This window comes from Plectropomus leopardus, chromosome 9, assembly GCF_008729295.1.
Source record: "Plectropomus leopardus isolate mb chromosome 9, YSFRI_Pleo_2.0, whole genome shotgun sequence".
Taxonomy (NCBI): Eukaryota; Metazoa; Chordata; class Actinopteri; order Perciformes; family Serranidae; genus Plectropomus; species Plectropomus leopardus.
Window position 1 is genome coordinate 20490422 of NC_056471.1, and position 71927 is coordinate 20562348.

The window sequence follows — 71927 nt, forward strand, 5'->3', positions numbered from 1 at the left end:
TGTGCGTGCGTGCGTGTGTGTGTGTGTCTGTGTGTGTTGGCAAAAAATGGCATTGGCATTGAGTCATGACAGTTCTGACCGAGTCAAAAAACCAAGGCTGGAAGAGAACGATTCTACCTCTAAGTAAAATGTGAATATTAAAAAAAACAAAGCAAAAATCACTCCACACTTTTAACACAAACATGTCAAAAACCTCTTGCTGCAACAGTCTTAAATGACACTCAAAGACAGCTCAGCAGCGTTTTATAACATCGTTTTTTACAAGTCTGTCTTAAAACAATACTCCCACACCAACATGTGAAAACCAACAGAAATACCGGTCGCTTTCATGGTTGCTCCGTTCCAAACTGGGCACAAAGACAATGTCTTTAAAAAATTTCAGCGTAATTAATCACTAACAAAACGCACAGTCTAATTTCTGATACTAATATGAGGCTTCAGTTGGACAAATCAAGCACACATTTTCCAAATTTTTTAAATCTCTTCTGTCTGAGTATTTAAGTGCATGAGTTGTCTGGAAAAGGTTCTCTTTTCATTAAACCAGGAGGGAACCGGAGGGTGTGCGTTACACTTCTGCAACTCTGTCCCAATATCAGCAATAACCACAGTATGAGTGCAGTGTGGCGCGGCGGCGATGAGGTAGCCTGTTGGATACACACATGCACTGATGGCCCTGACACACCAACCCCACGGTCAGCCGTTGGTCAGTGTCAGCGTCAGGTCATCGGTGTGCATCTGTCGCTCTAGCTTCTCTGCACCATTGGCACTTGTTGGCCCTTGTCAGCTTTTTGGTCAATTCAGCACGTTCAAACAGCCAAAAAGGTTCATGAGTGAATTCAACAGGGCTCCTACAGGTTAAAGAAAGTGGGATTTAAGGCTTTTTAAATACTTTTTTAAAGCCACTTGGAATTAAATTTAAGACCAGTTTTACAGCAGCCAAAACTAAAGGAAAAAAAAAACATGAACTGACATCAGTTACTTAGGGAGTTACTAAGGGAGACTCGTGCCAAATATTTATTTTCATTAAACATGAATTTTTGGTGACATTAATGCGAGAGGCATTATTTATTATTTTGAGATTTTTTAATGCAACATCAGAAAAACAATTCAGGTTCCCATGTCTTATCTTTTTACAACTTTTGAAAGAACTATTTAAGAAAATGTAATACCATTTAAGGCCTTATTTTTATATTAAAGGATTCAACACCTCTGAAGACCTTTCAAGGATCCGAGGGAACCAGTGATTAATCTACACTCTGATTGGCTGTTCAGCTCTGCGCACGAGAAGAGAAACGGAAGTGAGAGAAGTAAACAAATGACCAAAGTCAGGAGGGCGTGAGATAGAAACAAACTTATTTTAGGTAAGACTATTTTATAGCCACTGAGCTCTTTAGCAGAGACAGTTTGTTATTGTGAGATGACACAACAGTCAGCCTTCGTTGTCACTAGTTCTCTGATGTCTGTTCACTATGGCTGGGCCTTAACGTGCAAACGACAACGGACCGGCTTACAACAACAAACCACAGACAAGCTTGGATAATAACACACACAGAGAGGACTTCATTCTTTTCTCGGGCCGCCATTAGTCCACTTTATCTTCACATAGAAAACAGTAGTTTGCTCCAATATTAATGCTCTGAATATCGCATACAGAAACTTTAACTGCTCCACAGATGAGGAATGGCTCAAAGACGATTGTGAGACAGCCAGTTGGACAAATACGCCTTTTGAATTAACATGTGAACTTACAGTCCCGTTAGATTAAGCTGACTGTACTAGGGCTGGACCCAAATATTCGGATATTGAGGTATTTGGTAATTGGGTAGGTATTCTGAATGATGATGATGAATGATCACTTTACCCAACTGTTATTAACGGATTTAATAACTGAGTCGAGCCATTTCTGTATCGGTGTGAGCAGCACCAGAACACAAACACAGGAGCCCCCCTGCAGCACAGAGCAGGAGAATTACAATATCTTCCATAATGAGGACACTTACCATTTCAAAAGCACAACGAAATTTAATGTCGAACACTGACAGTTACGCAGTACAACAATCTGTGTTGTTTTTTTTCCTAACTTCACAAACTACAAAGTGTCACTACCGCTGACGAGCAGTCGGAGGCTTTTCAGGACAGCCCTACATTGTACCACTTTCTAGTGAAACCAGGCCTAAACTCAGACTGCTCACGTTTCATATTAGCCGCATTAGAAAGAGGACTATGGATTTTGTCCCCCTCGCTTAGAAAAGGATTGCATTGTGGCCAGTATGGACGGTAGAAACTACTACGGCCAGTATCTTTTTCAGAGTACATTTGGGTACGTGAGTATAGTTTTAAGACAGACTGCGAACCTATCCTTTAAGTAACTGGTCAAACCTTGTAAGGAAGAAAAGTGGTGAGATCCTCAAGTTATACGGCATAATATAAACTGTACAGTAACTTCAAACGTATCTACAAAATCTACAGTGTACATACATGTGGGCTACTGTTGTCTATGTCACAGTAACAAATGTGCAAGAACCAAAATCTATCAAAACCAGTCACATCACTTAAATAAATTATATCTGATTAAATATAATAAAGCAACTAAATTTATCTGTATGCTCGGCTAATAAAATAAAGCTTCAAATGATTAGTTTTTGGTAAATTCAACCACTGAGTGCTCGTTAGTGTAAGACAGTGAAGCAAAGCAGCAGGAGGAGGAGAGAGGGAGTGCAGTGTGTATCACCATACATGGAGCGGAAACCAACTGCAGGTTAGACTGAGTCATAGACATGTGCTCGCCCCTCTCTCTCTCTCTCTCTCTCTCTCTCTCTCTCTCTCTCTCTCCCACACACACAGATACAAACAGTAACATCAAGATGAGGACACACATGTCCAGATTCACAGCCAACGTCTCACACACACTCTCTCTACGCTTTCACACAATTTTTGTAAACACCGGCCTTCTACTAAAACACATTCAAGTGTCCATAAATAAGCCACCTCGGGGATTAAAAAGAAGAAAACACATATCACATTTCACAACAGGCCTCTCTTGGCTTCACCCTTTTGGAAAAAAAACAAGTCAAACTTATCTTGACAAGCACTTGTTTGAAAAAGCGTCAACAAGGCACTGAGTCATTCAAAGCAGGTTGAAGCTAGACCTCATAACTTACTGCTGCTGAGACACGAGAACCTAAACAGTCCCTTTGGAAACGTGGTTGTAAACTTCAAATAAACGTCAACAAACATCACTAAATCACTGCCTCTGCACTTAAATATACAGGTGGCTGTAAAGTGACAGTGCCATGATGGAGCGCAAAGTCTCCACACAGCAATTAGAGCATAAACTAGTGATCATTAAGACATTTTAGATCTGCCACAGTGGCAGTGTTTGTTGTGCCAGTGCAGGCCCAGTTACCTGCACACACATACAGATGTCCATGTGTGACAGCAGCACCTTTTAAACTGCTCCTGTCTTGGTTTGAAGGTCTGAAGTCTGGGCCGGAAACTGGCACCAGCCACCAGGCAAATGCTGGTGAAATAAGCAAGTGTCTGCTAGACCACTCCCCAGCTAAACCCCAAAAAACAAAATGGTAATTTAATGTGTGGCTGGTAGGTTTTAAGTTTATTCCCAACCCTGTCTGAAGTGCTTCAGGTTGCTGGTGACTGGGGTGACCCTTTATGGTTGCTGTCGTCCATCACTGAGGTTTATTGTCAAGCCACAGTGATCAGTTCTTTCCATTACATCTGTAGGAAACCAACATACAAAAACACACAAATGTAAGACTTTAATTTAACCAAATAAAAAACAAAATAATAAAAATTCAAAACAATATTTTCACTTGTTTCCAGGAATTTTATGGAGACTGTGTGAATATATTTTTAACCTTTTAACTGGATTGACGTCAGCTTTCCTGTACTGCGTTCAGACACCAGGGATGAGTATTTAAAAAGAGCTAATAAAAGAATGGTCAAGTGTCATGGAGAAGACGAATTTGTCCAAATAAAAGAGTATAACTGATTCTTACAAATAATACATAATATCAAGAATTGCATAAAAGTTCCTCAGAAATATCAAGACAAATTATATCTGATGCAAAATGCAGAAATACTCATCCAAATCCCTCTTATCACACAAATATCCTGCAGTTAAGTTATTCACTAAATGGATTATATTACAGTTCACCTGTTGTTCTCTTATTTTTATACATCAAATATATTATGAAATATCCATAAAAGTCACTTAGTCAGGGGTCGTCAGTTTACTCGATGACAGTAAGGGATCCCCTCAGGAAAAAGGTTGCGAACCACTGGTCTAAATTACATACATAATAAAATGTGAAGGCCACGTCAGGAACTTTACAAGCCCTGATATTATCATATTTAAGCATAAAAATGTGTGGACAGTGAAGGTAAACTTTTAAATTTCTCAGCTGTTGAGGTACAAATTCTACATCAGTTTTCTCAGCGTCTTTGAAGGTTACCTGTAGTTGTGTTTTAATCCGTCTCCTCCTGTTTCTCATCTTTTGGAGAGACAGGTACGACAGATGTTCCCAACAAACCTCTTCTCACAATGTAGGGACACGACGGACCACTGGGGATGTCGGCAAAACCTGCAGGATGAGAAAAGAGAGACAGAAGAATATATGAGAGGATTATGAAAAAGCAGATGAAGGACAGATTGTGGAAGCACAAAAATAAAGGAGACATGAACAGAGGAAGCGCAGAGAGAAATCATTACCAACGGCGAGAAGTCATAAGGTCACACAGACGATTTAGACACTTGTTTTTGGTATCTCGACTAATTTTATACCCTTAACTTTTTAAAGTTTTGGCTTTCACGGCAGGGCTCTCATTTTAATGGTGTAAATTCTCTGCTCAATTGTTTGCGCTGTAAGAATGGAAAGCCACATCTCTCCCATTAAATTTGGTTAAACAAGTATCCTATAACATGAGTGCTTTTACATGCATCCAGTATTGAGATAGGAGTAGGGCTGCAACAGTATTATTAAATATTAAGTATTAAAATATAGCAGTATCACAGTCTCACAGGATTACACGATAATTACTATTATCAGTTACAATCAACCTTAAAGAAATGAAAAAAGAAGTGTTTTTTTTTCTGGTTGAACCAATACTATAATAACTCAAACTTGAACCATAGTTTTTAATGGAAGTATGAGTAAGAGTCAATCAGACAGTTAAGGAGGAAAGTAGATTCACCCGAGCAGTTTAGATTCTCCATCCAGCTGCTTTTTTCCTCCTTAGATAAGTAAATGTACGTTTTTGTTTTCATACGACTGCATACATTAAAACCGGTATGCCACTGCAACCCTAGATATGAGAAATGGGAAAATGTTCACCTGAGCTTACCGCCAAGACTGAAAGGAAGATACTTGTCTAAGTGGAAAAATATGCCTCCCAACACAAACAAGTCTGTTTGAGGGCACTGAAAAAAAACATACTTGTGTGGGGGCGGCTGTGGCTCAGAGGTAGAGCAGGTCGTTCTCTAATCGTTCTCCAGCCAACATGTTATGGTATCCTTGGGAAAGATACTGAACCCCAAATTGCTCCCGATGCTGCGTCATCGGAGTGTGAGTGCGTATGAATGGATACCGAGTAGCAGGTGGCACGTTGTACGGTAGCCTCTGTCACCAGCGTGTGAATGTGTGAATGTGACAATGTAGTGTGAAAGCGCTTTGAGTGGTCAAAAAGACGAGAAAAGCACTATACAAGTGCAGTCCATTCACCGTACTGCATCTCGTTTATTTTCCTTTTAAGGTGCAGAATGCAGAATTGTCAGTTACTGTTTGTAAACAGTATCGCCGGCAAAAGTGAAGGATAACTTCAGATGCACTCTGCTTGATGCTGCATCTGCAATCTTTGGTAGTTTTCTTTTGGATGAATACTGCTTACTGTCTGGCACCTGGTTGCTACCTTTATTTAAGTTCTGGTTGCTATGGGGGTACATACCCATTAACATCCCAAATACAGCAAAATAAGGAGAAAATAAGAAAATACGCTGTACCACTTTTAGTGACTACTATTGGGGTTTTTTTAGGGGTTTTTTCTGCATAGTATATCCTTTTTTTAAGGTGCATTTACGCAATTCTACACAAATTTAAAATTACGCAGTCATGATGTTTCAGGTTGTCAAGTTTCCTTTTTTTCTCTTGGCAAACTTTCAGCAGACAAAGTTACCTTTCATGACGACTTCCGGCAGTCCATAGGGTTCATACTCTGTGTCATCAAAGGCCGCCGAGAGCTGCGTCCTGTTGCGGCGGATTCTTTCAGCCAGACGGGCCGGGTCAGCTGGGATGGGGAATGAACCCGCAAACAACATTTTGTCTCTGAGCTCTGCTCCCTCAGATAACGGGACAGGAGAGACAGGAGGGGATTCCACTAACTCCTCTTCATCTTCCTCCTCCTCAGTCTGAGTATATGCACAGTGGAGTTCAGAGGCTGTGGGAGCCCTGTGAAGAAACAAGCTCTCCTCTGTTTGACTGTAGACACTTTTCATTTCTGTCCTAACACATCTGTCTGAGGAATCATGTGTTGCTCTGGACGCATCTTGTTTGGCCTCATGATTCGCCGGGAAACACTCCGGTGATTTTGTCTGCTTTGGTCCTGAAACTTTATGGGAATCTTTGGTGGCATGTGGTGGACCCGTTTTCTCAGATGCCATTTGGATAACTTCGGTGTCTCTCTTCTCTTTGGGTTGTGTCTGACAGGTGTTTGACTGATGCAAGATGTTGATCTCCTGGTTTTCCTTTTCCGATTCCTGAGTAAAGAGAAAAACACAACGATTGAAGTCATAAATCCATATATGAGCAAAGATGTGTGTGCAAAAATTGTCAACTATAGCAGTTTTCTTCATTTTCCCGTGTAAAGACAAGTACTGAGGACAGGCAGGGGATTTGAGTTGTGATATAATAGGAAAAACGCTTCATAGTTTCCTAATAACTTCTTGGAAAGACTTAAGTACTGATAACAGAGAAAATAATTTTCTTAAAAGAACAGCTTTATCTTAACATCTACAAAAATGCAGTCATTATTTCTTTATCATTGAAAATATTTTTCTCCATAAATGTAAAATTGTGTAGTTTCCTTAGACAGATTTCACATTTTTGCATGTCCTTCTAACCTGCTGTACACTGGGTTACACTGCAGTGATTTGGAATAATTTCGTCTGAAGCGTACCAAATTAACCGTCTTCGTTGTCTCTATAATTTGGACCAAATTACACAGTTATTTCCAAAACATTTCTGAGTAAATTCTTAGGAAATTACATCCCTGGAAAAACAAATTTGCTCCTTTCAGATGAACTAAATTTAACTATTGAGGGACTCCTACTAAAATATTCTATAAAACCTTGATATAAAAGGCCTAAAACTCATAGAGTGGTCTGGTATGTAGGTGCGTGATGATTTAAATCATATCACCTCGTCAGTCTCAGCATTGTTCTGATTGTATTCCTGGAGTGCTGCAGTCTTTTTAGAGGGATGGAGACTCTTTGGTTCAGGGAGGTTGCTGTGCTGTAGTCTTGTGGCAAAAGAAGAACAAAAAAGTCAATTCAAAGCATTAACGAATAAAGAGTTATTGCCATATTTTTCATCCTTTCTGGAGGCCTGGTACGAGTGTGTTACCTGGAGAACAACATGCGGCCCTGCAGTTTGTTAGAGGAGCAGGAGAGCAATAACTCATCCTCTCTGACAACAGTCACGTTACCCCGACTCTCCTGAACGCCCAGGTAAGGCTCTTGAAACTGGGTCGTCTCATCGGTCTGCTGCGGGTTTGACTGGGACTGTCTGACAGAAGAGACCTGGTCCTGGGTCTCAGACTGGTTATCTGAGCCGGGCGGGAACTGGTCAAATGTTGGGGCTGGTTTGGAGGCAAGTCTCCACATAGCAAGCTCCTCCGCCTGCTGCTGTGTCTGAGCTGAGAGAGCCTGTAGCCTCATCTGCAGCTCCTCCACCTGGACAGGAGGGGAAGGACAAGAGAGAGATGTCTCAGGGAAAATATAAATCAATCTTTGTACAGTAACTCAGTATAAAAAGGAAAATTCTTATGCCATAGAACATTTGATGGAGAAGAAATCAAAGTAATGTCTTCCTTTACTGATGTAATATACAGTACATCTATGAAATAAAATAAATTAAATAAAAGAGGACAGTTTCAGTTTCCTAATGGTGACTACCCACATCTACATCAAAAAACTCCATTTAATTTCCCTGTGTGATTAACTTATTAAACATTTTTACTCACTCTCCTTCAGTAAGATATTATTGCCGTGACCATATTGCTAACCCGTGATTGCATTTTCTAACATTTAATAAGATCTGCATAACGACTGTTGTATTCTATTTATGTTTACCGTCTACTTCCGCTCTGCATGTCTGCAAGTAATGCTTAACTGTGTGTTGACGCTTCATTTTAAGCGTAAGAATCCTTGTTTGTTATTGCTGTTTTTATGATGTCCTGCTGTCTTTGTTCTGGTATTTTTTTTTTATCATTTTAAAGGTTTCATAACAACTTGCCAATGGACTGCAGTTAAAATTAGCCATCTGGCTAACACTGGCACATTTACAGAACTGTTGATTAATGTATGTTGTCCTTGTAAATAAACTTAATAGAAATGAAACGAAAATAATACAAATAGGTAGTAAACAGTGACTACCTGTTGCTCAAGGCGGTTAATATGAAGCTCAGACCCTTCCTCCAGCTCCTCTTCAGCCCCTGAAGTCCTCCCATCTTCCCTTTCTAAATCTCCGCCTTCATCATCACTCCTCTTCACATCCTGCAGCAGTGACTGCTGTGCGTCAGTGGTGATGTCATTCGGCAGACTGACTGACCTCTGCTCCGCCAAGCAGGACAGAGCATTTCCTGTGTTTGGGCTTTGCTTGACCAGGTCTCCTTGGTTTTCACTGTCCGTTTGTAATGCTTCGGTCCTGGAGTCTGAGACAGTCAAGCCCTCTATTCTTTGTTTGAGCAGCTGATTCTCCCGTTGGAGAGCGAGCAGATCTGCAGCCACATCTGCTCTTCCTACATCTTGACTGCCCTCAGTCAACCCCGTCACACAAGACGACTCATTGTTACTTTGAGTCTTGGCCCGAGAGCCTGGATGCTGCTCCGCTGACCTCAGTACTTCACTGTCTGATTTGTTATTAACAGGTGTTGGTCTCACAGCATCTGACGTCACAACCTCGAGCTGATCTGCATCTCTTTGTGCATCAGAGTCAACAGAGTCTGTAGTGAGGACAGTGACAGCACCCTCCTGACACCCTGAAATCTCCACCGACCTCTCAGCTTGTTTTCCATCCTTCACCTCTTTGAACGTCATGTCCTCTCTGCTATTCCTGTCCGTCTCTTTTTCAGTCTTGAGTGCATCCAGCTGCTGCTTACAACGCTGCAGTTCCTCTCCCTGGCTGAGGAGCGCACTCTCCTTCTCCTGCAGCTCAGCCAGAAGACCAGAGATGTGCTGACTCTGCTTCTCAAAGGCCATGGTTAGCTGCTTTGTCTGACGTGTCACCTGAGCGGAAAAAACAGAAGAATAAAGAAACGTGTAACTATCCACTATAGCCAGAGCTTCACTGTGTTTTAAGAAGTGCTACACAGCACATTTAAAAAAAAAAAAAAAAACATGGAATGCTTTAGTTTTAGTGTTGAAAAGCCTCTGTTGAAAGAGCTGTATGCCTCCTTTATTGAGTCAGTTCAAAGAATTAATAATATCTGTTGATTTGGTAATCTCAATCTATAAACCAAAAGCTTTCGAGTAAATATTGGGAATGCATGCTTTAAAGTTACTGCTGTACATTTAAAAGATAAGTAGGTCAGGGACACAGAAAAAAAAGCCCAGGTTATCTGACTCCCCTCTCTGTGCCCTGTACAGAAAGATTTTATTTGCTTCCATTAGGGTGGGAGCTTACTTCCCTAGTTGAAAATAATAAATACTGTATTATAAGTATTTTGTTCTATCAGTTACTGGGTTTTAAAACAGTATGTAATTTGGCCTGGTCCATGATTTGTGGCTTTCTTTTTCTCCCTGCTTTCTCAGATAGGTTTAGGATTAGGATTGTTGCAAATTAAATGATGTACTGATACTTTTTATCTGGACCTGGAGTGGATCATGTGTTGTCCTGTGTATATGTATGCGTGCGTGCATGTATTTGTTTTGTTTGCAGTTCATCTTGTGTACTACTGGACTCATCCGCCTTTTATTTTTTGTTCAAGGACCTCTCATGGTTGCTGTGATTCACAATTTTGAAAGAAAAAAAAACTTTTTATTGAGTGTTTTATGACATTAAATGCTAACTGCTCACTACTCCTAACCGGCTGGTAGGGGCAACAAATCATCATCAACAGCTGCTTCATTTTGGAGTCTTGTTTCTGCTACAGACAGTGTACTTGGCGATCATTTCAGTGTTGGCAGATTCCTTGGTTGGCACTGACATTTTACACCACTGGTGTTTAGGGTCTGTTCCTGTCCAGATTTGCAAGCCAAGGCAAGACAGCTGTGTTTGTATTCATTCAATCAAACATTACAGCAGTGGTCGTTTAAAGTAATGATTCCACTGCTGTCCTGCATACAGGCTGGACACACAGCCTGCACTGCATTCTGTTTCCCATCATGCAGACCTTTAATTTACTGATTGCACTTTTCTAGTTTTTATTTGTTGCGATTTTTATTCAGTGTCGTACTTTCTGTATTTTTCAATTGACTGCTGTTTGTAATAGCTCTGGGGGGCATTGCTACTCTACTCTACAGCAACAGAATGGCTAACTTTTTTCATAAAACAGCTATAGAAACAAATTCATGTTTAATTTTAACATGTCATATCTATTCAATAACAGCTAAATTTATTGCATTGCAACACCTGTGTCATACGGCATTAAACTTAGTTTAAGTTGACTCCTCACAATCAAAGAGCTATGATTTAGAATATGAAATAGTTTTCTTTACACCTTATTTCATATAAATTGTTTTACTGTGGCTGTTCAAGTGAAATATGCTGAACTTTACTTACCTGGCTCTGCAGGGCCTCCAGTTTAACCTGGTTCTGGTTAGCACGTTCTGTCTCTTTTGCATTCTTATTCCGTAGGCGCTCCACCTCTTTTGCCAAATCAGAGGAGGCAGGCTCACCCTGGAGGTCTGAAATTGACCTTCTTTGGTCTTCAGGTTCAGAGGCCAATCGACTTGTTTGCCCCTCATCTGACAGAGGTGAGCTTTCTGCATCTTTCACTGTTTGCTCTTCCTGGATGAGATCCACTGTGGCCTGAGATACGAGCATGTTGCGTTGGTTGGTGGACTGGCAGAAGAGGAGGTGCTGTTCTGGTGAAGGGAGGAGTGTGTTGTCGCAGCAAACGATGTTGGAGTTAAGCTTATCATCGTGGAGAGTCAGGTACGTCAGCGGACTGTTGACAGCGGAGAGTTTGTCCTCTTTCATTGAGTCTTTTTCTCTGCTGCGCCTCAGTTCTTCTAATTCAGCTTTAAGTTCTTCCAGTTTCGAGCTCAGCTCCTTCTTTTCATCTGTGTCCGTGTTTGTTATTTTGCTCCTCTCCTCTTCCTCTCTCTTTCTTTCTTCTTGTTCTAAAGCCAGCTGGGCTTTCACCTCCGCAAGCTGTTTCTTAAGCTGCATATTAAGTTCTATCATTTCACTCTCCCTGTCCTCTAGTGTGTTGTTTTTCTCCTCATCCAGCTCCTCCCTTCCCCTCCTTTCTCTTTCCTCCCTTCCTCTCTTCATCTCGGTCTCCAAAGCAGCCACGGCCTTCCTCAACCTCTCGGTCTCAGTCCTCTCATTCTCCAGCTGCATCCTCAACTCCTTGTCCTGCCCGTCCTTGTCCACAGCCTGGCTGGCACGTTTGCGGCTGAGTTGTTTGAGCCGGGTCCTGGCTTCTGTCTCGGACCGCCGTTGGGCCTCCAGGTCCTCGAGTCGTTTCTGCAGTTCTTCGCGTGCATCTTGTAGCTCTGAATGCAGTCTGGCATTCTCCCTCTTGAGGTCTTCAGTGGCCTTGTGTGAGGGAGTCCTTTCAGCAGACGGCTTCAAACTGCAATGATCACCATCCATGGAGGTGTTGATGGGGGTATCAGCAGCAGAGTGAGAGGAACTACAGAGCACTGGATCCGATGTAGAGTGCTTGTTTGTCCCAGAGCTGTCACTCTCGATCACCTCATTTCTAATTGTGTTCTCTTCCTCGTTAGTTTTCCTTCTGATGTGCTCTGAGTCGATGCCTTCTCCCGGCTCTCTGTCAGAGGGGTAAGATGCTGCAATCTCTGCCTTTCTCTTTTCCACATCCACGTCCTTGTCCCTCGTCTGCTCTGCCAGGGTGGTGGCGCTGGGCCTGTTGGTTTGAGTTGACGGTCGAGAATGAGGAGAGTAAGAAGGCTGAGGGGAGAAACTTTGTCCAACGGGGCAAAACTGGACAGGTTGTAGTGTGGCAGCTTTTTGCTCTGGAGTTAGAAGACACACAAAAAGCAGAATAAAGGATGATGTTTTAACTACAGAACACACATGCACTAAAAAAATAATAGGCTGCAAAAAGAGCTTATCTCTATTTTTTTAATGAACACATGCATTTCAGGAAAAGGTGTTAGTGTTTTGATTTAAGAAAATGCACGACATATCATTGACCAGCAGGAGGCAGCACTGGGATGAGAGGGGAATTAACAATGTCAAGCACTCATAAGGGCCTTTTAACTTTAACAGGGTTGGAAATTAAATCAAATTAAAATTAAATTTGTCCACCTCCCACTATGGCATGTGGATTCCAAAATCTACCAGCCACTCAGGAGATTGCCATTGTTTTTTGGCTAGTGAGTGAAGAAAATACAGCAGCCACTTAGACATATTACCACCTTTAATGCTGATGCTTATTTCCAACCCTGCACTCAAATAATCAATGTCAATCTCTTTAAGGGCAAACTCCACTGGAGGACAGCGACTCAAGCCTGTGTCAACAAGTATTTGCCTGCTGTAGCGTGTTCAAGCAAGGAACTAATTCCCTATCAACTCCTGACCTCTGACCTCTCCTGACCTCCCTGTGGAGGGAGGAAAGCAGAAAAAAAATCTCTCTACAAAAACTGTAGTTCAAAGACATACCACATTTTCATAAATTACCATCTGTAAATATCATATGACTGATAACGCCCATGGATTTTTCCTCTCTCCCACTCACAGCTCACTCCTCACCCTGCAGTTCTTTGAGGAGACGAAGGGCGTCGGCTCGGTCCTCTGCTAGTCTCCTCCCCTCCTCCTCCAGAGCGCGCTCTCTCTTCCTGCTGTGCTCCAGGCTCACTGCCACACCCTCGGCCTCACGCAACGCCTCCTAAGGAGAGGTTAAAAATACAAATGAGGTGGATCTAATCCAGTCAAATGGTCAGATTAGTTGCAGTGATCCGTTCTCAGTTGAACCTCTGTTTTGAAACATTTGAAATATTTCTCTTTTGACATAAAACCTCCACGTCAGACTCTCGTCTACCAGATGTCCATGATTACACTAGAAGAAGAAAGTATAATTCTGCTAAAAGTCTCATTTTAATATCTTCACCTGGGATGTTTGTATCAGTGCAGCAGAACTTCTAGATAAGTAATAACTGTGTGGGAGCTGGAGTATGTACTGACAGTTACTTATAAACACTGTCACAGTAGCAAGACAAACAAGCCACAGATGAACACATTATTAGTGCAGATGTTGCAAGCTGGTATACATGTAATGAACTGCCACAAACACGACTATTGCTCTACTCTGTAGTAGGGTTGCAACGGTATGAGATTTTCACAGTACATTAACAGTCTCAGAAAATATCACAGTGTAACAGTATGTAATATTAGACATATATTATCATTCCTATCATTTTCACTCTTAATCATATTATTATTATTATTATTATTATCAGTTTCATTACTACAACTGAAATTTTAAAACAAGTTGGTTGGTTTTATAGCATGTAGAAAAAGTCTCCTTTTTGAAAGAAAAAAAAAACCTGAAAATAAACACAAAATTCTCTGTCCAGCTGCATTTTTTCTCAATATTTTAGATAACCAAATGTACACAGTATGATAACCATTAATATTCATACCACAGTATTTCTCTAAACTGGTAATCTGCTACAGTCCTATTCTGGAGTATTAAATATCGTCAGCACTGTGGGTGTATCAAGCTTTGGTCTAATTCTTATAGTTTTAGACTTCTAGACACAGACGTAGTACATCTGAGTGTTTTTGAGTATAGTAGGAAGGCGATCTGAGAAATCAGTATCAGACAACTCATCTTTCAGCTCTTTCTGTTGCTCTCTAATGCCACACCTTTATTAAAACATAACACAGCTGGATGAATGAAGTAGCCACAATTAACATTCAATTTATTCACAGTTCACTTGTGAAAATCTTAGACTGACATATGGCACATTAAGACGTTTAAAAATGTATGAAGTTTATTGTATACCTACTGCTGAGCTCATGAATAATTGATACATGCCGACCCTGACTTACTAGACTCAAGACCCTCACTGTGTGTGTGTGAGTGTGTGTGCGCGTGTGTGCGTGCGTGCGTTACCGTCAGTTTGGCTTGTGTCTGGGCTTCTTTCTTCTGGCTGTCCTGCAGCTGCCCTTCTGTCCACTTCAGTTTCTCTTTCAGAGTGTCCAACTCTTTGTCCAACGCCTGCTTCTGCAGAGAAAGCTGAAAAAAGATATTACGACTCAGTAGCTAGTAAAAATGGGAAAAAATTAAATCAAAGAGGATCAGAGGGGCAGTTTGTAGGAAAAAGACGAAGGTAGGAGGTTTAAACAACAAAGTAGGAAACAAAGAAATGGAGGGCTGTTGTTGGAGGCGCAGGAATCAGGACCAGTGAATGAAAGCAGGAGAGCAATCAGTGATCAATACGAGCATTAGCTGTGTCTAATATCTACCTCTCTGGGGAAACTAATGGAGACTTAACAGGCTGATCGGCTTCCCACCAACGCTCATATCAAATTCTCATGTCATGGTACACGTAGACAGTGTTAACAGTAGTGTTAATGTTGCATACAGTATAAGAATACAGATCCAGTTTTAGTAATCATGTTATTATATTTATTGATCCAACAAATGGAATGCTTTCTTCAGGCTTTTTAGATTCATTTTTCTGGTGTCTTTGTGTCATGTTGGAAACATGAACAGTACAGTGTATATGAAATAGTAAATAAGCCGGTAAACATGTCTAAACACCTGAATAGTAGATAAAGTGGCCATTCAATGCTGTTTGCTTTGTCTTGTAAAGATAAAGGTTTTCTGGTGGTCATTAATTCTGCCACTAATATCAACTTTGTACTGCAATATTTATTTGACACAATAATTCTGAGTAAGCTAGGAGCAGTCATTTTATTGATTTAAGTTTTTGTCATATATAGTGTAACCACAAGCTGTACAAATAATGGACGTAGCTACTGTGGCATCACCCATTGATTTGTGGACTGCCATTTTGAAGCCTCAAGTTTGGTATTTCGGCCGTTGTCATCTTGGATTTTGAAGCCAGAAGTGACCTCATTTGGACGAGAGGCTGGAGCTGTGGAGTGAGGGGTGGATCTGACTGACTGCAGCTACACCAGCTGCATGCAACTTGTCACTCAAGTGTCCCCCCACTAAAATATGCATACCTTTGGGCCTCAATAAAATATAAAAATTCACCCATCATACAGCTGTCCTGACTGTTGAAATTAGCTAGAGATAAGAAATGCTTGTTGTACCAGACTATAAACATATTTATTTCTGCGTTAAAGTTGGGCATTTTAACATGGCTGTCTATGGGGATTGACTAACTCTTGGAGCCAGCCTCAAGAGGCCATTAGAGCAACTGTAGTTTTTGTGCACTGGCTTCATTTTTCAGCCTCCGCGGTTGCTGCTGGAGTGTAATCAGTTTAAATACTTTTCCAAAAAAGTGCTACTGAGAGACATGGCAGGGACTATGTACATTTTTTTTTTACTTATTCAAGTAAACTGCTCAAGAATTACAACGCATCCACAAAAATCAGCTGATTACTTTGAGTTTTTTTGTGACAGCAATCTTCTTGTAGATTACCAGTTTTGCCGGTTTTGTGAGGAGAATTCATGCAAATGTTCCTCAGGCACAACAAGGCTGCAATGACATGCTGTTTGACAATTGTTTAATGAGCCAATTTACTGCATTAAAATGTCTGAGAAATGAGAATCGATTAAATATTTGAGGTTCTGGGTTATTTATGATTGAAACTAAATACATGTGCCATCTTGAACACAAATTCTACAAAGAGCTGAAGATTGGTCACTATCAGCACTGATTTTATGTGTGATTAGATACGACACAAACTGTGCCTTTATTGTGTGTTTACTGTCTTAGCCTCGTCTGATATAACAAGATAAGATCTGTGTGGTTTACAAAGGGCTTATAGTTAGGCTTTAAGGCACACTGTGGGTCATTGTTGAGACTTTTTAGACCATGACTAAAACTCTAAGATTAAGGTCGAGGTAATATCTTCTTTTGTATGCGTCAAGAGGCTCACACTTGCACTGATATTAAAATTTGTATTATTGTTCTGCTGATAAAAAATGAATACCACAGCATTCCTTCACGTAAAGAAAATTGAAAAAAAAGAAAATAATACAACAGCATGTTTCCAAGCACAACCTCATTCCTCTTTCTCTACATTCATGCAGCTTGCCTTAACACCTTCATACAAACCTTCCCTCTACCTTTAACCCTCATCCCGCAGCCATGCCTTAACGCCTCGCTTACTACAAACTCTTGACTATTTCTCACACACAAGTTATGAGTTGTGTTTCATGCTTCCATGACCAAAGCATTCTGCACTGTCAAACAAAGTCACACAGTCATTACCTTCGCTGCTCAACCTTTCCACTGGGGAGAAACCGAGAGGAGAGGAGGACAAAGCGGAGAGGACAGCGGGAGGGGAAAAAGGAAACAAAGACAGAGGGCAAGAGAGTGAAACATAGAGTAAGAGAGAACAACAAGGGCAAGATGCAAACGTGGGAGAAGAAGCGAGATAAGTTTATTGACCTTTGGTATAAATAAGTCCCAGGAGAAAGAGTGAGGGGCGTAAGGGACAGAAACAGAGAAAGCAGGAAAGAGAAACAGGAAACAGCTGAAAAAACAGAGCTGACATACGAACCAAAATATAAACACTATGCACAGAGTATCAGTTTGGTGCAGAGTTTTCAGTGTTGATACAGATCAGAATTAACGGCTTTATCTTGGCAAATGTATTAGGATGAAAAAGCATATAAGAGGGCCTGTTTGCCTTGTTCATGTGGATGATTTTGCGTGTGTACCTTGTGAGTGTGTTTACCTTGTCAGCCTGGGCCTGCAGGGCATTGTGTAGCGTCCTGGCCTGCTGGAGCTCCTGGTTGAGCTTATTTACCTCCTGCTGATGCTGCTTCTCCAGACACTGCCTCTCCTTCTGAAGCTCGGTCAAATCCTGGAGGCAACACACAAAACAGAATCTGAGCCACTTTCTTCAACTGTAATATAGGACACAAACCTGAAAATTTCTATTGTTTCCTTTACAGGGTTCCTACAGCTTAAGACAAGTGAGATTTAAGACTTCACTCACTCACTCAGAATTAAATTTAGGACAACAAAAAAATTTGGTCGAGTTAAAAACTCTCTAGAGTGAGACAAAAAGCTCATTAACTTTTCATTTAAGAGGATTTGGTTAATGTATGAGTGCTGTTGGTTCCTCTGTGTAACATTAATGTGAGAGGCATTTTGTAAATTATTTAAGTAGCAGATTTTACCAATTATGCAGGGATTTTACAATGCATGTTAAGAAAAAAATATTCACGATATCCTTCTTTACATCTGAGAATTTCTAAGACTTTTTAAGGACTAATTAAAGACATTTTAATTACAAGTCCTTATTAGACTTTTTAAGGATCAATGGAACCCCGCTTTAGTTGTTTCCTGAAACTCTTTTATTTCTCTGTTTCATCTGTCCGTATCATCCATCCATCCATCCATCCATCCATCCATCCATCCATCCATCCATCACCCTCTGATGTTGTTTCTCCAGCTCCTTAGAGCGTTGTTGGTGTTGCAGTCGGCTACTCTCTGCATTTTGTCTCTGACACTTCAGCTCCTCTTGTAGCTGCTTCAGCCTTTGCTCAGCTCCTGATGCCTGGAAAACAGACACACACAGCATATTCCAGGGTTGCCACATATTTCTATGAATTAAATTTCAAAACTTTTCCATGACTTTTCCCGCTTGACTGGTGTTTTTTGAACATTTTGGATTCAAAGTCAAACATAATTTCATCTAGCTGGCATACATGAGGGGAAATATGGAACACAGAGTAAAAAAGCATCATGCGTGATGGTAAACTAATCGTCACACACTGACACATATTGGGTCTATGATACGTTGACAGCTGCCGAAATTAACTTTGCCCTTAAGTCACATATGGTGGAGGTTTGTGCATGAAAGATAACTATAACAGTTTCATTACACACAAAAAAATCCAATGACTCTTCCAAAAATGTCAACTTTTTTTACTAATTCCTTGACTTTTCCAGGTCTGGAAAATGGACTGGAAAAATCTATGACTTCCAGGTTGTCCATGACCGTGGGATACCTGATGTTCTCATTAATACTGGCAATGAGACAACTTTGAGGGACTTTATCTTCACTGCCATCATGGGCTTATAGTGTGTAGCCTGCTTAAGATGTTCAATTATTTTAGGCGTGCCTTTAAATGGTCAAATTTGTGGTCATGTTTGTGTCTTTGCCTAATCTCTAAACCTGTTCTGTCGACTTGCTTTTCTGTGACGTGTTCTAACGCATTTTATTACATTGTTTCCACTTTGTTTACCTTGCTTTTATCTTGTGATGCTGATTAGGGTTCTGCATTTGACATTCAAACATCAGGAAAGCACTAACACTTGAGAGCTTAGCATAATCGCTCTTAACAAATGAGACAATGGGAGAATTGGCAGCCTCTCCCAGTTACTCCTCAGCATTGTGCACTGTTTGCCAAAAGGTTGGATTTCACAAAATATCAGCGGGATAGTTGTGTTGTACAGAACAGAACAAGAACATTGTTTTTCTCACCCTTTTCAAAATGCCTGATAGTGAGTGATTGTGTAATAAGTGAAATAGTCCCAACATGTTTGCTATTTTCCAGAAAGTCAAAGAGAAATGTTTTGACAATGAGGCCAACACCCACACCCAACATTTTATGACAAAAACAACAGGACTTACAGAAAATGTAGAGCATTAGCACTGGTATGAAACTCATTCTATTTCAGAAGTAGTAGTATTAGGAGTAGCAGTGGTATTAGTACCACCAGTTGTATTAGCTGCGATAGTGGGTGTTTTTACCCGGTCACTCTCCTGGGCCATGCGTGTGTGTGCCATGCTAAGCTCGTCACGGGCTTTCTGAAGGCTGAGCTCCCTGGCAGCGAGATCCTTCTTGCTTTGTACCATTTCACTCTGAAGGGACGTCAACGTCCCAGCCTTTGCGCTCAGCTCCTCCTCCAGAGCAGACACACGGCGCCGCAATTCGGATAAGCACACTGGCAGATGAAGCAAACACACAGAAACATACTGGTTAATGAGCTGATTTGGGTATGAAAATCAGGTCTCAGAAAAACTGATTTCACCAGAATATCTTTTAAGTACATCACTAAGGACATTAACAGAAACAGTCCTTGGCATGCAATAAGGTGCTGTAAAAGGGCCAGCAGCCGCTCCTTATGGCACGCTCATCATCACGCCCCAGCACAAGCCTCATAGGCACTCCATTACTGCCTGCTTATAAAACGGTCAGCTGTGCTTTGTCATTATTAGTGTATTTTTTCTTCAGTTATGGCCAAAAACATGTTTTATGAGGTCACAGTAACCTTGACGTTTGACCACCGAATTCTTATTAGTTCAGTCTTGAGTCCAAGAGGATGTTTGTGCCAAATTTGAGGAAATTCCATCAGAGCCTTCTTGGGATGTCCCGTTCATGAGAATGAGACGGACGCAAAGTCCCAGTGACCTTGACCTTTGACCACTAAAATGTAATCAGTTCAGTCCAAGTGGATTAATTGTTTATGCCAAATTTTAAGAAATCCTCTCAAGGTGTTCTTGAGATATACCATTCATGAGAATGGCGCTGACAGATTGACAATCCAAACATAATCCAAACCTCAGCCATGACTATGCCAACACGGAGACATAAAAATGTACTTTAAATGATTTTGCATTTGAAGCAAATTGGGGTTATAAAAATATCTGAATACCAGCGTGGGAAGGATTTCAACGTAAATAAGGGAAAGGTGATAGGGTAGAGGAAATACTGGGGAAAATTTTTCTTTCCCCAAAATGTGCACTGACGTTATCAGCAGGAGTGTCTTAATTTCTTGCAACTTACCACCAGCAGTCAACTACATAGCAGAATTATGCCGTCAGGGGTATAATGAGGTCAATCCATACAGACTGGCTCATTGATGACCGCAGCTGTTGTAACTCTGTAAAATACTTTCACAACGCCTGTGGATGTCAGGCTGCTGATTTCCAAAGCCAGGGATGAAATCAATTTTCTGTCTTTTGTCCTGCGTATTTTTCCTGTTCCTTTAACGTGATGCTACACAATTAAGTATCTGATTTAATTTACTAAATGTCTTTCAATAATAAAATAAAATAATTCAATCTTTTCTTCAATTCTATTATTAAACCCCAATAAAAAGCTAATCTGAAAAAAAATCTAAATATCTGTGTGGCTGAGATGATTACAGTAGAGAGGGGCATAATAAAAAGACACAGTAGCAAAAAGTCAGCAAAAAAAGCACACCTAACGTAAACACCACACCACCCTTCCCCCTCTGTATCCCTGCAGCTAAAAGAAGCAATTATTGTTTCACATTGAACGGTCCCCTTCCTCCTCTGAACAAACACACACAGAGTGGAGCAGAGAGAAAGAGGAGTGTTATATCACAATTATAAAGTGTACTAAGAGCCGCTGTATATCAGGAAACTGGCCTGGGAGCAAACAGAGGAGTCTCTGGCACAGCCGCTGATTTCTACACAACCTCTTATGTAACAAGTGCAGTTGAGGTTATACAGAGTGCATGAGAGTCAGGATGATCACGTTGCTTCACTTATGTTGGCTTTGATGTGGTGGATCAATCAGAGCTAAAAACTAAACCAAAACAGGGTATGTCATCACTTGCCCTCAATGCTACTAGATCACAACTTAATTCAAGTACCGCTGCTGCTCAATAACTGTCCGTGTATCACTGCTGATGAAAACTGAAGCCACTTGACCCATATTTAAAGATTTCAGTCTCCAGCTGTGAACAAACCCTTACAACTGAGACTCACAGAGAGGAAGGGGAGGACTGACATATATTTCTTTTCTGTCTTTTCATGGGATTTTAGACAATAAGAAAACTATTAAGTAACACCAGCCTTCTGAAGTCACACATTTGCTTATGTTTAATAGTCAGTTCTGAGTTATTCTGACCAGAGCTCTCAGTCCAAATTCAAACCAGCTGTGATGGCGCTTTTGCTGCTGGGGCCTGCAGGTTCTGGACCAGCTTTACTCTGCTGACATTAGCTTTGTCAACAGTGTTGACCGACGTAAACAGCATCTGAAAATCTATTTGTACAAACTGTTTTTATCCATGTCCTGTCTTAGAACAAGAACAAACTTTAAAAAAAAATGTCTAAAATATAAAATCAAGGTATTGTGTCTTGCAAAGCAGGACTACTGATTGACACTGAAAACAGACAAAGTTCTCTGTTTACTTCAGCCGATGCTGGGTCACAGCAACCAGATAACTTAACAAATCCTTTTTTAACGGACAGGCTGCCGGGCTGGGCTGCATGTTTTTAAATTGTTAATGGGCGACACCCAGTCGTGCCACGTTACCACGGTAACCATTTGACACCACTCACTGTCTGTCTCTGTCTGTCTGTTGTCGTTCTCCTTCCCATAAACCCTCTGCTCCGACTGGCCAGGACTGCTGACATCAGCACAGGGCGTCTGGGCAGATGAGGGGGAAGGCCTCCTGGCTGCTGGCCTTGAGTCATCCCGTTCCCAGGGGAACGCAGCCAAGGGAGTGGAGAAGGTGTCCGATTGGTCAGACGGGTGGCGGTGGGGTGTGATCTTGTGTTGTTGTCGTGGCAACGAGGCTGTGCCCACTTCAGAGAACTGGAGCCGCTGCTGAACGGAGGAGAGAAGAAATAGAGAAAAAAGGAGGGTGTGAGCTGGAACTAGATGTCAAACTAGAGACAACATTTCAGCAGGATTTACAGACAGAACTCAACACTTTAATTTCTTTTATTTTGACATAACTAGTATTTTACTAAAGAATGACTCATTGCTGTTATATTAATGATGCTTCCTGAGTAGTTTTACTCTCTACAGCCCCACTGCATAAGTGAATTGGTGTGGAAGCTGAGAGAAAAGTCACAGATCAGATATAAAATATACAGTGCAGTACACTATGATAAAGTTTAGCAGGGCACAAGTTCGAAAAACTTAAAAGTTAAGTCTGATCAATCCATCCGCTTATCCGAGGCTGAGTCGCGGGGGCAGCAGGCCGAGTAAAGCATTCCAGACGTCCCTCTCCCCGGCAACTCTTTCCAGCTCCTCCTGGGGGACCAAAGATGTCCTCAGGTCTGAAGAGATAAGTAATCCCTCCAGCGTGTTCTGGGTCTCCTACCGGTTAGATGTGCCCGAAACACCTCTAGCGGGAGGTGCCCAGGAGGCATCCTTATCAGATGCCCAAACCACCTCAACTGGCCCCTTTCGACGCAAAGGAGCTGGGGATCTACTCCGAGCTTCCCCAAGATGTCTGAGTTGCTCACCTTATTTTTAAGGTTGAGCCCAGCCACTTTCAGAGGAAACTGGCCACTTATATCCACAATCTCATTTTTCGGACGGAGCAGCAGAACGTCAGGCACAGTGCAAGTAAAACTTAAGCGTTCATTGTGCTGGATCTAAAAGTTAACTTTTACTCACTCTGCTGCAACAACCTCGCAACAATGAGTTTACATATCATGAGCATACACAGGCCTGCAAAAACGTCCGAATTTAGAGATGGGGCACAGAATTATTGTTTTTAAAAAGGGACACATGCACCTGTTGTCAGCTACCGCCACACTTAGATTCTAACTCTGTGGGAAACGCTGTCCAAAAACAATCAGCCACATAGTTTCACTTGGTGAAACAATGAAGATGGGCACTGTAGATTATCTCAAGTCAAACCCACACATGCAGTTCTGCTACCTTAACACTCACTGATGCACCAAATCCAGAGCTGAAAATAGTCCCTAGCAAATACACTATCGACTCCTGTTTGGATACAATTTGCTAGAAACAACACTGCATGGCTGTTTAAAGAAATGACTGAATTTTTTTTTTATAAGAAAGAAACTGCCTATTTGCAATCTTTTGTAATATTTATGTCCTCAGTAAAAACAAACGGGCTGAGAGCCACAGACAGGTTAGAAAGTTCACAGAGACAGACTGGCACATTGTTGGTTTACTACTTTCCATGGAATTTGTTGACATTTAGATAAACACAGAATAATGTCAGCCTTATTCCCTGACCAGGGTGGCTGACAAAGTTTTGCCTTTCTATTTAATAAGTACCCATGGAGATAACTGTTAATTAATCAGTTAATCAGTGGAGGGAAGAACGAAGAAAAACACAAAAGAAAGAAGAAATAAAGGTTTGTTTAACTGACATGAGGAATTCCTACAACAAGAGAATTACAACTCTAAGCTCGAACCAGCCTTTACATAGCTTAGCATTAAAACATGCTAGTACTTACACGGATATGTGCCCGGCTCTGTCCTTCATCTCTATGTCCTGACCTCTCCTCCTTCTTGCTCCCTACAGGACAAAAACACAGCATATGGACTAGACTTGGTACATAAAGCAAATCGCCGAACAGAACCAGTTGTGAGGAACCCAAATGGTTTACTGACAAGAGCGGACAAAGACATACAGCAGTCCTCAGAGAGTGAAGGGGTTGGAAAAGGACAGAAGCTGAGGGAGTTTATTTATAACCTCTCTGCTCACTGGGGAGTCTTGTGGTTTTGTTGTTTAATTTTCCGACTCCGGCTTCTATCTTTTCATTAATGCACTCTGCATTAATGAAAAGATAGAAACCACCAGAGAGAATAAGCACAGGAGTCATAAAGTTGCAGGACTGTACCATTGTGTTCCCAGGGCGAGGCTGAATTCCAGCAGGGGGTAGAAAACAGAGTGGTATCTGCCAATCTGGTGCTGTTCTGCAGCTTCTCCAGCTCTGCCTCCAGCCTGCCAGAGAGAAAGAGAGAGAGGGAGGAGGGAGGAATGAAGAAGAGAGAGGTGGAAAGAGTTCAGCCTGGGTAGGGAAACAGACAAAGTCCAAAAATAAAGTATGGTCCTACGAGCAAATGAAGGATTTGTCTTTTAATATGGCACCATTAACCCCATGAGGGTTAAGTTTCATGACATCTTAAAATCAAACAGCACCCATACGCAGAGAAAGTACCAGGAAAAACAACTAAGACGTAGCAATTTTAATTGTTGTCCATGAATGTCATTCCAACGGTCCTAACCTTTTGACTTCCTGGGTGAGTTTGTTGTTGAGGGTGCGAGCAGCATCCAGCTGGCCCTCCAAAGAGCACACCTGGGCCTGTTTGGTCTGAAGGTCCTGGGTGAGGCGCTCACTGCTGGTCACTGCTGCCTTGGTCTCCTTTCGAACACTCTGGAGCTCCCTCTGCACGTACTGAAGCTCCCCACGGACCTCCTCATACTTGGCAATGAAGAGGATGAGGAAGAGGACAGGAAAGGTTTTAGGAGTACAAAAAATTGAAAATCCAACAATAGTTTGTTTTTACAGTTTCTGACTACGATATGAAATTTTGGTGATTTTTAAAGAAAATATTGCTTTCAAAAATTTAAGGAAAAAAAACACTCCATAGTTTTAAGTTTTCTATAAAACTGCCAAAAAATAAGAAAAAAAGGGCAGAAGAATAAAGAAAACAAAACTCCTCCTCTATAAAAATCACCAAATTTTTTTTAAAAAGAACAGAAAAATCACCAAAAATGTTCACATTTTCTATAAAAGCAGCAAAAAATTAAAATAAAAATTCAAAAAAATAGTTAAAAAATTGTCAAAAATTTTCAAAGAAAACATGCCCCCAAGCAGCGGGTTTGGAGAGCATGGTTTATTTAAAAATCTGTTCTAAATTAAAATCAAAATACGGCCATTTAAAGTCGATGCCCCTCCTCCAAAGCCAAAGGTAGTTAAAAAATATTTGACTTGCCAAGTGGTCAAACATGAAGGGAGGGACTAAACATGGGGAGAAAAAAAAGAAACTTATGTGATGAACAAATACACAAAAACATAACGTTGTCACACCTCGACATACATTTCACTAAATTACTAAATTCTCTGTTATGTTACATTAATGTAGTTACATTAATTACACACAACACATTTCCATGATTTTTTCCAAAACATTTTGTGATTTTTGAAAATGTGATTGTGAAATTCCATGACTTTTCCAAGTTTTCCATAACCGTGGGGACCTGTGCGATGCTCATACAGTTCTTAAACAACATGATGATAATGTTGTACTGACATAAACACTTGCATGTACCTTCACGGTCTGTTTTTCGAGGTTCGTTTGGACATTGTCCAGCTGCAGCTGTTTTTGCTTGTTCTCTCTGGACAGTCGTTCCTGATTGACCTGCAGCTCCTTCACCTTTTGCAGGACTCGTCCAGACAGCCCCACCGTCCAGTCCTCTTCAGCCCAGCTCATCTTGCTCTGCTTGGGCCTGACAAGGCGGGAAAATAACATCAGCACAAAAGCTCAAACACTAGTTAAGATTTACGTCTTGATTTTCAGTTTGCCTGCATTACACTATACTTGGAGAACTGATTTCAAATACAAACATTCATGATACAACCTGTGAGCTGACCTTTCCTATTCTTGCTTGACAGATCCAGAATCAGACGGTTCCTGGAGTCATTGGAGTCAGCAGCTGCAGTGAGGAAACCTGCAAAACATAGTCTGAAACAAAGAGGAAGCGCAGGCCTGTTAAGTAAGGTACAAGGAGGTCTGTATATCAATTTGTGTTGTGACAGAGGATCCAATCCACACCACATGTATGTAAACATGTTTCAATCATCTGTGCTTCTGGCTGGGTGTCTTGAATATATTATGTTGCTAAGGCTTTGATCCCTCAGGGAGATGCTGGTTGTCACCGCTGGGCAGCTGTGACTCAATGTTTTCCAACACAGCCAGCCTGCAATGTTGCAAGAGCACTTGAAGCTGAAAATAAATCCCCTCTCTCTCTCTCTCAAACTTTGCAACAGCAACTACATGCTCACCCAAACTTATATCACAACTGCATGTAAAGCTAAATTAACCCTTGAAACCAGAGCATTTTGACTTGATTTTATTCAAAAACACAGAAAAAGGCGATGAGAAACTTAACATGAAATGACCCAAAAATGGGCAAGAAAGTATTAAAAATTTAAAAGAAAACTACCAGAAAGAAAAAATGTGAAACAAGGAAACGACATAAAAAAAACCTGCAAAAAATAAATAATGGTAATGATTATAAAATAAAACATTTATTCTTTCTGTAACATAATAATTTTAAATATATAATAATAATAATAAAGAACTTAAGTTATTTGGAACATTTTTCGTATTTTTTTAAATATTTTTTTAATATCTCTACCTCTCCTTTTTTCACTTTTTTAAAAAACAAATTTGCAGGACATTTCTTGCCAAATTGCTGGTTGCCTTTACCCTCATGTTTTTCAAAATAATCAAACCAATTTGCTTATTTTTCAGAAGTTTAAATTCTTCCGAAAGGCATCTGAATGCAGCACCTGGAAAACTGGCGTTGATCCAGGTTTGAAAGGGTTAAATATGCATTTACTTCCACTTTATATATATATATATATATATATAGACACAATATATGGGTTAACACCATCAAATAGACACAAACACAAGCAGAGTTAAGAATAAAGAGAGTCGGAATGAAGAAAAGCCTGACTGAAAATAATCGCCCAACCAAACCTGTGGAGGTTAATTCTGAACTCAGTTTTGACGTGCACTCACACCTTCAGGCTATCAACACCACAACTATAGTCACATAGTTTCTGTCATAACGTCACTTTGTTCACCTGCTCCCAACAACAGCAGCAGCACGAACATTTAACTAGACTGCAACATGTATTAGTAAATAAGGCACCACATTATGACACAGTTATACTTTTGTAGATGGACTTCTTCCAAGTGAGTGTGTGTAATTTCAGCAGGGTGACATGCTAAGTCTGCATTAATTAATGATGCTGTGTAACAAGCTGCATTTAGTTCGGGGCCAGTTCCAAGCCCAAAGTGATAACCTCAAATTGCTTACTTTGTCAGAACATCAGTTAAAAGGACATCTACAATGATATAACCAAGAGAAAAGCAGCAAATACTTATAATTAAAAGGCTGGTGCCGGAGAATGTTTGGTATTGTGCCTGAATAATTCACTTAATCTATTATCAAAATTTTAGCCAATTAATTTTAGGTCATCAACTATTTCTTTTAACTCTAATCTTGCTTTAACAGTCACACTAAGAAATACCTTTGTGAAAAATTATACAACGTTATAGACTGTAGAATATATTAACAAATTATGTGAAAAAATCAATATAATAGATATGTCATACATTGAACATATAAAAGTAAATAAACAAAAATAAATAGATGCAAATAAAAATCAATCCAGTAAAAAATAAAATAAAATAAAATTTATGGTAAAAAAAAACTGTCAATGTTGTATATTGAAATTTTGAAAATAAAAGTAACATAATAAATAAACAAAGTAAATACAAAAAATAAACAAATAAAAAAATAAATACTTACAATAATGAATCCAGTAACAAAACTGTACCTTTCTGAATGATGTTTTTATATTTAATTTTCAGTTGCTTCAAGTGCATTTGTATTGCAAATGTATTCAATCCACCACTTTTCACCAGTACACCAGGATTTTAATAAAGTGTGGTTAAATGTTAAGCCAATGGACAAGAGCATTCAAACTTACACATTGACACAAATGACACGGGCAGCGATTTTCTCTCCTTAACTGCTGCAACTGTGTTACTTTTCTTTCTAAATATGGGCTCATATTCGCCGCATGAGGACCTCTACTTCCACTGGGAAAAGTAGCTTGATTTCTATTTCTCAGCAGTTGCCATGGTAAATCGTGGTATCGGGGCTCTATTGATGATGGCTTTTTATTAAGGTCGTGCACGCGCTGAACTCAGATTGAACACACTCAAAGTTGATTGAACTAATTCAGCTGTTCAGGAGCCGAAAACTCAGAGTTTCCCATCTCAGAGTGAATGAACTCAGAGTTCAGAGTCAGACTCAGACTGTGTTGATCCTCCTTTCTGAAATACCCATCTGATCACGAGGTTCAAACTGAACACGAGACAGCTGACAACTACCAAAAAACACGAAAAGTTGAACTTCACTTTAACGTCCATCGTGAACTCTGTCAGTGCGTTAGCCAGAACCGCTCAATGACCGGCTGAGACTGTTTTCTGTCGCCTCTTTAGTGCTCGGTCCATCAGTGACTGACAACTAGCTCTGATGCTACCAGCTAACCCCACACTGAAGCTACTTACCTTTCACTTTACAGACAAATGGCGCCAGACGCCGCTGAGCCGCTGCTGTCGGGACTCCGCGCTCACGCGGCTCCTCACAAGTAACGACAGCCTCCGGTTCTGTTCCACACACCGGCCGAAACGTCTGTTTTAACGGGACCGAGGCTAACAACTGACGTTAGCTGACAGTTTTCATGTCTGGGACAAAGTGCCGCGCGTCTCGTGCAGCTGACAAGCCAACAGTCGTTGTGGCACGAGGCGGGGTGGGAGTTTGTGACGTAGCAAGGGAATGTTTTGGGAAAAGTCCTCGTGGCGGCGTGAACCTCTGATGACCTCTAGCGACAATAATACATCCATGACAATAACTCCCCTCAGTCCCTGTCTGCAGAAACCAGTGGTGTCGACAGGCCTGGGCATCCGTACGGAGCCCTTCTGCTGACATTAGATGGAAAAAAAAATAATGCGCGGTCACGAGATAGTTCATGCGTGGCCACGAGATAGTAACGCGGGGGCCACCAGATAGTTATTGTAGTCATCCCATGCAGACTGTTGCTTTTATCATGGACAAGTTTGATTTAATTTCATTTTATTTTAATATAGGAATGAATTACAATGACATACTTAAGTCACTTGCGGCAAGGCATGGAGTAATTCTTAGCAAGAGACACTTAATTCGGCTGCTCAAAATGCATGGGCTTAAACGCAAGGAATATGCTCATCTCGGAGAAGTCATCGATCACAAGTTATTATCTGGTGGCCACACATTAACTATTTCGGGGCCACAAGTTATTATCTCGTGGCCACGAGATAGTAATACCTGGCCACGCATTATTTTTTTTTCATCCAGTGTCACCAGAGGGGCTCCGTACATCCGTGGCTTAAGCCCTGGGTGCTTTATATTCCTAAATATCTAAATATATAGGCTAGATATGTTGCAAAAATAAGCATAGGTCTAATAAAAAGCCCTGGATCTAATAATATATCATTCCGTTTGCGCTTGCATTAATGTATTTAATTACATTCCACAACTGTTAATACAAATAGATACACTGATACATATTTACCGACAAATATAACAATTTTTAACATACAAATTCATAAAAATGCTGGAAGTAAAATAAAAAGTTTAAACGGGTGCATAAGGTGTGACATTGCATTAAAATAAATAAATAAATAAATAGAACTTGTTCTGAAATTTATACAGAAATATGATCAGTACTCTCAAAAAACATATTTTTTTCCTAAGAAAACAATTAAGATTCACTTTCTGTTCAGTTTCAGATTCTAAAGTTTAAGCAAAAATGTGTTTGGGAAGCATGACTGAAGATACAATTTCCTGGGAGGTTGTAAATGGATGTTTAATACCACCAACCTACCTATCAATCGGTAAATCAGCACGTGTGCCATTTTTCATGGTGGCATGCAAAAGAAACAAAGTTTCCTTCACAAATTTAAGGTTACGACTAATTGATGGACAAATGGTCATTTTGGGTTAAATGCTTTAAAGTAGGTCTTTCTTTATAGGGGCCAAGCTGGTAAATTAATCTGTCCATCTTTCCAACAATAGCTGTTTTTTGACTGCCAGGTTAGAAATTCAAACATAATTTTCACACAGAATTTTGAAATTTGCATCCATTAAGACAAAATCAGTTGTTGTTACCAAATACAGTTTTGATCCCATTGAGATCTGGGGGGCATAACCAAACTTTTATTGATCATACAACATTCAAAAAATATAAGAGCTAGTGACAGAGAGTGTTTTGGCAGTATATGATATTATTTTTAAATAATATCATAATAAAATTCATCTTTAATGTTGTTTATTGTGCAGTATTTTCTCTTTTATCAGTTAGGAGTTAGAATATGCTTGAAGGGAGGTTAAGAGATAGTCTATAACCATTACTGTAAAAAAAAAAATCATACAAGAAGAGCTTTTACATTTCATGGATAATAAAAAGCAACCAGATGGTGCTGGGGGCGGTAGAAAAAGGCAGAAAGAAACTGTAATGATTTAAGAGTCGCTGGATTATTTACACAATATTATCATTTGTGCATAATAAGCATGATATTAAAATTTTAACTTTTAAATATATTGGTTGTCAGTAATGCTATACCGGACACCCTGACCCCATTGCATCACGTCAGAGGGCATCTTCGAAGTTGAAAAGATGATTTTTAAACTGTGCAGCTGTTTGTGTTCAACTGGTGCTTTGATTTTGCATGCTGTATTGTTTGTAAGAGTAATCCTTTGGGCTTTATCAAGTTGTTATTTTTAATCCTTGATTATTGTAGCACCTCTTGTGCTTTTTTGTTGTATTATTAATTATCAAATACATTCAATTAATTGATAAACACTGGCCGATCTCTTACAGTTCCCGTTTAGTCACAGCAGCATTTACTGTGGGAGGCAACTGTAATTAGATTATATTTGTCATTATAGTCGCTCATTCTTCCAGGTAGGCTCTGGATTTGAATGTAATCTGGGATTTGGTGGCTCAGTGCTGAGTGGTGCAGAAACCCAGGAACTAGCCTGCAGTCACCTTACAAACAAAACCACATGCTAGCCAGTGAGACAGACGAGTGAATTTAAATATGTGACAGGGAGAGATTACCTGGGTAGTTATGTAATGTTGGCCACAAGTGTCTGGTAATTACAGGTATGTCTGACAGATTATTGTCTAGGACCATTTTTAGACTTACACTGTTATTTTCAAGGGCAGTGCAGGGCGTAATGGCAATAGCCTAACAGTTTAAAACCAGAAGCTTTCATTACTGCAGAGGAATGTCTCTGTTGGACAGTGTGGAAGTACCTTTGAGCAAGACATTGTGTGAGCTTAAAACTTATTTCCAACTTTAATTTATAGTTTTAAAACTGGGAAACACGTTAAAAAGAAATGTGGTCACAATGAATCCTTTGAAACCTGAAGTGACATAACTTTCCTTGTGCTGCATTTGAATGCCTTTCACACTTATTTAAACCTCTGAACCCTGAGCAAATTGGTTATTGCTTCTTCATTTTTTAAAAAAATGAAAAAAAGAAGCAATGAGCACTAAAAAAAGATTTTAAAAAAGTCGAAGGAAAAATTAGTTTAGGATTAATTAAGCTCCTTGTAATATAACTAGTAGCCACCCATTTTTCTATGTCAGTTTTGGTCCAAAATCCTTGTCTACATAACTTTTTTTTTTTTTCATTTTATTTTATTGTGTTTATGTATGTGATTAACCCCTCCCTTTTTGTATTTTTCCCCTGCCTATTTATTTGTTATGATTTTTTAATGAATTTATTTATTCATATTTTTAATTTTTAATTTCTTATTTATTTATTTACATGATTGAAAGGTCTTCATGTTCACTTGAATGTTTTTGCATTATCACATAAACCAATAAAAAGAGAATTACAAAAAAATGTTAAGCACCGTTTCCAAGTAATCTTTTACTTTTAAAAAATGTTTTATTTTATTTATTTATGTATTCATTTATTTGAAAAATTTAAGGTAATCTTCTTTGCAAATTTTTGGGTCATTTCCAGGCTGTCATTTCTTTTTCTATTTCTCATTGCCTTCTTCCCATGTTTTTGAAAGAATTGGGGCCAATTTGCTCAGGTTTTAAAGGGTTAAGCAACAATCCCATGCAAGCTCTGTAGCTGAATTTTGTCTCTCACACATACAAACTCATACTCCTCACCCAGGTGTATGCTCATGTGGGGTAAGCTCCTCTTGTCACTCGCTCTTTATTAATACAGGATTACATTTATTCTCAATCCCAAACTCACACACACACACACACACACACACACACACACTGTCCACGGGCTCCTCACAGAAGTATATGTCCTGTCTGCCAAGGACCGTCAAAGGTAGCAGGGCAGTCAGGACGCTGTGTGCCGTCAGCTGGAGTCTGAGGAGTTTTATCCCTTTTTGAATGTCAGGAGCCCATGGAGGCCTGCTGCTCGTCTGGCTGCTAACAGAAGCTTCACAGGACAACAGGTGGATTTCTGTCTGAGAATAAAACACTGCAGCTTTGTGACCCCAGTATCATGGCGGTAAGACAATAATTAAACTCTCATAGTAGCATTTAGAGTAAGAGAATAACAGCTGATGATATTGTTCTTCAAAAAAACATGGTTTGTGCACATATATACCTTTTTTTAAGAGACCTCGTACTGACAAGATTTATCTCGCAGGAAGGTTTCACAGTTTGTCAGAGGTTTCTGTCTGAATATGAGAGCTTAAATTCTCTAAAGATTGACAGTAGCTTTGATTAACCAAAAGATTTGATTAATTCATTTAAACTGACTCTTTGAATTATATTTAATCCCTTGAGACCTGGATTGACATCAGTTTACCTGTGCTGCGTTCAGACACCTTTCACAAGCTATTTGACTTTTTGAAGCCTGAGCCAATAGTTGTTGGGAATTTATTTTTCCAAAAACATGGGGGAAAATTACCAAGTAGGTAAAATTGCAAGAAATAAGTGAAAGGTGGTATGAAAATTACCCCCAAAAACTGTTTTAAAAAGAGGGACAGATTGCTAGAAAAATATTTTTTCTTAAATAGGGAGAAATTTCCAGAAACCTATGTTTATAATTATAATAATTTTCTATTTACAATCATGTCACAGAAGAAAATTGAATAAAATACAAAAAATAAATAGTTTTTTCAGAATTTTTAAAGGTCATTTTCTTGTTTTGTTTCTTATTTTTTATATTGTATTTCTTTATGTTTTCTTGCTTATTTTCAGTTAATTTTATTGCATTTGTTTTATTAATTTCTTGCTAATGTGCTCGTGGCCTTCTCCCCATGATTTAAAAAAAAATCAAACAAATCTGATCAGGTCTTTTAGGGTTAATCATCTCCAAATGTTTCCGACCTAAAATAATTAAAAACCCCAAAATGGACCTCAAGTTACAAAAGATTTCTTTGCCATAATTCTCCACTAATTCTTCCCTTCTTTCGCAGATGTTTCCTTGGTCTGCTGTTTTCTCCCTTGAGCCCAAAGTTCCCGGCCAGCGCACCTCTGAGGAGTTAGTAACCAATACTCTGATGTTGGAGTTGGGGGCCATGGTGAAGCGAACTGAACGCATCCGTTTGGAAAGGGCAACAGAGGGTCGACGCCGCCGTCGCAGCTCCTCCTCCACAGCTGACTACAGCTGGTTGGCCACCGCACCGACCCCACAGCCCTACGAGCTGACACCCAACGACCTGCTGGAGCTGCAGGACCTGTGTGCCAAGATCCCTCCTGCACAGTGTGGCCCTTTGATCGTCAGGTGGGAGAGACAGAGAGAGACAGACAGAGACAGACAGACAGAGAGGGACAGACAGAGAGAGACAGACTAATGTAAATACAAATTAGCAGAAAAGAGAGAGATAACTGTTACTAAAACTGAGAGTGAGAGGTAGAGATGTGCAAAGAAATGCAGAGAAATAAGAGATTTAGAGCCACACATATTATAAGAGACTAAAAGAAAGATACTCACTGTAAAATCTGACAAGATGATTATACTTTTAAAAAAAATCTAGGAAACCAATCACCCTGAAAGTAAATATAACAATTAGTCTTAATCTATGTGTTATGTTTATTTAAAATTTTGTTATATTTACTACATTTTGCGAAGTTGCTACAACTTAAAAATGACAAGTTTGATTAAATCAGCTTCAGTAAACCAAATTGTCTGTGCTATATTTCTGTTTTCTGCTGGTTGCAAACTAATCAATCATATTTGTATTCTCTTAAAAATGTTAACGAAACAGAACTCAGAACATTTTATGACGTCTAAGATGAGAATGTGATTCTCACATATCAGTGTTTGTCGGAGGGGCATGTGGTCACTTATTGTATAGTCTTTTTGATGACTGCTGGAGGACGACCGTACATATGTTTTTTATTGTTTTATGCTATTCAGTTGATTGTTCGGAGCTTGAGGATGCAAGACAAAATTCTGAGAAAACGGACAATAAAGTCTTCACATTGACCAAATTCTCTTTGTCAAGATCAAGTTAAGTCAGACTAATTTGGTTTACAGACATTGCTAACATTTATAAAAGGTAATACAAGGTCATTTTTAAGTAGCAACAACTTCACAAAATTAAGTAAATAAAGCTACATACTGCTGATCAAATATAAACCAAGATTCTGTAACTGAATTGCATATTTCTCACCGTAACATGTTTTGGCTTACTGTTTAACTGTAAAAAAAAGATTCATCCAGCCGCCATTATTTCACACAATCACTCCACATTACATGAGGCGCACTGCATTCTGGTAGTTGTAGGTTTCTACCTCTTGAGCGAAAGCGTCCTTTTTCTCTGTTTTCCCTGACCATGTAGCATCAATTTCAAAAGTATTTGCATCTTTCTACTACGGCCTACTTTTATGTGAGGCTCTCTTTATATTGGGGAAATACTTCTTTGAGGGGTGAGAGGGTCCTTAGAGAGCTTTCACTATTTAAAAAAAAAACAACAACACTTTAGTCTTTACACAGATTTATTCAACCATTTTTAATTAGTTATCTCACAAAATTTTTAGCATTAAAAAATTGAAACCTAACTTTTCAAGCCAGTCTTTTTGAAGGCCCCTTTCCGATTGGGGCCCTGGGTAATCAGTCCTACTTCTCCCCCCTCTATGGCATCCCTGGTCATTAAATTACTCTGGAAATATGTTATTGTGAATCAGGCTGGTCCTGATAATCACATGTATTCCTCTCCTGTAGATTCAGGAGGCTGGTGTCACAGATGGAGCCGGATGTTCATGAGGTTCCCCGGTTGTTTCGCTCGGTGCTACACGAGTTCATGGACGAGATGAACGGAAACGAAGAAATGCCAACACAGGAGCCCATCTTTGAGAAGCAGCAACGCAGCAAAAGCCTCTCTTTTGTTACTTTCCGCACCAAGTTCCGCACAGGTCAGTTCTTCAAAGGCAGCAGCATCCGAGGCTCCAGGGGGAACCTGCAGCAGCAGGTGGATTGGTCCGACGAGGAGGAGGACGGAGAAGGGGAGGAGGAGGCCATCAAGGCCCGGGCCAGGAAGGGAAGGAGCAGGAGCATGCCGGACATTAGCCCTATGGAGCAGAGCGCCCAGGGGTGAGAGAGGAGGGAGAGGAGGAGCACCTGGAGGGGCTGGGGAATTATGGAGTAAGAGAATATGGGAAACTGAGCACAAAATAGAGATGAGACAGCATAAATAAAGGAAGGAGAGAAAAAACAGGGAACGTTGAGGAAGAAGGGAGAATTCAGTGAAAATGGGACAGAATAAATTTGAAAAACACCAATAAGTTCTCTTGTTTTTACTCATTTGGCCTCTTTAAAAAGGAGGGAAAAGTCTAATGATGAAAAATTCTTTCAAAAACACTGGGGGAAGACGTCAAGCTACTTAATAAGACATTGCCCAAAAATTAGTTAAAAACTTACAAGAAAATTACCTAAAAATAAGCAAAAACAAAAAGCAAAAAGCAAACGAGACAGTTACCAAGTTTTCTTTTTTTTTTTTACATTTTTATTTAATACATTTAATTATATTTTTTCTGTAACATGATTTAAAATATGGACATTTTTTCCTGATTTTTGGACAATTTATAATAATCCTCCCCTCTTTTTTAGAACAATTTTTAGGTAAAACTTGTCGTTATTTGTGGGACATTCCTTGCAAAGTTTGTCACTGCTTTTTTTCCTGTGTTTGCAAAAGAATTCAAACCAATTTGGTCACTTTTCAAAGGGTCACATAGCTTGTACAAGCTGTCTGAACGCAGCACAAGAAAACTGATGTCAGTCTAAGTTTCAAAGGGTTAAGACTGAAACATGTGATTAGAATTTAGTTGTGTTGACAACAAACAAAGGCCCTGACACACCAAGCCATGCTGGTTGGTTGTTGGTCATAGTATTTGTTGTTTTAATGTGCAGTTTTTCGGCTGAGACACAAGCAACATGAGGCAATGCAACAGTCGGCTTTCTTTGCCGTTAGTCCTCTGATGTTTGTTTGGTGTGTTTGGGCCTTAGAGACAATGATGATTTGAGCTAAATGCTAACGTCAGCATACTGACATGTTAATGTTCACTTTCTTAGTTTAGCATGTGCTAACATTTGCAAATTAACACTGAACACAAAGTACAGCTCAGTTTGATGGTAATGTCAATATAGCGAATGTGAGAGGATCACCACCCTCAGTAGGATACATTGTCTGTCTGTACAAAATGTCATGGAAATCCATCCAAAAGTTGTTAGATTCGGTTCAGTAAAATCTTAAAAACAAACAGTTCCTGCAAGTTCTCTCTGAACATCAGCTCCTGATGAGTCATACATGTGTCATGAACTTTCCCTTTAAAAACACGAGACAGAGCAGCTGTTTTTTGCACTAGATGGCAGCAAGTTCAGCTCAAATCTGCACGTTCAGCAGTCACACTGGCTCCAGGTCACCTGCTCGGTTAGCGGGTGCTCTCATAGTGTATCATCAACTAGAATAATCTGTGATCTTTTTGTATTATTGTAAATATATGTGTTTAGGGAAATGAATACATTATGTTGTCATACTTACATGTCGTTAAAACTGTTTTTTTCACAGAGGTGTTTTTGGTTTATGTATAGATATAGTTGTTAAAACATTTGAATATAAATGTGCCCATTTCCTTTCTACCAGCCGTGATGCTTTTCTACAAAAGGAATGAAACAAACAAGGACATATTTCGATTGAAGTTTGTCAGCAGGATTACAAAAAAACTGCCTGAAGGCTGCAGAGTGGGCAAAGATAGAACTCTCTAAATTTTGGTGCGGACACACTAATAATTTTTCACTTTCATCAACATTGCGAGGCAGGTCATTTGGTCTTGGCGGAAGTCTGCGCTCTTTGAGTGCCCTTCTAGTTGTGGCCAGGAATGTGTTTGTTAATATGTATGTCTGGGACCTGTAAATAAATATATATACATAAACTCACACACATCTTTCTGCTGTAAATATGTTGAACATGTCTCATAAAGCTGCTCAGCACTTCTCTGTTAGCTAGTCTTAGCCTCCCAGCACAGCTAATTATATCACTGCTTACTAATCCTCTTATCCAAATAAAATCTCATCCATGAATGCCAGCACCCCATTATCATTTTATTAATATGCACTTTCTTATATCATTATCACTATTTGCACTTTATACACTGAAGTCAAGGCATTTGGCTAAAAAAGAACAGACAGGGAAAAATATAGAAGAACGGTGGTTTCTTTTCTTCTTAAAAAGCATCCGTTAGATTATGAGAGGGAGAAACTACAACAGTGACGTCCAACCAGACACTTCAGGGAATCTGGCTGATTGCGTCATGGGTTCACAACCAGTTTAACCCCTTCATAAGCACTGATATCATGTTACTGGAATCATATTCAGATTCTTAGCTCGTACTGAAGTCTCTCTGCACCACTGAATGTGCAAGGTTTACACTTATTTAACCATTCAAACCTAATGGCTGGCAACCAAACAGTTTCATTTCAAACAGTAATTTTGTATAACTTTTCGTCACAATTTGTGTCTAAATTGCACCAGCAAAAGTCCCTTCAACTGTCTGAAACTTCTTGTGCCTGCAGGACACAAAATGCTGGACCACAGTGAGTATCTTCACACTGTCACAGTTCTGTTTGAGTACCCATTTGGCAAATAAACTTTGAAAGCGTAACACAATATGACAGAATAAAAAAAAAAAAAAAAAGTGAAGAATTGTTGATAAACAAGGGAAACAGTCATGCTCTTCAAAAATGCAAGTAAACTATCAAGCAAAATTATCTGAGAATAAACTCCAGTTCTGTTGTTTGGCTTTGAAATAATAACAATAATGTCAGACATGGGGTAAAGAAGAAAATTAAAAAGACAGTTTGCAGAATCAAACCATTAAATTATAGCCATTTTGATTAAATGTTTATGTATAATTGGTCAAAGTACAATATCGAGCAGTTTTTTGCTCGCTTTCTATACAAAGTTGGGATTTTAGATAATTTATTCTTTCATTTGGACAGAGTTCGACATCTTCATTCTTCACTGAATTGTAGAATTAAGATCAGGAGTCTGTGGCTTGGGAACAACTGGAAAGTCTGTATGAATGGAAAAGTCTTTATTAATCTGCGCAGCTCCCAAGCCTCCGTCAAAGTGTCCCTCTGATAGAGAAGTCCGTCCTTCAAATACCTCACTGGACGTGTCGTCTCAGTTCAGTTTTAGCTTACTTTACTTCACCTCATTCGATGTGCTTCTGCCCTCCTCTTTTCTTTAAGCGAAGAAGACAACAAAGATGATGAAGAAGACAACGAGGACGAGAAAGATCTTGATCATCAGCCAGCGGTTGGAGGAGACCGACTGGAAGTATTTGAGGATCTCTGTGTGGGCGGCCTCAACATTCAGCTGGGTGTCCTCCACGTTAGCGTCAATCCTGGAGGAAAAACACGAATTCAGTGAGACAAGACTTTTTAAAACAGATACAGATGATGCTGCCTGTAATCAGTCTTTAAATCAGTCAGTTCTGAAGGTAACTTTCAAGTTATGTGTAGTTCAGTATTTTCATATTCCAATATTTTCCTTAGTTTAGTATTTTAGCATCCCAAATTCTGCATGAATATTCTAGCAGCATTTCTTTCTTTGATTCCAGTTATCTAATCCCCGTTGCTTGTTTATTAAAAGAATAGCTTTACTGTGTGAAACATGTTAGTTTGCTTGCATGCAGAGCAGGTTGATCCCCTGTTATGTCGTGGTAAACTGGGAGCTACAGCCAGCGTATTACTGGTATGAAACAAACTATTTAAGACGTGTTGAGTAATGAGCTCTAGAAAGATTTGTGGACAGAGCCAGGTTAGCGGTTTTCCTGTTTCCAATCTTTGTGCTCCTCTAATCTAGCCTGTTTGTATCTTCATATTTACAGTAAAGACATGAGAGTGAAATCAATGTTCTCGTCTAACTCTCTGGGAGGAAGAAGACATGGAATCTCTTAAGGCCACGAAATACCAATCTGACGCTCAGCCCTCATCGCTGCAGTGTGTCCCACACCGTTGGCCCTCGTCGACCCTTGTCTGCTTCATCCCGCCGATTTAATATGGTGAATGACATCACACCAATGTGGCACAGAGCGTACGCTTGTAGTTTGGTGTGTTCACCTACAACTTTTTGCCGAGACACATCGACATGAGGTGACACAGCACGTCCTTTCGTCATCGCTGGATCTCTGATGTCAGTTTGGTGTGTCTGGGCCCTTGTATCCTTTTTTCACCAAAATTAGTGTCTGTACACACACTTTTTTTTTTAAATACTGGAAAAACTGATATAAATAGGCAATAAGACTCCCACTTTCCCATTGCCAGTTGACCAGAGCTGTGTACACGGCTCTGCAGGAAACAAGTATGTCTTTTTGTGTATGTTTGTGTTGTTTTAACTGGTGAGTCAAGTTCAACATCACAGACGGGCTGAAAACACTACAAGGCAGCAAGGAGGCCAGTGAAGATGTTGCGGTGGTTACTCCTATTTAAAAATGTCTTATTAAGTGTCTCTCTGCAACTCAGTGCAGAGTAACTTGGAACACTGTTCAAGCACTGCTTGAGTGGAGACAGATGGTATTTTCTGGCGGCATTACACTGGCATTGGGGTTAAATTTTAAAAAAAAATTAAATGAATAATTCCATCAATGTCGATGGAAGCTGATTGGAGCTTGGGCCAATAAACACCCATGACTCCTGTAGAGTAATTTGTCCCGGGAATGAATGCTGACTGTAACATTAAAGAAAAGAGTTAGATGTTAGAAAGTGTTGGTGTTTTTTTTGGTACAATGGCAAAGGGGCTTTAGTCGTCCTGAACAGTGCCCTGAAATGGCAAACTGCCATGTTTCCCAAAATGTCTATTCCTGACAAAGATCCCCTCATGTCCTTTGTTTCTGAGAGATCTCTTTCCTTTTCACTCCTTCTGTTTTTTTCTCCATCTTACCTCTGGATGGTCTCCTCTTGCTCCTTGACCATGTGTGCAAGCTGCTGGAATATAGAGCCCAGTTCCACGATGGTGCTCTCGATGTTCTGCATGGTGTCTGCACGGCTCTGGATGTATGAGTCCTGTAATCGCACAGACAGCAAGGGTTAATAAGCGCCATATTCGAGCTCATGAATGCAAAGTTTGTGATCAGATGTTAGTCTGATATTTCTACCAAGTTACAGTGGCAAAAAACACTACAGCTCATTAAAAAATGAACAATAACTGGTTTTTTTCTTTTTTTTGCTAATTAACTAGAAGCACACATTCCTCTCCACCTGCCTGACTTTGACAAATATACACCAGCAGTCTACCTGCTCATCAATAAGCTGGAGTTGCAAAGGATTGGTTTGAGAGTCCATATCGATGGCTACATCCCCCATACTCCTGGACTCATCCTGCATCAGGACCGAGCTCTCTGAGGGGAGACAAAAAGCAAAACACACACACACACGTTCAATGAGCTCAGACAGAGATCCTCAATGGTAGAGAACAGAAAGAACAGCGGGCACATACAGTAGCTGGTTATACCCGCTGGGAGAGTCAAACGTTCCAGGGAAATACCTTTTAAATTTGAGGTTGTATTGCCCTGGTAACCATTGCGCGGCTCGCGAGCTGCATGCGGCTCCTGGGCCCCTTTTTTTCGGCTCCCTAAAATATTTTTTAATTTTTGCATTATAGACGACCAAATACAGTAATAATCATTCACAAGGACTTCGAGCAGTTCGCTATCACAACAGCTGATCGAAAAGTACACTGCCAGTCAAACGTTTCTGTACACCTGCGACATTTGTGGCTCAATTTCAACCAACTGGCTCAATGAAAAAAACCTAAAATCAGAAAATCTTAACAGGTGCCTGAAGAACTTTATGACAAAGATATATTTTTTGTAATTGAGCTCATCTTTACTTTACTGTGAGCAAATTTACCTCCACGAGTGTTCAAAAGATGTAAAACTTTCTTTTCACATACTGTTTCTGTTAAGCACTTCGATCAATATATTTCATTATAGTAGTCTGTCCGTTATTAAAGGCAGACACTCTGGACAGATCAACCAGTTACCTCTAGTCAGTTTTACTCTTATGCTGTCTGCTACAGGGGCCTAATTACAGCGATAATATTTCACTTTCAGTTAGATATAGGTTATTTCCAGTTACATTTGTAATTCACAAATCAGTTTGTCACCTATATTTTATTGTAGGATATCAACAGTGAGCACAATGTTTGAGGTTTTACCAAAAAGGCTGAAATATCGGCTGTTCATAAACATTTTACTGGCAGTGTAAATGCCCCCACAGGGGGCATCTTAACTCTTATTAATTAGAGGAAAACTTTTAGCCATTCGTTGAGCAAAAATGGTAAACTTAGCAGGAGCCAGACATGTCGAATATTGACTCAAAGCCAAAAGAATTACACAATAAAGGTGTGTTCACTCTAATACACTTTCCAAAACTACCGGCACAATTTTCATGTTGGATGAAAACATGAAGAGCAGGAAATGTTTTAGGTAACAACTGACTTCTAACATTTGAAAACATTTTTAGAGGAACGCTGATGACCAGGATATGATTTGTACTGCTGATAAGTTTATAAAAATAAGTGTGAAAACAGAACAAAACCAAAATGTTATGTAGGGGAATTTTTAACTTTTAAACCAATGTCTTAACTACAACAAGAGATTATTTTTTTGTTTGAAATCCTGCTGCTTGTTGGTGGTGACAAAGTTAAAACTGCATGAAGTGTTTCATCAGCACAAAATGTGTCTCAGGCAAAACTTTTCCCACACACAATAATCAGTGTAGAGTGAACACGCCCTCATGAAGCTACAACAGCATGCTGCCTTTACTTGCTGGTTCCATTTATTTTAATGCCAGACCCGTGCAAAAATCACAGTGAGTGTGAAGCGAAGACAAGGATAAACTTACTGAAGTTGTTGGCCATTAAAGGAGAAGAAGAGACAGGGGGCTGGGAGAACTGCTCTCTCCTGCTGCGCTGCTGCTTCAGGTTCTGCAGAAAACATAAAAAAAATGATGGAGGAGGTGAACACGACTGAGATGAAACCTGATTCAAAACATTTTTAGTATTTCCTGCCTTTGAACGATAAAAATCAATGCTTCTTACCTCCGTTCTGACTTCTAGGACTGATTTAAAGTCATTGGACATTGAAGCCAGTTTGGACTGTGGATGACAAAAAAATACAGCGATGTTAAATAAAATGAAGCTGAATTCAGCTGTGCACATTTGTTAGTGCCAATGTGGGAAAAACAATTCTACATTTTTTTGATGCCGTTATACAGGAGATACAAAACCACAGATGTGTGTGCAGATTAACACTTGCATCAATTGCAGCTGTGGTCAATTTCTTTTTCAGTCCACTAAATTCAATTTTCTGCAATAAAAATGAGTGAAGAGAGACACTATGTCTCCAAAACCTTATTCTATAGGATAAAATGGATGTTGAAAAATGTGTCCTTTGGCGACATAATTTACAGTTGAAAAGGGTATTAAATCACAATATATGTTATCAGAATACTAAGCATTTGACAAAATGTTTAAAATTGCAATATTGTATTGTGATTTAAGTAATGTGGTAATATTGTATCATGGGGCCTAATGCACATACACAATATAGCATCAATTAGATCTTAATGAATATAAAAAAAAGTATAAAAAAAATTTAAAAAACAATTAGACTTTAATGAACATACCTGTAGTGACACCACGATAGTGTTGGAGTGGGACTGGATGTGTCGGCCACCCGGAGCTCCGCGGGACCTCACCAAGTCCTGCAGCTGTGCTATCTGTTTGTTTAGACTGTTGATGTCCTAAAAACATAAACAAAGCAGAGTTTGAAAACAGGGTGTATAATTTAGCAAGATAGCAGAGGATCGTAGACAGCTGCTCATTTCATAAATTACGTTTGGAAAATCACATTTGGTGGGATGTTAACATTCTAACTCACTTGTTTAATGATGTACGTTAGCTCCTCGATCTCCACCGCCTTGTCGTCGAATAAAGATTTTCTTTTTGCCACTAAAACATCAAAAGGACAGCACAAAGAATCAGCATTTTGAATTATGTGACACACAAACACAAGGTTTGCAGAAGATTTTAAATTAGGTTAAAATGACATTAAAGCTACACTTACAAATAGTGAGCTTTTCCAATTTGGCAAATGTATTGCTCAAGTCTTTTCCAATTCTCCTGCAAGGAAACAAATACAAAATTAGCTTTCTTTGTCATGCACATACTAAATGAGTACTCAAACATTTTGTAAATTACACTCATTTGCATTCTTACTGGGAGTTTGATTACATCAATTTATCTTTTTTCTCTGTGTCTCCCTGCTTGCAGTCTTTTTTATTCTGTCAGGCCAGTTATGATGTGGACTAATGTCGCCACTTAAAATTCATATGAACCTTTTCATTTTACTTATGGTAAGAAAATGAACACAATTTCTCTTTTTTTAGGTACAAAAGTGTGATAAAGATGCATTTTACATGCAAAAAGGATGAGGAGAATAATACTGTGTGAATACAAATAATGCAACCCCCAAAACCAACATAAAAGAGTACACTGAGCAAATGTTTAAGAAACACATGACAAAACAAACTTTGAGGAACTTACTTGGCCATAACTGTAAAGTCACTGCGCTGCCTGAGGGCGCTGAGAGTTGGTTTACTGGGCTGAACTCCATTCTGCCAGAAGAGGTGGAAAAGTCGAGAGTATGAGATAAACACTTTGAAAATGTGACTATAGAACTTCTTCACATTCAGGGGACGTCATCATTGATTTCAGTATTGTTGATTTGTTGAGCATTGGAGTCAATTATTGATTTAAAATTCAAAATATTTCCTGATCACAAGCTTCCTTCCGTCAAGCAAAAATCTATATTTTTTATTTTGTAATTATGAGCACAGGTAGCTTGTTATTGTCTATCGGACAGAGAGGCTGATACCAATGTTGACATCTGAGAGTAAGGCTGAGCAATATATTGATATTATAAACATATCATTACATGAGCCTAGATATTGTGTTGGAGTATGGATGTTATACTGTAAGTCTTGTGCTTTCCTGGTTTAAGGCTACATTACAGTAAAGTGACATAATTTTCTTCATTTATCAGACTCTTGTAGCTCTTTTTTAAAGAGCTTGACTCTTTTTGACTGAAAGAAATGTTTAAATGGAAAATAAAATTAGATTTTTAAAAATTGTGACAATTAAGGCATTACAAATGCAAATTTAAGACTATTTAATGACTTTTAACACCTAATATTTTTCATTAAATTTAAAACTTTTAAGATTGTTTAAGGATCTGCAGTCATCCTGGTTGCTGATTGTTATTTTTTTACATTAAAAATAATGTTTTGGTGCCAGTTGCTGAGGGAAGACAAAAAAAAAACACAATTTTAAGTTTACTTGACTCAAACTGTACAAATAAAGGCAATTCTTGTATTTTTTTCTGCATGCATTTTTTGCCTTCAAATATCACTAATCATGCAATTGCAGTTCCCTGCCTATGTGAAACCAAAACTAAATGCAGAAAGAAGTAAACAAGAAACCAAAAGTAACAAATTCGTCTGTGCTTCAAAAAAAAAAAAAAAAAAATCATTCTGACTGCTATTCATTTTTTATCCTAAAGTCTCTTTCTGACATACAGTACTGTGCAAAAGTCTTTCACCACTACAGATTTGTTGTTTTAGCAAAGTTGCACTGAGGATATATATATTTGTTTATTTCAGACTATCTATTAAGATACTTACAAAGAATACAGAGAAGATGTGCAATGCCTTAAAACACAAAAAAAGTGAGATCTCTGGATCTTTGTTGGGCAAATTATCTTGAAGTTTTCTTAAAAAATCTTCTGGTAAACAAGAAAATTGGTATTGTATATCTCATGATGAACCCAAAACAGTTCAAGAGATGCCGAGTGGAAAGGGAGGTCGACCAAATACTCGCAACTGAACCCCTCTGAATTTGCGTTTTTAACACTGTACGCTTTTCTCCTGTATTTTCTGGTTGTATTTTAGTAAAAAAGATTACTGAGAAATAAATATATATGATCATTATAACCTTGCTAAAATAACAAATTTAAGATGGCCTACGACTTTTGCAAAGTATTGTATTTTACAGAGCTGTAATGTGTACACCTTATCTCTCCCACATTGTGCAAAGTCATTAAATTTTGGAAAATCTGAACAGCAGGAGAAATTAAGCTGTGACCATCTTAATGTATGTTCTGTAGAAATAACTGCTGTCCAAGACATAATAATAAAGGAGAAAAAAACTGTGAAAACACATCCGTGTATTTATATTATAATACAGTTTGGGCAAATATCTGATAAACTGATCCCGTTATAATTGGGCTGTGATGTGCCAACATACCGGTCTGCCCTGGAGAGATTTACAGGCTGACTGGAACTCGAGTGTCCGGTCACGGCACGTCATCCTGCCGCCGGTAGAGGCTCACCAGCCCGCTGTAGACCACAAACCACCTGGGACTGCCGGGTCCTGATCCTGGGTGCTCGGTGTGATCGGTAAATATGTAGACCTCCCGGTGTGCGGACAAACTCACAGCCAAGGTGGGGTATCTTTCATAAACCTATGTACACACATGTCTGCGGTACCGAGAATAAAACGTGTCAAAACCATCAAACTCACAGGCTACAGCTTTATATTTAACTGATAAATAAACACGATTTACGGTTAGGTAACGTTAGTAAAAAAGCCAGCCGGTACCGTTAGCTAGCAGCACGGCTCTCTGACACAAACAACACGACTAAGAGACCGACTAAATCAAAACAACCCGACAATAAATGACCAAAAGAAAGCCAAAACTCACAAATAAAGCGACAATAGAGCTTAATAAAAGTAAAAGTGATACTGTGGAGCGGCTCTCGGTGTGAAGCTACAGGCCGCCCATCACGACACACAGCTGATCACGGCCTCACCGGCTAACCAGGCTAACGTTAGCTTCAGAAGCTACGCGGGCTGTACAAACGGTCCCTCCGGCTTTACCTCGGTATAATTCGACCTAAACTAAAAATGTGAGCTTCAATCTTATTTTAACAACACAAATCGATCGGTTCCAACTTACTTAAATCGATATTACATCATATTTCGGGAGCCCTCGATGTTTCTGGTAGAAACTAATCAGCGAGTTAAAGTTCCGATCCGGGTCGTTTCCGGCACTGACGTCACTGCCACGTCTACTTTAGCGAGGCGAAAAAATCCCCTGCAGGTATAGCGCGTGACCGCCAGGGCGCGCCACACCGCTTGTTTAATCAGAAACTAGAAAATGATTTATTGCCATGTATTTGATTTTCATTTATTTAGAACATGTAAAAAAAAAAAAATCATGCAAACAAGCAGAAAGCAGAAAAAGTAATATTTACAGACAATGAAAACACGAAGCAAAACAAATGGTCAAACACACGATGACTTGGTTTACATATTCGAAAAGGAGTGAGACGTATACATTTATTTAATCCAACCCCTTCTCCATACATCATTGAATTTGAACTAACCAGCTTTCTTACTAATTTAAACCTATACTCTAATTAATAAAACATATGTATGATCCCACATAGGGTATCCAAAATCAAATATCAACAATGCTACATTAATATTTGCAATAAGGTTTTAACTTAAGCCTACAAGTAATTTGCCTTGGTTTTGGTTTATACACTAAACATACAAGGTACGAGTTACAAGGCAGATGTATTAACATAGGTTAAAAAAAAAAATTAAAAATTGTCCTTGATCCTGCTGCATCATTGGAGTTGAAGGATGAGTTGATTAAAATCACCAGCTACTATGAAAATTTCCTCTGGTTGCTTGGTTGTGTTGCTGCTGATGGCATCATTCAATTCCTGCAGTGTATTTTTTTGAGTCTTGTGTCCCGTCGGCTCTGACCATGGTCCGCCCATACAGTGCAATAGCTTGACCCGGGATGTTAGGGTTAACCATGTTTACAATAAACATAATATAAAGAAAATAAAAAAAACATAATAATAAAAAAATAGATAAATAATAGATAAATAAAAATAACAAAAATAAGATACTGTAACACTCAAGAACTTAATATGAAATAGCCAAAGGACAATGAAAACTCTAAAGATACTTGAAAAAGTACTTAACATGACAAATATACACAATGTAGCCGTTAGCAGGCCTAAAGCAGCCTATATTATATCAGTTTCATGCTATTGTATAGTATACCTCAGTGGTTATACAACATTAATCTAACTGATATTAGAGATATGTCAGTAAATCACTAACAACTACAAAATATCACAATAAAGTCTAAAAATTATTTTCAGCGTGGTTCTTGATGTAAAGAATACAGCAGTCCAGGTGACTATAGAGGACATCCTATAAGCAGCAAAGTGATAAAATAAATACCTTAATCAAATCAAATAAATCACTCTGAGTCATAGAGCAAACAATAATTCTACACTTCCAAGTTCTCTTATACTTACACAGTCTATAATCTTAACGCATAAAGATTTACCTTTTGATTTAGTATCCACATACAAAAAAATAGCTTGTCACTGCAGCAGTGTTCAATTTAAATAAAAAAAAAAGACATACTACAGATAAATAGTAATTAACAAGGCTTCTATATCCTGATGACAACTGGAAAAGAATAGGATATAAATATATAGAATATAAAAGCCTTTTAAACCCTGATGAAGACAGTTCAATGTGAAACGTGTTTAAGGCTTTTATAAAAAGACTATAAAAGTCTCTTAGGGGTTATAAAATGCTTTTATACCCTAATTAAGACTGTTTATAGGGTATATATGGCTTTTATACTCTATAGAGGACTGTTTAAGTTGAAACATTAAAGGCTTTGATACTAAAAGGTATCAAATGCTTTCATAGATTAGAAATAGCTTTTATACCCTGCTGAAGACTGTTTAAGTTGAATCATGTTTAAGCCTTTTATACTCTTGAGTATAAAGGCTTTTATAGTGTATAAAGGCCTTTATACCCTGATGAAGATTGCTCAAGTCGTAACAAGCTGGTCATCCATGTATTAATAACGAACTCCGTACTTACTATCAAAGTACCTTGGATGCTGTTCAGACTGCAAATTACCATTGGCGTCTACATAAAATAAACTGGACAATCATCTTTTATTATTCTTACAGGATTTTACTTTTATCAGTGGATATATTTGAGTATCACAATAAGAGAATTACAAGCATGTTGGAGCCTAATGCTGGCACAAACATCAGATCACAGAGGAAATAGGAACAATTAACAGCAGAACTGTATGGTATTAAACCTATAATCAACAGAGGAACATGCAAGTGCACTTTTGGAATCATAAAAGGAACAAAAAGATCAATCGGTCATTTCAGACTGACGCCTGCTGCAATCAAAACTCAATGTGTCATTAGTGATGTTCTGTGAAATGAGAAGTGAACCTTTGAGTTAGAGGGAGCAGAGGAGGAATGAGCAGACAGGCAGACGGAGGACGTGATTGGCTGCTGCTTCAGGTGAGTCGACCTGCAGGTATGGTATGGACGTAGAGATAACATCCAGCAGGCTCTCTGATCTCCTCTCACTCCTACTGGTACCCACATCCTCCTCCTGACAGGATCGAGCACGTCCAGACCACAACTATGCCCTCGCCTTTTACTTGCTAGACCCTCAACCACAAAAAGCCCTCCACCCTCCCCCTCTGCCCTGCACCACCCCTCATCTACCTCTTCTACGCTCCCATCCACCTCTTATACCGCACTATAATCCACTAAACTTATCTCTGCCCTCTGAAACACATCCCTGTATGCCTTCACACATTATTCGATGCTTTCTTCTGATTTGCTCAACACAGACACAGAATACAGTTTCTCCTTTAAATGCTCCCTATTTGATTTTATCTTCTTTCTCCTAAGGCATTACATTTAATTGTTTAACTAAATCATATATATTATTAAACTGTTATTATTATTATTGCATTAAACTATTGTAAATTGGATGCTTCACTACATGCCACTACATACATTACTATAAATTTTGTTCAGACATGCATGTTCCCCAGAGGATGAATCATAATAACTTACGTGATCCCATGACTTTTCCTCTAGCGCCAACATGACGTTGACGGATTACAAATTACAAAAACTTTATCATCCACAAATGTGAAAATTTGCCTTCATTTTAATTACAAAATACATAAAAGACATGCCTTAGGAGCATAAAAACATAAAATAAAAACAACAGTAATACATTCCATGTAAAAAGTATAAAAATAGGTCATGAATCATCATGCTGTGCAAAAACCTCCAGCAAAGTTTTAGGAGCACCACCCCGTACCCCAGGTATGAGTCCCTGTATTATTTATCACCTTGACAGCACATGGGACAAAAGATTTGTTGTAGATATTTCTGTTGTAGATATAACGCCTCCCTGAGGGTAAGAGTTCAAATTCACTGTGTAGTGGATGAGAAGGGTCGTTAATAATTCTTTCAACTTTACTTCTAGTGAGTTTTTCCTGCATGCCACACTTAGATGCTTTTGTGACTTCCCTATGACATTTGCGGTTTTGAGTGAATGTCTCAACAACTTTAGGTTGAACTGCCATGAAATCTTTCACACACCAGAGGCAGAGCAGGGAGAGGCTTCTGAGGCTGCTTTTCTCAAAAGTCCCATATCGTTTAAGTTTCTTAAAAACCTTCAATGTTGTGTCATTCAGATGATAATATAGGCCCATGCTGGTTATTCTATAATGCAATACCCTCAAGATATCTAATATAACTGTGTACATTTTCTTCTGTTGACCTAAAATTAAATTCAGAGTATTGAATACCACATTTACTTGCCATTGTTGGGTGTCCTTGACTTTTCCTTGACATTTATGATTAATGCTGCATTCCATTCAAAGTCAGAGGCTGGCATTTCCCAGATGAAATCTCTAGTTTCCCACTTCCAAGTAATCCAGGTGTGCAACATCAAAAGTAAAGAAAAAACTGCTGAATCAGACAAACAGGTCTGCAGTTCACAGAACAGAGCAGAGGACAGAGATGGAGGAAGCAGTGTACCCTGGTCGCTACGTACCAACCACGTACTGCTGTTGGCTGGTGGCTACATACCACCACCCAAAGGCTGACCTGACAGAAATGTCTCGAACAAACCAAAATATGATAAATAAAAATACAGGCAGATGGCAGAGTGCCTGCAGATACTGTCACCACCACACACTGAGAGCCGATCATAAAAATGATTGAGAGGCATTACTTTTGAGTGAGTATATAGGCTAGTGTTTGTGGGGGGGTTGGAAAATCCTCCATAGTAAGCCTTTAGAAATAACCTTTAAATAGTGTAATACAGTGTATATTTGTGTATTAATGCAAAACCATCTTTTTTTTACATACTGAATTATTAGATCTATATTGTATACATTGAAACAATAGTTTAACTAGGCTTATAAAGGTCATGCCAATAGAGCAAAATTGAATTTGGATAGTTATTTATTCTTTTACAAACCTCCTCATAAAGGCAGTGGTGTTCACACTAAACTCTCCACCCGTTGACTTTGAACATACTGTTTTTCCCATGTAGTATCAATGATGGTAAATCTTTATCAAGGTTGATGTCCTTCAGCGGACTGAGACAGACGAGGCCTGTGAATCCATGTTTCTGTTGCAGATAACACTGTTTGTTTGTTCTGTAAAATAAAATAAAAGTTCTTTGTGTTCACAAGAGATGTTAGGAAACACTCACTTTCCTGTCAGTTTAACAGAAAGCACCAAACACATGATTCCTCTTTACAGATTGAACTCAATCTCACTCAGTCTTTTGTCTGGCTCTTACACACACACACATGCACACACACACACACACACACACACACACACACACACACACACACAGAGTGGTGCTGATACAATCAAACAAAACACACTTGCAGGCCAGATAGCGTCCAGTACCTGCTTCAACACAGCTGCTGCTACAAAAGCAGGGAGGACACTGTGGCTGGATTTATTAGAAAAACACTGAACGCAGAGAGAGCAAGGTGGAAAAATACAGGAAGTCCTGATACAAGTGCAAAGACTGAGAGGTACAGAGGGAGATGGATGAGGTGCAGTGGGATGGAGGGAGGCGGCTGGTTAAAAATGCACATAGGAAGTCAAATTAATGCATGAAAATGTAGAAGAACATACAGAGAAATCAGTCTGAGCAGTGTTTCTGCTTCACCATTGTTATTCACCAGTACGAAGACATATTTTGGGAGTTTCTAGCGAGCGCTGAGCTGTAAAAAGCACATTTTGGACTAAAAGGCATCTTTTCTGTATCGTGATGGATGACTCACTGTGTCCTTTTCTCTTTCTCTCGCTCTCTGTCTCCCTAATCTTGCAGCTATATTTAGTTCTGGCATAATGCCCTTCCAGACAGATAGGTTGGCAGCAGCATTTAGCTCATCTTTCCTCTTCTCTCCTCTCTCATCCTCTCCTCTCTTCTTCACGCTCTGCAAGGAGTAATAAGGGCCAAATTAAACTGCTGCTAATACACACACCATCAATCATTATTATACGATAATACTGTCATGCAGGCTTATCAATTTATAACCAGTAATTGTGATACAAATAGGCATTAACCTATCACTCTTCCTTGGTCTAAAGTCTGCTCTGTAGTGTGTGATGATAATTAGGGGACAAATGAGGGCTGAACATCACGTTACCAGCAACTTTCGTCATCATCATCGTCATATTCATCCACGCCCAAGGGATAAAGACATGTGTTCAGCACTACACAGACACTATCACCCCTGCTACACTCACTAATTCATAAACTACACTGTCACTTTTGTTGAGCAGCGGCCACAATTGGCATTTTGAGGTAATTACCGAAACATAGTGGATCAGGAGCATGAGTAGAGAGCAAACCACTCAATTACACGGCAGTAAAGTTTGATAACACTAGCGCCATAAGCTAATAGTCACACCAGCCCGAGTGAGTCTGCAGCAGGGAAAACCTCTGAGCGTAATAAAAATGGAGTTAGTTTTTTAAAGGTTCAACTTTTCATTTGTGAAAGGAAAAATTTAATTTAATCTTTAAAAAACACACACACTTCATGGTGTTACTTCTTTAAGTAAAAGAAGTAACACCATGATGTCAAAATATCCGCTCTAAATACCCTAAATAGTAAGGTTTTAACAAAAATGAGTGTGTTTGTTAAATACTGAATGTATGACTGAATTAAACAGACTTGTATTATAACTGCACGACTTGTGGGACAGTTTGTAAATGGATGTTTTGATATAGTTTTGCTGTTATTAAACGTGAACCACTTGTTTTTAGATTGTTGGTTAACTGGAGGCATGTGAGGAAAAAAGTTTTTGTCATGAATTTGAGGAAACACAGGATGAGTAATACACAAATAATCATTTTGGGGTTGAAGTATTCCTTTAAAGAATTAGATTATATATAACTGTCTTATAACTATCAGTGATGCACTAATCTGCTATGTAATATTGCAGCTAGTGAAGGATCCAGTTTTAGCAATTTTATATACTGTTGGGTAGTTAAATCTATAGAGAGGCATTATTACCAGTCACAGTATTGTTTTCATCGTGTGTGTGTGTGTGTGTGTGTGTGTGTGTGTGTGTGTGTGTGTGTCATCATGGCAATACTTGTTTCAGGACCTACCACAGAAGCAGATTTCAGTATTGTGCCTGGCGTTTATGCATCTGTCTATGGACAAATTGTCACAAAACTTTACAAGTGTGTAGTTTAGATCACAGTGAAGGCGAAATTCAAAGATGGGTGTGATCTGAGCAAGGGGCCCCGGAGGTAGGAAAGGTGCCATTGGCCACCCCTCTTTACCCCTCTTTACGCCTCTGGCCAACATTCGTTTTAAGTCGCAGATTGCTGTATCACAGCTGGAGTTGTCCCCTAGCAAGATGGCCTCTAGTATGTGATTTTTGAGTGATGATGGCCGGATGTACGCCTTGTTTTATGTAATGCTGTCACACGATGTACTTTGATGTGAGTAGGCTTTAGCATTTATGATATGATTTATATGTATTTATGTGTGCCCTTGTCTCATTTTGTTGCAAGATACATTTAAAGTTAAAGTTCAGTTTAGTCATATGTCTGTATGTAAAATCTCAATTTGCAAACACTATAGCTCTCAAATAACTTAACAATATATGAAAAGTACAATATTTGCAGAAGTATACAGTGCGCTTGCCTCATCACTGTACTCGAGTAAATGAACTTGGTAATTTTCTTCCACACACGTGTGGGGCTGTGCACCTTTGTTCTCGACCAGCCTCTGACTCAGCAGAATAAACGAGAGGAGGACAGGGAACAATATTATGTCTCATAACACAACGTCACATCACACACACACACACACTTTCTCAGTACTCAACTCCCTGGGTGTCACTGTAATCAAAAGTGTCTGTTTACCTTTCATTACCGTCAAATGAGAGATTAAAACAAAGAGATCATGAGGTCAGAGCGGAGGGACATCAGAGTGGATAAACAGTGACAGGAAGAAAACCAGAGCTTTATACGAAAAATAAGACATTTCCTTTAATAACATCTGTAACATCACAATGGTATCCTGGTATCATTTTCAATATATTTGACGATGCAGTATACACTTTTATGTGGACATTGAATCGATTAATTGACGTTTATATATCAATACAACATAAAACTGCATTGTTTTCTACATAGACATCATAATAGGGCACAAATGGTGTAGCAGCAAAAAAAGAGTGTTTTCTTTATACATAGGCTACAGTAATACAACGTATTTGCAGAGAAGAGGTTCATTGCAAAGTATAGCTAAAATGAAGTTACAAATACATCTCTAACGTATGCACTACGTCATACACAAGGGCATGGCACATTAGAGATTATAAATAGTTATATAGTTTAGTAAGGGGTCTCTATAAGCTAAGACACTGGAGGCTAGAGCAGGGCTACAGTACGATGTAGACTGTGCAGATACAGAGCACACTGATGTTTGATACTGACACAGGATCAAAACATTTGAGTAAGTTATTAATATATGTCCAAGCTGTGTTTCTTGAAGAGTTGTGATGTTGAAATGATGTTCAGAATTTGTACTTTGAAATAAGAAAATTTGGTCACAAGAAGCCTTTAAAAAGTGATCTCAGTGCCACAACTCTTCACGTGGAATGTCTTAGATATGTCGTACATGTCTGCATGAGTGGAGCTTTTCATTCTGAGCCCATTTGCTCCATTCGTTTTTTTTTTCCTCCTAGTGGACTAATGTACAGTATGTGCTTTGCAATCTCAAACACAAGTGCAATCTGTACCAAGGCTCAGGGACTCTCGGGTTTCCCAAAACATTTGTCCACAAAATGCAACATTGTCAAGACATGAAGGAAGGAAAATTGGGGAAAATAAATGCTTGAGCATGAATAGCTCAAAGTGAGTAAGAAATTCTTAAAAGATTTGTGACATTTTTTGGGAAATTCACTGAGAAGATTGATACTGCTCTCTGTAAATATATGGCTAGACCAGCAGCTGGTTAAGTTAGCTTAGCATGAAGACTTAAAACAAGAAGAAACAGCTAGCCCAGCTCCATCCAAAACGTACATAATTCATCTACAAGTACCTCTAAAGATCACTTTGTAGTATGTTATCTCTCTCTTACTCAATCTGTGTAAAGTAAAAAAAAACACAATTTGTGCATTTACGTTTTTATGGGGAGTTACTGTGTGAGCTTGATAATATCTTTGTTGGGAACACTGACTTTCTGGAGTCTCTGCTGGTTGCAAATGTTCAAAGTCAACAAACAGTTTGGCTCATAACCCCCCATAAAAACCTAATTTCTTCCTGTAGGTGACAGGATAAGATTCCTGTTTGGGAAGCATTTTGGTTTTTCATTTGTAGTCTGAGTAATGTTGACCAATTCCGTTTAAACGGCAGGTAGGGAGACGTGTGGAGATGAAGAACACATTGGCCGAAGTACAATCTCTGAACCCATCAGCAATCATCTGACAACGAGTTAGTTTTATATCAGCTCTCATGAAATGTATCTGCATTCATATGCAGACATCTGGAAATATATCAGCTGAAATAGCTGGTGCATGGAAGGGAAAGTCTTGGGTCAGATATCCGTTGGATCACCTGTTGGGTTCAGAAATTGGTAAAACCACAACTCGTCTTTTTCACGATTCAGTTTTTAAACAGATTGAACAAAATGCAAACATGTTAACGAGTTAACCTAAGGGAATAAAGGGAATTCCACACGTACCAAAATACTCAAGCTCATATTAAAAACAAAAAGAGGAGTAAACTACATGTTAACTAGTGACTTTATTTTTTTTTTGACAATCAGGCTAGCTGTTTCCCTCTGTTTTCAGTTTTTGTGCTAAGCGAAGTTAACTTGCTGCTGGCTCCATCTACCGTACAGACATGAGAGTGGTTTTGATCTTTTCTTCTATTGCAGTGTCTATTTACACAACCTTCTGTACTTACACTTGCTTTTTTGTTTTTTTAAGATTATTTTTGTGGCTTTTTTGCCTTTTTATTAGACAGTATTGATTAAGTTTAATTATTCAACCACCGCTGCGAGAACACAGCCTCTGTACACGGGGCGCCCGCTCTACCAAGTGAGCTAATGAGTGCCCCACATTTGCTTTTTTGAGTGCATAAATGTGTTCACACTGAAGAGTACGGCTACATTTAATGCACTGTGAGTACCCGGTATTCTTAATGGTCAAAAAGTTGAGTGGTGAATGTTGGACACTTCAAGCCGGATGATACTTTGGCGGGTAGTTACAGTCAATTGTAGGTAGTAATGCTTCATCCAAAGATGATGGAACAGAAGAAGAGGAAGAAGAAGAAGAAGAAGATGAAGAAGAGGAGATTGTGAAATGCTGCCATTTCTGAAAAGTGTGCCTAACAGCTGTGTTTGATTTGAGACAACACGCCCGTTATGACTGACACGCTATTGAAGTCACTACATACTGTACACAGTGGACTACATTGAAGTGTACTGACGAAAGTATCCAAGCTGAGACACAGCGAGACCCACAGCACAAAAGCAGATAAGTATATTTCCAAATCTCAAATTATTCCTTTAAAAGCAAAAGATCACCAGTCGTTTGAGGCTACAAACGCTTTGGGAAACCACATCCTGTTCCACATTATCACACAGTGTCTGGTCTGTACTCAGAGGACCAGTTCAGTCTCCTCAGAGACACATACAAAAAGCTCCTGAAGGTTCCTCTAAACCAGTGATAATCACTACAGATCTGCTGCAGCTCCACACATCTCTACACTGCTTATTGCTATGTAAATAAAAACATTATTATCTAAGAGGAGGTCTGGAAAAAACACAGGGAAAGTAACAACAACGCTCTAATACTCGGTCATTAATATGCTGCGATATAGAGGTAGTGATTGAAGCATTGATTGACAGTAATAACAAACACTGAACAACGGACTCAAGCAAAAGAAAAAAATAATCTCATCGCAGGACAGTATAAATACAGAGCTTATCACAACAGCCGCGGAAACAAAGTTCTGTAGCTCAAGGCTGAGACACAAATAATTCAGACCCTGGACTGTTTCAATCAGCGGGATCATATGAATCCTGGGGATAGTACGGACATGAATCATGGAGCCTCAAAGCTATTGTTTGTCATTGGGACAAGAAGTCAGCAGCAAAATGTTCTCAGTAAAATTTAGCACAGGAGAAAAGGTCTGAATGAGCATCAAAAATAGGTTTAAACTCAATGACCTGCCATTATGGGTCCTCTGAGCTCTGGCTTATGCCCGTCATGCTGACTGACAAGCCGCTCAAGACCTCATCCTTTCTGAAACAGTCACAGTTCAGATCCCTGTTCCCACCCGGCGGCCAAGCAGCCATGAACTAACATGGAGTTAAACCGTGAGATTCAGTCAGAATATAAACAAGTTATGTTCCACATGAATAATACTCTTTCCATCCCGGCTCTAACATGCAACAAAAACAGCCATGTTTTCCTTTCACTGCACTGGGAATGGCTATATGCTTGGTTTCTGTGTGCTGCAGACAACACTGCCCCGCTGATTGTTTGACTTACACATTATAATGTATATAGTCTCCCATTTGTGGCCCGTGTGAGCCGTGTCTGTTTGAATTCAATACATTTGCGTATCGGTTTAGATGCCGGGTGTACACATAGCCGGCCACCCAGCGTGACTCTTTATGCAGACGGATTAAAGATGAACAAACAAAACAAAGACGCACATTCTGCAATATAGAATATCTTTTCAATCAACGTGACAGAATTATAATAAAATATAAAACAGAGGCTTATAATACAATATTAAATGAAGACTTTGCAGTAAATTGCAAATATAAACAACTGTCGTATATCTGCACACTTGGTGTGGCACAAACAAATGCTTCTGGCTACCTGCATTCATTTCAAAGTTAATGTGTATGTGTGTGTGTGTGTGTGTGTGTGTGTGTAAATATGAATGTGTGCCTGCTATAGCACACAGTGAGTGAGACTGTGTGTGTCTGTGTTTGCAGTGTCGTCTGTGTTCCTGGTATTATAAGTGTGAATGCTCGTGTGTGAAGCAGTGGACAGCCGCCAGGCCTCATTATTGTCATTCTCCTCACTGCCTAAAAGAGAGGCAAAGCGAGGCAAAGAGAGGCAAAGCGGCTGCTTTCAATCGAGGAGCCGAGGGAAGATGGAGACAAAAGGCCCAAATTAAACAAATGCCGGAAAGCGGCTTGGAGAGCCAGCCCTGTGGTCATACGCTTTGAATGAGAGGGAACGGCTGCAGGGATATCCCATCTGGGGCTTTCAGTGGGGAGACCACACAGATATTCTACATCCAAGCATTCAGCTCAACTATAGGTCCACACACACTGGGGTGCCAGTTTATGTGCATGTCCTCTGTCCTTCTGGTATGTCTGAATGTGGACGGGTCCATCTATAATCTGTTGCTGTTGTTATGCAAATCCTCCACCCAAAAATCGGCCTTGACTTTACTCTGGAATCCGCTTCCACGTGCAGTTTGCCTGCGAACAACAAACCACAACTTGTACCACAACCACCACAACCTCAACACGTAGGACACCTGTGTTAAGACAGATCCACTCTATATCCATTGTTCTTGGATCACATGTGTTCCCACTGCTCTCTACTGCACACCCAAAGAACCTCCAAACCACAGGAGAGCAGGAGCACATGTAATTGTGTCCAACAAGAGATGTTTTGTCTGAAATGCACGTCTCTCAAAGCCGCCATTAAGCTGCCACGTCATACCTCCACTCATGGGACGTGTTTTGTGACTCTGCATGTCTGTACATGTGGTCTGACAGGAGCTTTGTCACAGGAACAGAGGAGGTGGGCAGATATTTGGCTGAAGACACAAGTAGATCTATATTCAAAATGCCGCACTTGTTGCTTAACTAAGAGCACCACTGCAGGTTGTTGTGTGTGCTGCTGCTAATGTTTCCTTCGGTCTGAGGTTACCAGATGTCCAAGCGTCTGTATGCTCTATGGCACTGATGCTGAGTGGGCGATGAGTCGACAGGGGTTGATGGAAAGAAGGAGGTGAAAAGACAGTGAGGATCACACATCAAGTCCTCATGGCCTCACACCTGCAACAATAAACAATAAACAGAGGAAGGTTTAAGCATGAAATCTATGATGGATTCTATAACTGAGAGTCTGGAGATAAAGTGAGTGTACACACTGACTCTGTCTTGACGTTGTTGTCCAAAATGAGTTATGTTTAAATTCATCAAATACGTATGCGCACTCTGGAAGCAATTTGGGGTTCAGTTTCTTGTTCAAGGACACCTTGACACGTGGAATCAACCCTGCAACTAAAAGTCGACCTACTCTACCACTTGAATTACGGCCACACCCAACAAAGCTTTTTCACTGCAGCAAAAATTCAATCAACTGATCAACTGTCCAACACACAGAATCTCTAATTAGATATTTTTAAACATGTATGGGAAACAAATTGTGGGCTGGTTGTAACAGAAGATCAACAGGAGCTTCAATTTGTACAAAAAGCAGCCCGAGGCAGTTTAAAGTCCTTTTTTCTAAAGTTAGATTTCTAAATTATTCACTTTTTGGAGCTCTATTTTGAATAATCAATACTTCATTTACAATACTTTTTCACTTTCAGTTTTCAATACTTCAGTTCAATGCGGCTTTTATATGGTTGTATTTTGTTACAAAAAAAATGAATTTTCTTAAAAGTTCAACAGATTTTTATGTTTTGATTGCATGTGTACTGACTTGCAGCGTTTCGTGTTGAGCCTCCGGTCTTTTCGGCTGCAGCTCTCAGCTTTGATGATGCAGTGGCACTGACAAGACGTCGCGTCCAATGCCCACTTCCTCCCTCTGCATGGGCGGCAACGAGGCCTCGGAGATGGTGATGGAGAAGGAGAAAGGCTGGTGGGTGGAGGAGGAGGAGGAGGAGGAGCAGAGGATGGTGGAGGAAGAGTTGAGGGAGCGTGGGTCCTGGATGGAAGAGGGGCGTAAGAACATCGTGGTTAGCATCAGAATTTATTAATTCAATGATTACGACGTCTCTGATAGTAAGTCTACGAATACAGGCTTTCTGAGTTCAATGACATCATGTGATGGACCTGGAAGCTGTGATTACACAGTTTGGCCACTGTGTCAAATTGGCTTTGAAGCTGTGATCTTTTCTTGGGGACTTGCAGTGGAAAGACACATCTCCCTCGTCTTTCAACCGGCCACAATACCACGCACACATCGACTGTCACGTTATTCAGACTGATGGTTTTGCTGCCTGTTTTGGTGACCTTATTTTCTTCCGTGTTCATAAGTTATGGAGGTTGGTGACTGTATTTTGGTTATTTTGGTTTTCAGTTCAGAGATGTTTTGTCTCTGTCTCCAGCCCCTTTTACACTGTCTGTTCAGGACGGGAATATCTCGCCATTATGCTGCCTCGCTGTTCTTTACAAAAGGTACGATCATGGAATGAGGGGACAGAGTTGTCTCACCTTTGAGCTCCCACAGGAGGTAGTAACAACGCTGAAACGGTGTCTATAAAGAAGACAGTTGGTGAGATAGGATCATGGGCAGCTCAGGTGTGACGTTTTGAGGACATGCTATTCGTGTGACCCACTGCAGGAGATTTAAAAACACAGCTGTTGGCTGCTAAATCGAAGAACAGTAGCTGTAAATGTCTTCAAATTGGGAAAACAGCTAAGAATGAGATCAGCTGCCCTATAACAGAGATGGTAAATGATTTGTGTGGCCATGTCAATGCCATTGTTAATGTTTATAATGCACTTCCGCTGCAAATGTTTCAGGTAATACTAAAGGGCAACGCCTTTGTGTTACATGCCACGCCCTTCACACCTGTTTTGATTCTGCAATGTGAGCATGCAGACCAGGGCCGCTGCGGGATTCATTTTCAGCCCGGGAGTTTCATGGCTCAGACCAGCCCATGTAAGATCGTAACATTTTATACTGGAGATGTATCATTTTAGCCTCGTTAGTATGCAGTCAAGATCAGTATGTAAGTCCGAAATAGTGCACTATTCTCTCCAACCTTGTTATTCACTGTGTATTTTATCAAAAATCAAATTTCCACCTTAACACAAAGACGTTATCAACAATCATTTATTTTCAAAATTTGAGAACATCGCAATTTTTCTTCAATATCAAAATACATATTCAGTGATTAAAAACTTGCTAAGTTTGGCACATTTGGCCATATCAGCTTGTAGAGCTTTCCGTTTTTTAAATGTGGCCTTTAAAGCACCGCCTCTGCTCTGTGTATCGTCCCTCTTGTAGGCTATTTTTTTATGTCTTGTAGTCTATAATCACACATCTACATCTGTGTAAAAATGTAAAGGCAGTGTGAAGAAGGGACTTTGTAGTGACTCAAAAGCTTGATCTCTGCTTGGGACTTGCAGAAGCTGGAAACCTGTGTCATGTTGTGTCAAGGCATAACACACTTAATTTAAAAATACACACTACAGGAAAAGTTAGGGGATCATCGTCATCTGCCGGCGTCATCCTCAGGAGATCATGAATGTCTGTACAATATTCATGAAAATCCATCCAATAGTTGTTTGAGATGTTTGGGGTCTGGATGAAAGTGGAAGCTGGAGCCAACTAATGGGATCATACAGGGTCTACTTTTCTATTGATCCCACAACACATCACTATCATGGCTAAAAAAGAAATGTGAGGCTTGTTTAAACAAAGTGCCAGACTGAAACCAACCCACACAATACAGTGTGTGTGGGAGATGTGTGACGAATGTGGGATACTGTTTCCTTAGCTGCTGACAAACTTTCTGGTCTTTCTGCCGTTCTGTGTTTCTGTCCGTTACCATGGTTATAGTCACTTAGTTGCCTCTAAGGCTTTCAGGGTCTCCTCTAGACGCTCAGTACTTTCTGTGAGTCTGAGAAAGTTGCCTGCGTCAGTTGGTCCATTAACCGAAGCTGGTTCTGCCTCAGTCTTCCCGGGAGGTTGGCGGCTTTAATGAAGTTACTTAATGAGGCAGAGAGGGGCCATCTTTGTTCAGACCCCGATGACCACGCCTGCCGCTGGCATGGACAGAGGAGATGGCATTTGGGAGCAAATTACACAGATTTCACCCCTGCCAGAGTCTGAATAAAGCCTGTTCTGAGTGATGGATGGGTGCTGAGGGACATCACACCCAAACCGAGTCACCTTTGGCCCCCCTCAGAGCCCAGAAATGACTGACAGCAATGTGAAGGGGAAGCAGATGGACTAAGGGAAGTCTTTCATCCTTCACTGCTTAGGACTGAATCATGGGAATCATGTGGCAGAAACACACACACACACACACACCTGTTCTCTCAGATCACAGTGTAAGAGGTTAATAATTTCAAAATGTTGTTATTGTCCTTGGAGGTTTCTAACTGACCTTTGTAACAGCCTGAGTTTGGATCACATAACATGTCATGTAAATGATCACAGTCAATATTAAATATGAATTAATTGTGGCTACATGGTGTGTTCTTGTTGTAACAAAGCACACAAGTCTTGTGTGTTCAGTGTTACAGAGAGGTGAGTGTAAGAGCTGTATGCATGCATGTGTGCGTGTGTGCGTGTGTGTGTGTGTGTGTGTGTGTGTGTGTGTGTGAGTCAGTGAGACCTTGACTGGCTGTAAAACAAATTGTCCTTCAGTAATAATGTAGACCAGATAACCTAGTTTTTGTTCTAATCCAAACATTCACACTGAGGCTGACAGTATCTGGAAAAAAACTAAGGTAAAAACATCAACTTAAAGCTCGTAACTGAGATTTAAAAAAAAAAAAACAACATTAAAGTGTGTGCACTAAATATTCAACATACACAGCTCTGATGGCTCCAACTGTTTTCTTTTTGGATTTTCCTCTTTCCTTTTTCTTGTCTGATCTTCTTCGCTTCAGAGAGGGCCTGGGAATTTCAGACAGACAAAATGTTCCACACTTAAAATGGACCGGAGTTTTATTCTTTGGCACTTGTTGGAATTATGAAAACATAATTAGTATGCAACAACAGATTAAAATCTCCACGCACCTGCCGAGTGAATATACTGAATTTATTAGATGAACCAAATGTACAGCATGTCCCAATTAAAGGGACAGTACAAACCAAAATCATATTTTCCCTTTTACCTGTAGTGCCATTTATCAGTCTAGATTGTTTTGGTGTGAGTGTTGGAAATATTGGCTGTAGCAATGTCTCCATTCTCTCCAATGTAATGGAATTAAATGGCGCTTGGCTTATGGTGCACGAAGCACCAAAGGGTACATTTGAAAAAACTCAACAGCAATGTCTCTTTCCAGTAATGTGAACTACTCCCACCAGCAGTATGACTTTGTTTTTTGTCTTTATAACAGGGTGGCAGGGAAATGGTAACATAAGGAAATAATGTGGTAAAATTTTATTCAGTCCCAGTACATTGTGATTACATGGTTTGGGCTGGCTCTGTTGGATAACTCACCTTTATGCAACTTAGTCAGATTCATGGTGACAAATGTTAACTGATGGTTTTATGTATTTCAAGGGAAGTAAGCAGTTGTCAGTGGACTAAAACATGACTGAAAACTGTTACGGTTCATTAAAAATCTCTGACTTCAGGTAAACGTACTCACACCGAAGAAACCTTCCTGTTCTGACAGTAGACACTGAACTGTTCAGGTTCTGTTCAGGCTCAGATGGGGCTGAAAGCTGCACACTGAAAGAAACATTTCTGTTGGATCCCTGATGTTTGTTTGTGCACTCGCAATGGCAGGTCCTACCACACAATCATATGATTGCATCTTTAATGTTTATGTCCTCCCGCTTCCTGTTAGGATGTGGACATAAATAAAGGATTCCAATGTATGTGTGTGTGTGTGTGTGTGTGTGTGTATACAATTTTTCACCCTGTTTAGGTTTCATTTGTCTATACAACTGTTTGCTGAATCTCTGCATGTATTTAATGTGTGTACATTCTCTATGTGTTAGTATTATCGTGTGTGAAAGTTTTCGTGTATGAGTGAGAATATTTCTTTCTGTGTATTTTTCTGTGTGTGTGCCCCTCAGTGAGTTAGCATCTGTGTGACTCTCTCCCAGCATCCCCTGGGACAGCCCGCATCCTGTTGTCACCATAGCAATGATTTTATCTCCCCTGCCATGTGCTCTCTCTCAGACTGACGGAGCAGAGTCACGCATCCGTGATAGTAAATTAGAGCTCCAAAGACAACAGCAGCAACAGCACACTCAGTTAATATTGTCAGGACTAAAAAACACTGCCCCCCGTAATTTGATAATGTTTGATATAGTTTATAGCAGATGGGATGAAAGAGGCAGTAAAGTCAAACCAGGACAGTCAAAATCCAGAGCTGTGAGCAGACACACTTTGCTGTTAAGGGCACCAGCATACATCAAAGAAAAACAGACTGTGCTCAATAAAGACTGGACACTCAAAATGAAAAGGAGGATACAGATATGAACTACAGCCAATATGGCCGTGACCCAAAAAATGCAAAGCCACAGTAATAAGTGTAACATTTCCAGAACATTTTCTCCCTGTTTTCTCCCTGAGTGTCTCTCTCTTCTCTTGATAGCCTTAACTGATGTCATTGTTTAGCCTTTTTAATTGAGTACAGTTACATGTACAAAAATAACCTGTGCATGAGGCTTATTGCAGTTGTGATCATATTTGGGATAAAGTATTTACATGAGCACAAACAAATCGGGTTATTCACATTGCCTGTATCCCAGTTTCTTTACTCCAGCGAGCATTATCGGGTTTCTCATAGACAGAATTTGGTGTTCACATGCTCAAACACATAAAAGGGATACTACAAAAAGCCAATCATAAACGGGTTACTCGTGTCCATAAATGCACAAGAGGAATACCAGCCAAATTAAATATTCCAGTATATTATTTCTATGGCCTCGGAAAAGTTAATATACAAATAAATATTTATGAACATGAGCTACTCTATCTAAAAGCCAGAAACCAGAGAGGTAAGTCTCATATTTGTGATGTCATCAGGTATAAAGTCTGGAGCTGCTCCATAGACAATGTTTTGTGGACCAACCTACAATTCATACTCAGATTAGCTTTCTTCTACTATAGTGTTCTCAGCTCTGACACGGAAAAGAGGAAACACTTTTTGTTTTCCTCTGAGCCGAGCAGCTACCAAAGCTTCCACGGTTAATTCGGCTGTTCCATCATCCGCCATTTCTACCAACGGGGATACAAAGTGCAAAGAAATACATTGCTTCTTTTTAGTAAATGGAGATAGCTACTGGGAGAAAAAGTGAATCCTCTTCCTGTCTTGTTGGAGCAGTGGTTGACACATTTGTGCCATAAATCAAGCCTGAATTTTACCAGGGGATCATACCCGATGGCAGACACTGATGATGTAAAAATTGGTTATTTATGTCATTTATGAGGTAAGATATTGAGATGCTGGATTTTTGCAGCAAAGAATGACCAAATGTTTAAAATCGATTCATTTCAAATCTGTGGTCTTCAGACAATCATTATGAGAATAAGGAGCCTCTTTTCAGCCCTATTGAAGGTCCAGTGTGTAGGATTTAGTGGTATCTAGTGGTGAAAATCAGATTGCAACCAACTGAAACTTCTTGTCTGTGCCAAGCATGTAGGAGAACTTTGGTGGCTGACAAGAATATGCAAAGATGTAAACGTCCCTATGAGAACCAGTGTTTGGTTTGTCTGTTCTGGGCATGGTAGACTCTGTAGATGAAGACCTGCTCCCCATGTAGATATAATTAGGTCAGTTTAAGGTAACAAAAAACACTGATTCTTATTTTCAGGTGATTATAAACTGATGAAAACATAATTATGATTATCATCTACCATTTCTGCCAATAGATGCTGCTAAATCCTACAAACTGGTGCTGGAAGACATTTATGGCTACCCGTGTTTCATCCGAACTACCTCCTCCTCATCAACAAAGTCATCAGCAGAATTATAAGAGCATCATTAGTGGACATGCCAGGGTTTCATAAAGCTCACAAACAGTTAAACAGGAACAGACAAGCAGAGATTAAAATGGTATGAAGGGAAGAGGAGGGAGAAAGCAGTAAAAAAACAAAGTGTGTTACCTTGTTGTAGGTGTTGGCTGAAATTGTTCTTTTAATCTGCACACAGATAAAACAGACAGTGTTGGTATAAAGGTGCAGTAAGGTCAGTCAATGCTGCACCTCCTAGTACAGTGTGTTTTATTACCTGCACTCACACTGGCTGTGCTCGACAAACGGCAGCTCGATGAGCTCGTGTTTCATGAAGGAGGTTCTCATCAGCTGCACGCAGATCAGAAAATATTCAAATATCTCACTGTTTCCAACATTAATCATTTACACTGAGGGATTTAGTGTTAGTACCTCCATGGTGAGTGTGTGTGTGAGCGATGGAACACACTCCAGGGCCTCGTCAGCACAGCAGCCACCACATCGCCTCACTGACACACAGGATGGGACGAAGAGATGGTGTGTCTCGCCCGGCAACTCCCGCCAAACCTCCACCAGAGTGTCCCGAGGCTCACAGCCGCTCCGGGAATAAACCTCCAACCACCGCCGCACTGGTGGAGATAAATCAACAAAGTCATGATTTTACTTCTCTATCAGCTCCATGAAGTGGTGAAGAGTTCTTTGTAAAAACTGGGGGCATACCTTCTCGGCCCTCCCTGGATTTTGGGGAATCTGCTGGCCGCCAGTGAGCAAGCTGGAGAGAGAAATAAAAGTAATGAGCACTTGTGAAAAGCACTGTTTCAATAAGTTTAGGGTTTCCAGGTCAGGTTGACCTGTTAGATAGCATTCAGCTTTGCACTTTGGAGTCATGACAGGTGGTTTAATTTCAGTCCAGAATAATACGTACAGTAGTCAGTTAAAGGTCATCATCGAAGAAACATATCTGCTGTTATTGATCAGTGATGACAATTTCTTTTTCTGGACTAACCCTTGTATAACTGTAATCCAGCTACTGAGTTATTGCCTGCAGCTTCCCGTTTTCCGTTTCAAAAAGGCTGCTGGTACAAATCAACCAGTCACAGTATTTCATGTTCAGAAACACCACAATATTCCACACCTGGCATCTGAATAAAACAGGCTCAAATTATGCACAGTGATTAATAAGAGAGAGAAAGTGAAAACTCTGAACTTTGATACACGAGCAGAAGGGTAAGAGAAGACAAGCAGTAGTACGACAACTCGAATTTTGCTCATTTTGGGCTCTATTTTGAAATATTTCCTGCTGAGATGGAATTCATTGGTCCCCATGACTGGAAATTATATTTTCAACAACATGACTGTGTAGGGGAGGGAGCTGCTGTGTTTTTGAATGACTTGTACCTGCTACCTTTGCCCTGTTCAGGTCTATCACCTGATAATGGCGTTTGAAACACTTTCAGTAGCTCCGCAGCGGTAGATAGTGAGAGTGTTTGCCACTGGATATCTCAGCACTGAACTGTTACAGTCAGTATAGAGCCATGACTCGAGGAGCAAGACGCTATTACTGTTTTATAAAATGAGCTGAAGGGAGACCATCACCTGCAGCTGTCGTAGGAGAGGTGATTTGTTCTGCAGTGATATCAGTTCAATATACTGTATACACCTATATACTTTGATAACATACTTTGATGCAGCCCACACATGCAGTTTACAGTCATGTACAGTTTCCAATAACCAACAAGTACAATTTTGAGGTATTTATGCTTAATTTAAGCAATTCCATTTTCTGCTAGGCTTTATACTTTATACTATACTACTCCACTACATTTCTATAGCAAACATTGTACTTGTGACCCTTTACAAAAACAAAAACCCGACAAAAAAAGTATTTTTTTGTACAAGACAGAGACAAAAAGTGGTCAGGTCCAAGACGAGACCTTAAAAAATTGGTCTTAAGACTGCTCTCGGGACCAAGACCAATTTAGAGTATTACAACACTGGATTCTCTCTCTTCCACATTCATTTCATCATTCTGTCTCAGATTTACAAGCAATAAGCAGCAGATGCCGAGTACAATCATAACAAAAGCCTGAAAATCTGTGATGATAAGTAGGTGGCAACCAATTAATGTGGCACATCGCAATTATAAACAGCGCTAAAGATGGTGCTGCTTTTAAATGTCATGAGTCAAGACAAGTTAAAGACGCTTTGTAGCTCTGTTGTATGGAGATACAAACCCCTGCCATGCCAAGCTGTTGCGCCAAGTCAAACCGAGTCAAGCCGGCATATGTTTATGTGAAAGGGCTGCTGAAAGACCCCGACCACTTGGTTGGGAACCACTGATCTACCAAACTTTGTATAAAGTCGTTTAACTAAGCTCCACCTCAACCTGCTATGACAGTAAAGTGCTGCTCACATATTGATCAGTTTGTAGTTTTTGTAGTGTAGTTTTTTTGAAACCTGAACCACCAGGCTTGATTTCTTTCAAAAACATGGGGAAAAGCCAATTATATGAGGACCAAAAAAAAAAAAAGAAATTACTAAAAGGTACTAGAAATTTACCTGAAAATTAGTTGAAAAATATTAAAATTGAAAAAAAAAAGCCTGGAGATGTGCTTAAAAATCCTAATCATTCTGTAACATGATTTTAATTATGTAATTATTAATTATATAAAACCATAGTTTTTCCCTGTTTCTTTTTCTTTTTTTCCCAAGACATGTTCCCCTAGCTTTAATAAATAAATAAATAAATAAATAAATTGTTAATCTATAAATTTCTTCCAATTTGTGGAACATTTCTGACCAAGTTACTTATTACCTTTTTCTCCGTGTTTTTGAAAGAAATCTTACCAATTTGCTCAGTTCAAAGGTTTAAATACTTGTGAGAGGCATCTGAAAGCAGCTCAAGAAAAGTGATGTTACTCCAGGTATAGTGAGTATTTTTACATAGTTGTATCTATAATTTTACCTCCGTAGAGGATGTGAATACTTCTCATACTACTGAGAGAACACAGACAGAAAATTTAAATTTTATAGTTCTCTAAAACACACACTGCCACTGCCTTTTGGAGCTGTGTGTGTGTGTGTGTGTGTGTGTGTGTGTGTGTGTGTGTGTGTGTGTGTGTGTGTGTGTGTGTGTGTGTGTGTGTGTGTGTGTGTGAAGACCAAGGCCATTTCTAAGGGAATGTAGACTTTGTCCACTTGCCCCTCTAACTGCTCCACCCCCTTCTACCCACTACACACACACACACACACACACACACACACACACACACACACACACACACACCACACACACACACACACACACACACACACACACACACACACACACACACACACACATACTGGTTTGGCCCACATTGATCCTGCATTAAGCTGGGACTGGGGCCATTTTGTGACTGGTAGGATGTGAGCTTAAGTAAGTGTGTCTTTTCTGTATCAGTCTTTAAGAGGAGGATAAGATTACCTCCCTTTGGCAGTCAAACACACACACACACACTTCTGACTGCCAGCCCAGTGCCATCTGCACTGGTTTTGCTGTCTGTCTATTGTCTAACAGGACTATTTCGCAGCCACTCCCAGAGCATACTGTGCAGATGGGCAAAGTGAGTGTGTACGTCCTTCAACTATCAAACATCTCCGCCACACTGAGCTTCATCTCTACAGGAGGAGAAAGGATGAGCCTTTTTTTTTAAATAATCTGTCAGAAAAGCAGACAGCGTGGAAGCAAAGGGTTTCATCTGAGAGACAGCGGCTGTGAGCAGGTTAAGAGTCATGCTGCTGTGTGTCATGTAGCGTCTAGGATGATGCATCGTTAAAACATACAGGAGCTCAAAGTCGGGGCTGGATCCCACACCGCTGCAGAGCACTGCCTGTTCCCGATACACGTCTCCAGACATAAATAAAGAGCCAGTACATGCAAGTCTATCCACGCATGTGCCTGCTGCTGTGTGAGGAACTGCCAATATGGACATCTCTTATCAGTGATAACTACTAATGATAATAATCAATTTTTGATTACACAAAGCAAAACTTTAAGTCTATAAAGAATTATTGGTACCACTGTCTACCAAGGTGCCCTTTACAAGTATTCATTAAGAGTTAATTAAAGGGTTTTGAGCTAAAAGAATCACTTGATTAAGCTATCGGTCAACTGTCAGAAAATAAAGTGCCAACAATTTTGATTTTGGAATAATCATCTAAGTAATTCATCAAGCAAAAACATCAATTATTCACCCATTTCAACTTTTTCAACATGAGGATTTGCTACTTTTTTGTATTATATCCCTGCTAACTAAATATCTTTGGGTTTAAGACTGTTTACGATCTTTGACAGTGTTAAAAAATACTCTGTTACAAGTAGAAATTCTGCATTTGAAATCTTACTTAGGTAAAAGTTAAAAAGTATCGCATCAAGCTATACTTTTATGCACCCATAGTATAAGCACTCACTATTCAAAATGGCTAATGTCAAAATAATTGATATTATGTTACTGGATTAAAATTATAAATGCATTAATGTGCACATCACTTTAAGGTCACAGCTGGTACAAATGCAGCTAATTTTAATTATTTGTATACTTTCAGGTTATATCATAACTTTATAATTTATTTTAACATTAAGTTAAATCAGCAAAGTATAAAATTGTGAAATACATGTAGGCCTGCAAGGGATTGCAGAAGTATGAGATTTTCACTGTACGATAAACATCTCAGAAAATATTGCGGTTTCAAGGGATTACAGAATGATTACTATTACCAGCTACAATGACCATTAAAAGAAATGAAAACAGAGGGACTGTTGTTGTTGAACAAATGCTTCATGACTATAATTTAAACTTGAAACCATTTTTATGAATGGAAATATGTCTAAAAAGGTTCAATTTTGGAAAACAAGTTTCTTTGTCCAGTTGTATTTTTCTACTCAAGTAATGTAGGATACAAATATAGTATAGTAATTACATATATGCACTTTCCACTATTTTCTGATATTTTACATACAAATGAACTACTCTGTTCATTAAAAAAATAATCCACAAATTAATTGATAATAAATATAATGGTTAGTTAAAATCCAAAGGGCCCTATGCTCTATCAATGTTTAACAATTAATTTACTGTTAAAAACAGATATAGACACCATTAATAAGGAAAACTATAGTTGCCAAGTTCACACTTGCTTTGTCTTTTCAGCTAACGTTAGCGCTTTAATTCACCAGGAAGATCCTCAAGTCAATGGTGGTTAATGTTAATAACTTAAGGAATAACGGACATATTGGAAAGTACACTTTTTTGGCTTTCTTACCCAGAGTTGAATGAAGAGATCGACTCTGCTCTCTCAATATCAATCTGCCAATGTCGATGAATCCTCAGCTAGCAGCTAGTTAGCTTAGCTTAATACAAAGACTGGAAACAGCTAGCTAGGCTGTGTCCAACTGTTAAAAAATCCACTTACCAACACTACTTATACAAACATGTTATAACTTATTGTTCTAACATGTACGAAAAACTGATGTGAAAGACATTTTAACATTTTTTGACAAGAATGTGCCGATACTAACAACACGCTGGCCCAACCAGTTGCCAGGCAACCAATGGAGACTCCAGGAAGTTACTGGTCCCAGGCAACTTTTACTTTTATTTAAAACAGATTTAAACGGATTAACTATGTTATTTAGTGAGCTTTAGCTGTGCTGGTAGGCATGTTTTGTTACTTTCAGAAAGAGCAGGCTAGCTGTTTCCTTGTTTCCAGTAGCTATTCATGCTAAACGAAGCTAACAAAAGTGTTGTCCTCTCATCAAACACTAGTAAGAACACTAAATGTCAAATGCATAAAAAAATGTATTCATTCATTTTATTTCAGTGGTCAAACTAATTCTTTAACATACTAACTAATCCATTCATTAACAGCTTA

The 71927-nt window shown here is 39.5% G+C and overlaps 4 protein-coding genes across 8 annotated transcripts in view; 1 reads left to right on the forward strand and 3 right to left on the reverse strand.

Annotated features, from left to right (window-relative positions):
* Positions 1–2803: 2803 nt before the first annotated feature.
* On the reverse strand, positions 2804–28868 carry si:dkeyp-115e12.6 (centromere protein F). Of its 3 annotated transcripts, none has more exons than XM_042493009.1 (19): positions 28645–28868; positions 25925–26016; positions 25603–25780; positions 24556–24752; positions 24168–24271; positions 23781–23842; positions 21897–22161; positions 19335–19528; positions 18009–18134; positions 17307–17435; positions 14542–14664; positions 13176–13311; positions 11013–12436; positions 8666–9517; positions 7635–7963; positions 7431–7530; positions 6190–6769; positions 4473–4601; positions 2804–3735 (listed from the first exon to the last, which is right to left on the reverse strand). In XM_042493009.1, the coding sequence occupies exons 3-18, from the start codon at positions 25762–25764 to the stop codon at positions 4486–4488; spliced, it is 4899 nt and encodes a 1632-aa protein (XP_042348943.1). In that variant the 5' UTR covers positions 25765–25780; positions 25925–26016; positions 28645–28868; the 3' UTR covers positions 2804–3735; positions 4473–4485. The 3 variants fall into 3 exon arrangements, with proteins under 3 accessions (XP_042348943.1, XP_042348941.1, XP_042348942.1); XM_042493007.1 differs by having other exon boundaries at positions 21897–22164; XM_042493008.1 differs by having other exon boundaries at positions 21897–22164; positions 25913–26016.
* A 4713-nt stretch (positions 28869–33581) lies between these two features.
* Positions 33582–35911, forward strand: zgc:162144 (RD3 domain-containing protein). Its single transcript, XM_042492807.1, has 2 exons — positions 33582–33889; positions 35333–35911. The coding sequence occupies exons 1-2, from the start codon at positions 33582–33584 to the stop codon at positions 35703–35705; spliced, it is 681 nt and encodes a 226-aa protein (XP_042348741.1). The 3' UTR covers positions 35706–35911.
* A 1776-nt stretch (positions 35912–37687) lies between these two features.
* Positions 37688–46771, reverse strand: stx5a (syntaxin 5A). Of its 2 annotated transcripts, XM_042493369.1 has the most exons (12): positions 46687–46771; positions 45975–46207; positions 44217–44287; positions 43738–43793; positions 43552–43622; positions 43298–43414; positions 42711–42767; positions 42515–42596; positions 41154–41240; positions 40904–41007; positions 40551–40672; positions 37688–39012 (listed from the first exon to the last, which is right to left on the reverse strand). In XM_042493369.1, the coding sequence occupies exons 2-12, from the start codon at positions 46035–46037 to the stop codon at positions 38853–38855; spliced, it is 990 nt and encodes a 329-aa protein (XP_042349303.1). In that variant the 5' UTR covers positions 46038–46207; positions 46687–46771; the 3' UTR covers positions 37688–38852. The 2 variants fall into 2 exon arrangements, with proteins under 2 accessions (XP_042349303.1, XP_042349304.1); XM_042493370.1 differs by lacking the exon at positions 41154–41240.
* A 7854-nt stretch (positions 46772–54625) lies between these two features.
* The window catches only part of vegfba (vascular endothelial growth factor Ba), an 18842-nt gene continuing 1540 nt past the window's right edge, over positions 54626–71927 (reverse strand). Inside the window, exons 2-8 of one of the 2 annotated variants that reach the window (XM_042493832.1) lie at positions 66735–66786; positions 66447–66643; positions 66292–66365; positions 66168–66203; positions 62912–62995; positions 59843–60067; positions 54626–59190 (exon numbers count right to left, since the gene is read on the reverse strand). In XM_042493832.1, the coding sequence (XP_042349766.1) occupies positions 59169–59190; positions 59843–60067; positions 62912–62995; positions 66168–66203; positions 66292–66365; positions 66447–66643; positions 66735–66786 (690 nt within the window). In that variant the 3' untranslated portion in view covers positions 54626–59168. The remainder of the gene's footprint in view (positions 59191–59842; positions 60068–62911; positions 62996–66167; positions 66204–66291; positions 66366–66446; positions 66644–66734; positions 66787–71927) is intronic. The other variant, XM_042493833.1, reaches the window with a different exon arrangement.

Coding starts and splice junctions, on each gene's coding strand:
- stx5a (XM_042493369.1), bottom strand. CDS start 46,037: ATGACGTGCCGTGACCGGACACTCGAGTTCCAGTCAGCCTGTAAATCT. Junction 43,794..44,216: donor GACTTTACAGTTATGGCCAA/GTAAGTTCCTCA, acceptor GTTTCCTTGCAG/GAGAATTGGAAAAGACTTGA. Junction 39,013..40,550: donor CAAGAGGAGACCATCCAGAG/GTAAGATGGAGA, acceptor TTTTTCCTCCAG/GATTGACGCTAACGTGGAGG.
- si:dkeyp-115e12.6 (XM_042493007.1), bottom strand. CDS start 25,764: ATGAGCTGGGCTGAAGAGGACTGGACGGTGGGGCTGTCTGGACGAGTC. Junction 24,753..25,602: donor TCGAAAAACAGACCGTGAAG/GTACATGCAAGT, acceptor TTCATTGCCAAG/TATGAGGAGGTCCGTGGGGA. Junction 9,518..11,012: donor TGGAGGCCCTGCAGAGCCAG/GTAAGTAAAGTT, acceptor TTTTCCGCTCAG/GTGACACGTCAGACAAAGCA.
- zgc:162144 (XM_042492807.1), top strand. CDS start 33,582: ATGTTTCCTTGGTCTGCTGTTTTCTCCCTTGAGCCCAAAGTTCCCGGC. Junction 33,890..35,332: donor TGTGGCCCTTTGATCGTCAG/GTGGGAGAGACA, acceptor CCTCTCCTGTAG/ATTCAGGAGGCTGGTGTCAC.